Below are 72,089 nucleotides of genomic sequence, written 5' to 3'. Positions count from 1 at the left end.
GCTAATTAATGGGCGCTATTTTGTTTGTAGGGTTATGGTGAGGCAATTTAATAGTGGGGACTATTAATTTAAGAAGGGGTGGTTTGGGGACTATTGAATATGGGGGTGAGTTTGGGAAGAATGAGGTCTATTTATTAAATGTGACTATGACTTATTTAATGGCAGTGATGGTTGCGGGAAATAGGTATTGCTGTTTGCAGGAAGGAAATAGGTTTATTTATTAAATGTGAATAGTATAATTTTAATGTTGGGGCTGGAGGAAGGCCTAATTATTAATCGTGGGTGCTATTGATTTAACGCTGGGGCTGGCTGTAATTTTCTAAATGTAGCCATTTTTTTTTTCCAAATAGGTCCTTGAACATTCCAGGATCCGGACAAGCTGCAACTAAAGAAAGCAGCAGTCACAGGTGGTGAAAGTGAGAAGAACAGGTAGGAGAGAGCAGCACAGTGTGTGAAATGTTGTGATACTAGTAGGGACAATGGCAATTTTTGGTGAGTGTTGTGCCCAATGTAAGGTGCGGGCAAAGACTGAACTCTTTGTTTACACACTGCATTCTTTGTATACTACACTGTGGTGCTAGATGTCTTAAAAGTCAGGAGTGCTGGGACATATGTGATGCTCTGGTGGATTCGGGACCTAGTTATTTTGATGTGCTAGCCACGCCCCAACGGTGCATTGCCATGCCCCCAAATGTATGACCACACCCCCGTAATTTTTGGCGCCCCTGTTAGGCTAGCCACGCCCCAATGGCACATTGCCACGCCCCTGAATGTATGACCACACCCCCGAAATTTTTTGCGCCACTGTTAGGCTAGCCACGCCCCAACGGTGCATTGCCACGCCCCTGAATGTATGACCACACCCCCAAAATTTTGGGGGGCTTACTCGACTATGAGGGGGGGCCCCATGAATTTGTTGTACCCGGGCCCTGAATTCCTCTTGGCAGCCCTGAGCATATTGGACCATTCCTCATCAATAAGAGGACCCAGATCCACCTCCTATTTAGATCTAAGTATGTCTAAATCACCAGGGGTCAATGACAAATTAAGTTTAGAATATAGTGTAGATATAACATTCTGAGTTCCCATTGCATATAAAAGGCATTTCAGGCTGGATCAAAGGAGGGGATAAGGGAAAGTTCAAATATCCACTTAGCCTCTTCTTTAGATATTCTAGTCAGAAAATCGCCTCCTCTCCAGGATTTCTTTTATCTTTTTTATACCATTACATTTTAAACGTGAGGGATCATGTTTTTGTGCATAGTGATTGGTTACACTATTTGTCTCCATCTGTTTCTGGATTTTCCTGCTATGTTCGCTTAGCCTTATTTTTAAACTCCTAATGGTGTGGACAATATACCGTAGGCCGCACTGACATTTCAAGAAGTAGATAACCCCTTCAGTGTCACAGGTGATGTTTTCTCTCATTAAATATGTCCTACCATTAGAATTTGAGACAAATTCTTCAATTGGTTTTGTGTTGTGAACATTTGTGATCTTGCATATCTGGCATCTATTACATTGGTAAAGACCTGCTCTATTTTCTTTCAGCCATGTTCGTTCTATGGTGGTTTCTTTTACTGGAATTGCGCTCTGTACCTAGTCATTTTTTAGATTCTGACATTTCCTAAATACAACTGTTGGTTTCTCCTGTATTATCCCTTCTAATGTTGCATCCTTTACTTGGGTGGGCCAGCGCCTTTCTACAATTTTCTTCAGTTGAATTGCATGAACACTATATCATGTTAGAAACCCCACTGTCAGGCGCCGTCCGCACTCTCTCCCTAGAAGCCAGGGGCAGTCTCCTTCCTCGAGTCACTTGTCCCGTTGCTAGGCAATGGGATGTATCCTTCCTCCCAGCCAGGTGTGTGGGCACATGTCCGAACTATCACGTCCTCAAGGCTTAGCAACAATGAGGCTGCTCTTAGCTTTTCAAATCCTCCCAAAAAACTGGTAATGCAATGTGGATTTAAAACTTTAATAAAACAAATTACATATAAAATATATAAAAAAACAACACATGTTGAGTACTCAATATGCATACATATAAATATAAATTATGAATTCCCAACTCTGATAGGAGGAACAATATCGATTAGGTGCACCTATTATAACGTCTTGAATCTGATCAAATAAATTCCTCCAAAGAATGAAGTGTATATTAGATCAAAATCATACTCAGACCGAGCTCAGATGTCCTGTTCCCTGGCTTCTGTTTGCTACCTATTCTCTGAGTCTCCAGCACATCTATCCGCAGTCCATTACAGCCTCTGTGTGTACTCCACTATTCTGTGGTAATGCTCTGCAGATTATTGCTACCTGTTCTCTGAGTCTCCAGCACATCTATCGGGTTGGGTACGCTTGAATTATAAGAAAAAATTAGACACCGAAGACACCTACAAATAAAATCTGAATTGAGCAAAAACCGATTTAAATATAAACAGACTTACCTGTAAACCGACGCTGCAGATCACCGATGGGACCAGCATGCTGACAGCAAGTTATTCTGAGTGGATAGCTATTCAGCTGTACATGCTGGTCCCATCGGTGATCTGCAACGTCGGTTTTCAGGGAAGTCTGTTTATATTTAAATCGTTTTTTTGATGAATTCGGATTTTATTTGTAGGTGTCCTCGGCGTCGGATTTGTGGTAATCGTTAAAATGATTACCACCGTATCTATCCGCAGATCATCTCAGCCACTGTGTCTACTTCACTATCCTGTGGTAACTCTCTGCAGATTATTGTTACCTGTGTTTCCAACACATCTATCCGTAGATGATCTCCATATCTGTGAGGAGTTTGTATGTTCTCCCTGTGTTTGCGTGGGTTTCCTCCGGGTGCTCCGGTTTCCTCCCACACTCCAAAAACATACTGGTAGGTTAATTGGCTGCTATCAAAAATTGACCCTAGTCTCTGTCTGTTTGTCTCCCTCTTTGTCTGTCTGTGAGCGTGTGTCTATATTAGAGAATTTAGACTGTAAGCTCCGATGGGGCAGGGACTGATGTGAATGAGTTCTCTGTACAGCGCTGCGGAATTAGTGGCGCTATATAAATAAATGATGATGATGATGATGATCTACATCGCATCCTGTGTCCGTTATCTTCAGTGCATTTCTCCGCAGACTGTCACACCTAGTGCATCATCTCCACTACTCATGGTAAGTCCTGCAGATCACTGCATCCTGTGTCTGTTATCATCATTGCCTTGCTCCACAGACCGTCGCACCTAGTGTGTCATCTTCACTACTGCGTGATAAAGTCCTGCAAACCATTGCCTTCTGCATATGTTATTTACTGAGTTCTTTTGCCATTTCTGCCATACCCTACCATACTGCATCTTGAAGCCTTTGTAACCGGTGATTAATAAAAACCACTTCATTCATTCCGTTCTTTACGTGGTTTTATATTGGGAATCCTGACAGTTATAGTAAATGGAGTGCATTCACATGCGGGAAAGGTTACCAGTGTAGTTCCTCAAGGATCTGTCATTTTTAAGTTCTTTATTGGTGACATTGCAAATTATATTGAAGTGAAAGTATGCTTTTTGTAGATGACACAAAGATGTGCAACAGGGTAGACACACCTGTGGAGAGACTGCAAGTAAACATTTATTCTCTCATCTGCTGGACACAGCAGTAAGGTAAGAGCTGAGTTGATTACTTTTCTGAACATTTTGGCACTGTTGGATATCTTCTTTTTCACTTAGCAAGATATTGTAAAATATGTTATATTTTCAATGTATGTGTGTGCGTTATGTATGCGCATGGTTATATTATGTATATGCACACATATATTAAAGGTAAAGTTGGCTCTTTGTCATATCTATGTATATTTTTTTGCTTTTAGACTCCTACTGGTTGTCCACCCCTGGACTAAAAGATCTCAATATGTATAGTTTGGAGCAGAGAAGAGAACAGGGTGACACAATAGAAACTTTCATATATATCATGGGATATAACAAGGTACACGAGGGAAACAAAGGAAGATAAATATTAGAATACGAGGACATGCATTGAAACTGGAGGGAATTAGGTTCAGAGGAAACTTTACTTTCCCATCGGAGGTGGTTGAGGATAATACAATAAAGCAATTTAATGCTTGGAATAGACATAAGGATATTCTTGCAAAGATTAAAGGAACAAATACGGTTTAAGCTTACCATATATTAAAAATTGGGCAGACTAGATGGGCTAAGTAGTTCTTATCTGCCATCAAATTCCATGTTTCTGTGTTTCTATTTATAGGATGTCTGGATTGCCAGGTTAAACTGGGAAGCGGAAGACTCTGTTTTTCCAAGTTTGACAAGTGACTGCAGGTATAGGATGTCTGAAGGCACCATATGATCCACAGTAGAATCAGGCAAAAGGAGTATCAGGCAAGGCAAGGGTCAGAAGTTGAGAGATCCACAGTAATACAAGGTAGTAAGCAGGAACAATGTCAAATGAAACCGGGGTCTTATTGATCTGTTTACTACCCTCCCAACCACCTGAACACAGTGCTCAATGTGAGCAGTTCCTCATACAGTGCCAGATATTTGGTTGGAAATACCAAGGTTTCTTTTGACATGGAGAATACTTGGTGATAGTGCAAGGGATGTCCAGATTTCCCCTAATTCTATTAGATTAATCATAACCTTGATCTCATTGCAGTTTATATATAATCTGCAATGAGAGACATATAATGAGAGAATTCAATTGGCCGCATTACTGTAAAAAGTAATGCAGCCTGCGCACTATTAATATTAATATGATAATAGTGCACTTAAATACCATTATTACGGTAGTTTCAAAGCCGGCCTTTATCTCACAGCTTCCTGCTAGGTGAGCAGAAAGCCGGGTTGAATTTACCATAATAACGGTAATAGGTTCAGGGCGGCGATACTCTGGGGGGAATTGAATTCCCCCCATAACACTGGATCTAATCGTGTTAATGTGCAACTACCCCATTACTATAAAGAATCTCCACTATATAAACACTACAATTTGTACACTTTCTCTCACAAGTGTAACAATAAAAAATAATAATGCACATGCAGACAATAAAGTTAGTAAGAATACTTTTTTTTACTATGTTTTATGCCTATTTTATACTTAACAATTTCAAATATTAACAAACATCCTATTGTTAATATTTTTATATTACTGTTAAATATGAACCAATTTGAACTAGTGAAAATTGTTTAATAAAGGACATGTAAGCAAAATGTTATTTAAATACCTCTACTAAATAATTTTCCATAATCTGCCATCCATAGGACTAAATTGTCCTTCCATAATATATTTTTGAAATTTAAGTAAATGAGTATTTAAATTAATATGCATTGCCGGTTCTCTAATTATACTTAGAACAGCAAGGTAGGAAGTTATCATAACATTATCATTTATTTTACGGATTTATTTTGTCCATAGACACATTTATCTGTAGTTGCAAACTGTCCCAAAAGTACGGATATATAATTAAACATTGGAATTTTTGACAAATCAATATGTTAACTACCATAATATTTACTTGGTGCCCAAAAACTGAGCTAAAAATTGTCTGCCTCTTATAGTCTGAATGTGATCTGAAACACCAATGTCAATTCTATTATCCTTTAGGATGCTGGTTCAACTGTAACACTGCTTGCCTCTCATTCTCTGAAAGTGATCTATTAATTCAACAGATGTGATGAATGTAGTCTGGTGCTGTCCCAAATGTACAGGCACAACATTGATTGAGAAAGTTTCTTCCTGGCCCGCAGCTGTATACACATCTGATTCCTCTGAAGGTATTGAATCAATAGTACTGTTTGGGGAAAGAGAGACATACAGGAAAACACCTATTTCATGCTGCCTTGTTTGTTAGTAAAAGCTGCTTTCTCCAGACCATATATGCCAATGTATCTTCTCTTTTTTCTTTCTTTTTTTTTAATATTGATTAACTTTATAGTTTTACTTCTTCTCTTATGGATACCGATTCACACTAATGTTTCTCTTGTTTTGTCTGCTGGATATTCAATGTCTATCATATCATATAAGTATACATTATTGCATAATAGGATGTCCCATGTTTTGTATGTAGGATACAATTAAAAGTAGTTTTTTTTCTATTTTTATTTACAAGGAAAATGCATAGGGCTATTTATCTGATTCTGCTCACTGGATATAGTTTCCACTAACTGTTATTTTGTATTTATGGACAGTGGTACAAAGCCACTTCAAAACCCCATCTCTTGTGATGTGTTTTTTATATTTGTTTCATTGGCTCCAAATAGCGGAAAAAACATTGTGTTAGCTATAATTAATAATAAAATCAGATTTTTTTTAAATCAGATAACGCCATGTGACTCTTACATGTAGATGTAATCCCTATGCCAAATGGCATTCTCTACCACTAACAGCCAGGAGGCTAGGCATCAGTAAAACTTAGCTGGCCAAAGCGAGTATCATGTGATGGACTAGTGACAACCTTTCAGACAGTCTCTCTGTCTTGCCTTCCTGGTTAATAGTGACAATTAGATTCAGCTGGGGGTATCAATCCCCTTTAACATTATTGTCATTTATATGCCCCTCCCCTTTTCTATTACTTTAATGTGTTATTTTCCTGAAATGTAATTACATTATGTTTATTTTATTATACTATCTGCACCTTTATTTTTACATTGTATTTGTTATTTTAATGTTTCTGGTCGGTAGACCTTGCGGTTTAAAGAAAAAGGTCAACAGAATGAAATGAATGCAGAGAAACTGCTGGATTGACACAAGAAAAGGAATCTGTCCAAGATGTATATGTTAATCTCTAGCTTTGGAATGAAATGTATATTGTTAAAATCTCCAACAAACATTGCATAGGCTAAAGCAATGTGCAATATACTTTTCAGATATGCTTCCTGCTGCTATTCATGACAGAACATTATGTACTATTCATTACAGGTCATTATCGTGTACACATGAAAGTTTTTCTAAAGCAGAATAATGTAATTTTACCTACTGTCACTGTTCATTGTATTAACTGACAATTTTGCTCATGTCCTACTTAGAAAATGTATGGTGCATGGAAAAATGGGTGACGCTATCAATTTCTAACAAGTTCTGTACTGAGACCAGCTGAGCATTTTATGTTTTTATTTAAATGTTTATTTCAAGAATGTAATTTCCCCTGCATAACCAACATCTATTTTCAATTTATTTTAAAAGAGAAAGTATAAAGACAGTGTAATAACTTGATCTAGTAGTAGGGAGCTCAGTGGAGGACCTAGTGTGGAGTCCTACAGGATGCAGGAAAGCTGCCCCAAGTGAACTGGATTTCACCAGACAGGAGGTCAGGAGAATACTGTACTACAGAGAGACAGATATACGTTACAAGCCCAGAACGAGAACCATTTGGAACCAAACAAGAGGCCTGTCCCAGGATGTTGGGTTCCACTGGACAGATGTTTAGCAGTGTCCTGTGTATCTTACAGAAAGAGAAAGGGAAGAGTGACCACAATACTTGGCCGAGGAGGGAACTTAAACAATACAAGTGCTGCTTGTAGGGGCAGATTTGGAGAGCTACATTAAAGACTGGAGGTGGAGGGGCACAACCAGGGCTGCTAAGAGAAATTTCGAGCCCGAGTACAGAAGCTTCCTTTTTGTGCTCTATAGCCACCGAAGGGGGTGGAGCCACCAACCTGGTCCTGGCAGGCCTGGCCCTTATACGCAGAGGAGATGTAGGTGGAGAAGCAGAAGGAAGGAAGAGGAAGGAAAATGAGTTTGAGAAACAGGAGGGGAAGGTGAAGCGCATAGCAAAGGGGAGAAGGGAGGAGCAAAACAGCAGGGGAGGCCGCTGGATAAAAGAGAAGGAGCAGAGGATCAGCCCCCTGCACTTAATGCATGTGCACTCTGACTGTCAAACTAGGCATCCTGCTCTCACTCAGCAATCTCAGTATATTCAATTGAATAAAATGAGTTAGAAATTGGTTGGTTTATATTGATTAGATATTACAAGAACAATCTCAAAATCAGGATCAACAATATATAACTTCACCAATGAATTATTAACAATATTTTGCTTCATGACATACAGTCTTAAGATTTGATTATAGTGGGGTTCTTATCAGCACAGTTGGCTTATTCACATGCATGCTACCATAAACCTCACCAAGAACATTAATGGTTTGAATTTCTCACTTTTGCTTGGACACAGAGTATCGTAAGATATCTAAACTTCTAATAAATAGTAAAATTCAGCTTTGCTGTGCTATAATTTGACAAAGCATAGTTATCAAAACAAAGGGGTTTATTTACTAAACTGCGGGTTTGAAAAAGTGTAGCTGTTGCCTATAACAACCAATCAGATTCTAGCTATCATTTATTTAGTACATGATACAAAATGACAGCTAGAATCTGATTGGTTGCTATAGGCAACATCTACAATTTTTCAAACCTGCAGTTTACTAAATATACCCCAGTGTATGATAGAAATCGTACTATGTACTATTGAATAAATGGTGGTTTGACATTTCAACAACATTCTGAGCAGTTTTCCCACTGCCTAAATGAGACATTTGCTGCATTATTTTAATAAATTTGCTACTCTATTTAGGATCTTCCTCGCATTTGAACAATGAAATCTGTTTTTATTGTGTTTTGTACAGTAATTTGCAACATCAATACATTTATCATAAGTCAACAGTGATTGTCAGTGTGTGCACATTTATGGGTATTTCTTACCTTACATTTGAAAATGATCATTATTTTACCTCCATGCACTACTCCCAGAATGCTTCGTCTTTACATGGGGTACAACTGCCAAACAAATAGCTTGTATTTTGTTTACAAGTAATATTGTTTATTGTCTCAGCTGCCTCTAGCCATAAGGAACTAGGGGGTATATTTACTAAGCTGCGGGTTTGAAAAAGTGGGGATGTTGCCTATAGCAACCAATCAGATTCTAGCTTTCATTTATTTAGTACCTTCTACAAAATGACATCTAGAATCTGATTGGTTGCTATAGGCAACATCCCCACTTTTTCAAACCCGCAGCTTAGTAAATCTAGCCCGAGGTGTAGTTTAAAAACCTACTTCTTGTCAGAGTTTAACTCACTGAGGTGAGTGCACGTGATTGGACCTGCATTGCGGTCATGTTTATAGTATAGATGTGACTGTATAGACTCACAAAAAATTGGAACCCTTGAAGTTAATTGCGAGTTTAAGTATTTTGATTAAAATATAAAACAATACCTCATATTTTTATTGTGCTAGATAGATACAGATTTGCACTTGTATAAACAGCCATTGACAACATCTTTGTTCTTAATTTATAGCCCTGATTATTTATTTTAGGTTAGTTAAATAGAGATGTGCAATTTGGCCTCATTCTTTTTATTTTCACACCGAGGGGTTTACTCCATAATGGGACAAAGAGGAATAATTTACTGGGTAGTGCCCAACAATAGGAGATAATTCTTTAAATTCTTGATGGACACCACATTATAGAGAGAATCAGGAAATAGAGAATAACGGTGGAATATGTAATATTTATTGTTATGGGGTAAATTTATCAAACTGTGGGCTTGAAAAATGGAGATGTTGCCTATAGCAACCAATCAGATTCTTGCTGTCATTTTGTAGAATGTACTAAATAAATTGTAACTGAAATCTGATTGGTTTCTATAGAGAACATCTACACTTTTTCTAACCTGCAGCTTGATCAATTTACTCCTTAATGTAAAGCAATGCTGTATAATATTGTTGCATAAATGGTGTGATTGTAATTGTATGTGAACAGGTCCAGTCTGGTAATGTATTAGCACTCAGAGAGGTAATGGAGTGCAGGCAGGCATTGAAAGAACATGTTTGGAGCTGTTTATCAACTGACATTTCTGTTGGTTGTGAAGAGAAGGGGCTGAAGTCTGCTGTTGACAGGAGGTCAGTGCAATGCTTATCTCAGCAACTTTTAGATGAGCCCACAGTGGGAAAATAGGTGGAGAAGTGGGCACTGAGAGAAAGAAAATTTTGTAAGAAAGTAACAGATAGTTTAAATTGGGAATCAGAAAAATCAAAATCTGATATGTAGAAATTGAGGAACTCCAGAAAGAGTAATGAATATATGGTTGTGAGGATACCACCCTTAGCTGGGATGGAAGTTACCCTCTGTGGGATTCAACTCACTCGGGTAGACCAAGATATATCCAAAATAAGACTTTATTACGACAGCACAACACCACAAGACGTTCACAAGTTACAGGGTAAATGGTAGCACGTATCCTCCAGCAGCCTCCTGCAGTCAGCACTCCAAAGTCATAATCTCTGTCCCTTTCAGGGTCTTATCCTCCCGCAATATTACCACTACCGTTTAGCAAAACAGTTATGGTGTCTCCTAGCCTGGGTTACTAGCTCACACCAACCCTGTCCTGGTAGGGTTCCCTCCAGCGGCACCACAGTGCCTGGCCCAGAGTCCTTTTCACTGATGTCTTCTACACCAGGATCCTCCAAACTAGCATCCCCCCTGGCATTCTCCTCGCCCTATATTATTTTCTCTGTCCCCAGGAAATAGGGTCAAATGTCTCCAACCTCCCCTTTACAGAAGGGGCCTCCCAGTCAACAATTTAGCTGCTAGACATACTGTCCCTGTTACCTTGATTAGACAATAGAATGGCTTGACTCAATTAGCTGTTTTGGCTGGATACACTACACATGGGGTTACAATAGTACATCAAGGAATGACACTGCACGCTTACATGGAACAATAAGACTTTTGACACATGATATCAGCAGGGTTACACAATATAAGTCTGTGATACCCTTTGATACAATTACATTTATATTGACACATATTGATACATTTCCCCATGCTATTTCAACCAATATATTACTGTGGAGGCACATTGCATATGAGTAGAAGTTCTAACCTCATTACCTCTCAGGTTATCTGTTGACCTAGCTAATTAACATGGGCTGCCAGCTAGTTAACTCAGACATTGTTCTGATAACAAACCTCATCTCAGCTGCACCCCATACAATACACATTTGAGACAAATGGTAATTACATTAGCTACCACAAGCAAAATGACTGCTGTTGTTCTGATATTTTCACACAGTATGGCAATATTGTTTCTATTTATACTACATACAATATCACAGGTAATAGTATGGGCAAAATGTGTCTAATAACATGAAATAATAATACACATAATACACCAATGCTCTGGTGTATATACTTAGACTGGGCCAAGGATTAAAAAGTACAATAAACCGTGAGAAACGGGTGATGATTACATAGTTCTCAGTCCAGTAGTACCCCGTTTCCTCACATTCCTCCCCTACTTTTTAAACTTGAGCCCCAGTCTCTTCTGCAGACACTACTGCAGGTTTTATGTGGTTTCCCACGAGATGAACCAATTTCCTGCTGGGCTGTGCGCAGCCTCCAGCGTTCACTTGCTGCACCTTGTTATATTCTTGTAGCCGCCAGCACCTATCAATTCCCAGAACCTCTGCGGGAAGTCTCGGTCTCCTGCTCCAGTAGCTACTCTGAGCCCTGCTGTCTAAGAGCCTTACCGACTGCCTTTCCCTGGTTGTCTGGGGTCCTGTCTGGCTACGCCTCCCCCTTTCCCAGTTCCCTTCTGCACTGGGATTACTCATTTCCCCAGTCTGCACCCGCTTATGCACAGGGTTCTTGCAGGAATCCTGCTGCACACTATCTCCTGCAGGGACTACTGAGAGTAACATCACGCAGTCATCAATGTCCTGCTTTTTATGCTGCCTTTTCCCCTCCTGTGTCCGAATGTCACTGTTGCAGCCATGCCCTAACATATTCTTGCAGTCTGCACAGTTGGCTATGTAGCGGTCTACATCCCTCGCTAAACCTAACCACATGAACTGCTGTCTGAGCCTGGCTCGTGTTCTCCTTTTTCCTCTGTGATCGGTACCCCCTTCCCCATGGGCCTGAGCTATAAACCGATCCCGATATTCGGGTGGGACTACCAACCTGTACTTATGATTTGGGCTGGACACCGTATACAGTAACCCATCCAACCAAGCACAATCCTCTACCACCCCAGTCTTATACGACATATCTGCTAGTGCCCGCATCCCTTCTAGATCTGGATCTAGTAGCTGGGCTTCTTGCAGTCTAGATTTATCCTCCTCCCCCAGGACTAACCCCCCCTCAGGATGGTCTTGGCTACTCACCCTCAGAGGCCCGGAGATGGTAAAGAAAGGTTGCTGATACCCGTTAGTTACTGGCGTGTAGAAGTGGTTGTTCTTCCTCTGCCTGGGGCTCACCTTTCTATGGGCTTTTTCAACAAAATAATTCCTGAGGTCTTGCCCCAAATCATTGCCCAAAATCACCTCATTGGACATTCCTGCCATAACTCCAACTTCTACCAGGTTGTTACAATGGCCCCAATGCAACTGGACTTGGGCTGTTGGAATCTCTGCCCATCGTCCATCCTCCATCCTAATTTTAAAGTACTTGTTGGGGATAATTCTTCTGGAATCCACCAACTCGGGGCGTACCAGGGTGATGGCTGCCCCACAGTCTCTAAATCCTTGGGCTTTTCTGCCATCCACCCATACAGGTTTCAAGTGCCTGTAAAGGCGTCCTCCTGTTGTTTGCCTCATGTCAGCCACAGCATTGCAAGTGGCCTTTACCCCCCTCGCCTCTGGCGCATCAGGGTGGTAGTGTTTGTTTTTCCGGGGGTGGCTCCTGCCAACAACCCCCGTGGGAGGGAATTGGTCTAATTGACCTCCTTTCCTGGGACACTGCTGTTGAAGATGTCCCCAGTATTCACATCGAAGGCACCACTTCCCGACTTGTCCCAAGTGTGGTATTGCTTGTCCTTGACTGCTGGGTCGCCTTTGGCCTTCACTCGGCCCCTTTTCTGCTTTATCCCAGGACTGTGGGTTACACTTTGCCACCCAATCCTGAAGGCTGGGAAATATCTCAGTCAGCCCTGCTTTTACCAGCTCAAGTCCTTTTCTCCGGATCCACTGACTGAGGACGTGCTGCAGCTCTTGACGAAGCTGACCATAGTCATAGCTTCCACTGTGCACTGCTGACTGGCCTGGGGTGGGGGATGTTTGTATTGTAGCTGCAATCTCCTGAATCCTTACTGGCTGCTCCTGGTCCTCATACAACTCCTTGGCTTTCAGGATTTCTGCAACATAAGTCCCAACTTGGGTGCCTTCCACTGCTGGGACCTCTGCTATTTTCATCCTGCCCGCATTATCGAGTAGGCACAGGTCCCATTTGCATAGTTTTTCCACTAGTTGTGGCCTGAAGTCATCCTGGGTAGTAGCAATTTCCCTTGTCTGGCATAATCCCCGGAGTTCATCCAGTTTTAGGGAGTTATACTTGATCATGTCTCACGTTTCTTGCAACTCCTCTGATAGGCTTCCTTTGGGTGCTGTGTAGCCCGTGCTGTGCTGTACCTACAAGGCCCTTGGACTGCAACCGCTTGCGTCCCTTGCAGCCTTCCCGGTTCTTGCAACACCGGGCCGAGTGATCCCACTGCTTGCCACCAAATGTGAGGATACCACCCTTAGCTGGGATGGAAGTTACCCTCTGTGGGATTCAACTCACTCGGGTAGACCAAGATATATCCAAAATAAGACTTTATTACGACAGCACAACACCACAAGACGTTCACAAGTTACAGGGTAAATGGTAGCACGTATCCTCCAGCAGCCTCCTGCAGTCAGCACTCCAAAGTCATAATCTCTGTCCCTTTCAGGGTCTTATCCTCCCGCAATATTACCACTACCGTTTAGCAAAACAGTTATGGTGTCTCCTAGCCTGGGTTACTAGCTCACACCAACCCTGTCCTGGTAGGGTTCCCTCCAGCGGCACCACAGTGCCTGGCCCAGAGTCCTTTTCACTGATGTCTTCTACACCAGGATCCTCCAAACTAGCATCCCCCCTGGCATTCTCCTCGCCCTATATTATTTTCTCTGTCCCCAGGAAATAGGGTCAAATGTCTCCAACCTCCCCTTTACAGAAGGGGCCTCCCAGTCAACAATTTAGCTGCTAGACATACTGTCCCTGTTACCTTGATTAGACAATAGAATGGCTTGACTCAATTAGCTGTTTTGGCTGGATACACTACACATGGGGTTACAATAGTACATCAAGGAATGACACTGCACGCTTACATGGAACAATAAGACTTTTGACACATGATATCAGCAGGGTTACACAATATAAGTCTGTGATACCTTTTGATACAATTACATTTATATTGACACATATTGATACATTTCCCCATGCTATTTCAACCAATATATTACTGTGGAGGCACATTGCATATGAGTAGAAGTTCTAACCTCATTACCTCTCAGGTTATCTGTTGACCTAGCTAATTAACATGGGCTGCCAGCTAGTTAACTCAGACATTGTTCTGATAACAAACCTCATCTCAGCTGCACCCCATACAATACACATTTGAGACAAATGGTAATTACATTAGCTACCACAAGCAAAATGACTGCTGTTGTTCTGATATTTTCACACAGTATGGCAATATTGTTTCTATTTATACTACATACAATATCACAGGTAATAGTATGGGCAAAATGTGTCTAATAACATGAAATAATAATACACATAATACACCAATGCTCTGGTGTATATACTTAGACTGGGCCAAGGATTAAAAAGTACAATAAACCGTGAGAAACGGGTGATGATTACATAGTTCTCAGTCCAGTAGTACCCCGTTTCCTCACAATGGTTAAGCATAGATGTAAAGACTATAGTGGAATAGCTTATGATGCTTACTAGTAGTGAGCACTGTAAAGGAATAGTAAGTTGTTATAGTAAGTTAAGGACAGATAGGCCAACAAGTGCAAAGACGATAGCATTATTTTGTAAGTTTTCCATTGTTGCATTTGCCTTCTTCTATTCAATTATAAAAATATTTAATCATATCTCCGTCTCTGAGAGTTTTCTTTGCCAGGGTCAAAATCTGCTCACTTACATTGTCAAGACATGTTTTGGGCAACCAAATCTGCATCAATGTGAGTATTAAACATATGTACATGTGTGGGAAGGGCAACTATTGACCTATCTGAGCTGTCTGTTTTACATATTTCTAACACTTCACTAATAGAACATATAAATATTATTTACATGCTTTCTATATTTATATACATAGGTCTTGGGGAACACCTCCGCAGCAAGTCTGAGGCCGTCCCTTTTAACCCCAGGGTTGGCTGAAGTTCCCCCAAGGGGACTGATTAATTAGCCTTCCCCATAAATATGAGTCCCCTTGTTTGTTTCAGAAAAACCTTTGTTTGTACCCTTAATATGGTGCCACGGGTCTAGTGCCTGAATTTTCACAGGGCCTTGTGCCCAAATGATCCCTGCCTATGTCTAACAGTGCCAGGGCCTTGTGCCCTTACTATGGTGCCACAGGCCTAGTGCCCGAATTTAGGTGATAGGAGTGCGGGCGGGGGGCCCGGGATAGATGGTGCCCAGAAGGGCCCTACCTGTCTCCTCAGTCTTCGGGGATCTTCTCCGAGATCCTCTCCAGCTGCCGCTGCCTTCACGCGCTGCCACTGTCTTCTTATCTTGATCCAGACGGTTTTCAGGTTGCAGAATAGCTCCCAGCCTTAACAAGGGCTCTCTGCAGCCGTGGCCTTCTTTCTCTGTCTTCTTATCTTCTCCTCTTGAACACGTAGTTCTCCGCTCAAGGTCCTTCTCTCTTGCTTAAATAGCCTGCAGTAGGCCGACGTCTGGCGGTGAGTATGGCCAACTATCATGGCTGACTACCAACTATCATGTGACAAAATTGGACAGTGATCCTGTTTCTTCATACTCCACAGTTTCACCCTGTGTGTCCATAATTTTAATATTAATTATGGGGATTTGCCCTTTTTATAAAATAACTCAGTGAGTAACTCACCCTCTCTTAATGCCAACTTTATGGCTCAGAGTAATGTAGTGCACTGTGACAAAAGCCATTACTTTAAAGTGTAAATTTAAATTTTAGTACCCACCATATCATGGGGTAGATTAAGCTTTCATGCTATGCTTACTACATGTACTGGAATCAGTCACTACTGAAGCTTTATGGCTCCAACATCTTAAAAGCTTAGGAAGAAGGGCCTTGCATTTACTCAAGTAATAGAACATGAGTTCAAAGACTGACAATACTACAGAATCTCATATAACGTGCAAGAATACAAAGGATTAAAAATGCCCTTTAATATAAAATGCTTATTTTTAGTGCTAATCCAAAATAAAATAAATGGAAGAAAATCTGTCAGTCATGGTAGCAAAATATATACTTTCAAATTATAAAGTGATAAGTACATTAGTATTACCAATAATATGTGGTTTTAGTGAGCCATTTCAGGCACATTAACACCGATGTAAAACCGCACACTGATTCATAATATATCTCTTTTTGAACTGTACTAATCACATAAAATAAATGTTGCAGAAAATGAAGCTTCAGAGTCTACAGACGTTTGCCTATTGAGATGCAACATTTTTTTGTATATTAATGCAGTTGAGTTTGAGAAGTAGATCAAACCTATTCATTTTTCCTAAGTCATTGCAATGAATGCACAGCACATCAGAATTTCTTCAAGTTAAAACTCCAACTGATGAGATATAGGATATAAAAAAACATGCAGCATATAGTATATATGTCATAATACAGCTTCTACATTGAAACATAAGGATATAAAAATACAAGAATGCAGACTAAGGAGTATATTTACCTAGCCGCACTACCAATGGGCTTTGTCTTTAATTAAATTGCAGTTTTAAAAAATGCCGGAAAACCACAGAGAATCAACAGTATTGTCAGTGCCACTGCTTGGTGAATATAGTCCATGATGCTTTAATTGGTCATGGAACTCCAAGGTGACTTCTATTATCCTTATATTTCACAATAGTTTTATCACAGAAAAATTAACGCATTAAATTTTCTTTACCATTGTATTAAATTGTGTTTTGTTATACCCCATTTATTGTTTAATTATGTATTTTCTTTTTTAAAGGATAAAAATGAGAGAAAGAAGAGTTGTCAGCCTGTCACACAGCTGTGTCTTGTGAAGTGATTCTATCTATAAGAGTATCCTGCATGGGGGAGGGGCTTGTGTAGAGCCAGCAGTACATCTATATCTGCAATGTCTAACTGAGGTAGTAATGACTGCAATAGAGAAACAGTAAGTACAGTGTATAAAAATAAATGTGAAATATAGTTGTTTGTCTCTCTCAGGCATGGATGAGGTATTTCCTATAATTGCAAATGTCGATCATGTTACACTTGTGAATCCTTCACCTGTTATTTGAAATACTTGCAAAAAACACACAATGGATCAGGAAACTCCAGCATAGTGTATAACAAGGGGCCTAGTTTAGCATTAGAAGCAAATCCAGATAAATAGTAAAAATTTGCTTTTGGCCGAGCATGTTGTAATGCATCTCTCTCCCATTTGTTTTTATCTCAATTGTTGTTTAAATATACTTTCTGGCGCTGTGGAGCATTGTGGCGCCTTACACATCAATGATAATAAGTTATACATATTACACTCGCTGTTCTGTGACAAAACCAGAGAAGAAAGAAGCCTATGTTCAGTATGTCTCTTGTTATATATGGTACCAGCTGCGTGGCAATATAAATGCCCATACAAGTATACAAAACAAAAAGACAGTTGTTGTTAGCACTTATCCTTAACCCTGCATATCTGTGTATATCTAACAAAATGAAAATATGAGGTATTAGTGTTGGACCTGCATACAATGAGGTGCCCTTGACGCTGGGATGCAGGCTTAAATGTTTTGATCAGAATATGAACTAATACCTCATGTTTCATTTTGATAGATACACACAGATATGCAGTGTTAAGGATAAGTGCTAACAACTGTCTTTTTTTGTATACATATATGGGCATTTATATTGCCATGTAGCTGGTACCATATACAATATGGGATATACCGAGCGTGGGCCTTTTTTTTCTCTGCTTTTATTTGAAAATATTGCCTTATTGTCATAGCAGCTATCCATCAAGCCTTTTTAAGGCACATTTGGGTGTGGATCACAAGCCAACCCTTGCTAGATGTAAACCCTTGTACCTGGGAGGTGAGTCCACCTGATATTAACTGCATTTTAATGGTGTTTAAAGCACAGGTCAGTGTAGGACCTACATACATTGGGATGCAGGCTTAAATGTTTTGATCAAAATATGAACTAATACCTCATATTTTCATTTTGCTAGATACACACATATATGAAGTGTTAAGTATAAGCACTGACAACAACTGTCTCACTGTTTATTCACTTCTACACATTTCATTATTTTAAAGAAGTGCACCTTGTTTTCTCTGATTTCTATTTCTATGTGGGTTAAGTATTTCTATACTGCTAGTTAGGTTGTTATAGCAATGTTAACTAATTTATGATTTTCATTCTAGTTTTTCTGCTTCTCTGCTTTAATTTTACATCTTCTTCCAACATGTTGTTAATATAAATAATAGTAATTATAGTAATCATAATACAAATTATAATAATAATTATTAATAATATTAACATTTATTTACATAGTGCCAGCAGGGCTTTACAATTGGGAACAAACATCGTAATAAAACAAGATTTGGTTTTAACAGACAGGCAAAGTGTTGTGCTTGGAAACTTGCAATCAGTGGGAAAATATTAGTTTGATACATGGGCTTAAGTGCCACATAATGTATATTGGTCCAGCCAGAAAAAAATTACAATGGTATCACATTCACAATGAACTGGTGAATCACTGCGGAAATACAACAAATACAATTTATTAGAATATGTATATAAAACATAACCAATGATATCGCCACTAGATATCAAACAGATTGACTGCAATATCTGATTATTAAAACATCAAATATATATAGGTGCACCTATAATAACATGTATAAAAATGGCCATGAGTCAATATCTGTAACGGCAGAATATAAGAGTACTCAATCCAATTCGGATCAGCAGCAGTAGAACTAATGAATTTGTAAAAGTAACAATGACCAGGTAAAAACTTGAATAGGACTGATAATTTCACGGAGTAAGGCAACCATATGCTTATAGCAAATTCATTAGAACGGAGCAACGATAAATAGGCTTCACCAGACAAATAAATAGTCTCTAACCAGATTCATTGGTATTGTGACTTACTGTTAAACAGCAAATAATATCCCGCAGTATTGAATAGTTGTAGCGGGTCCCGCTTCTGGTTAAGTAATGAATACTGTGTTAGCCCGAGAACTCCCTACAGGTAACAGCGTTGCACCCGTAATGAATAATTATAACAGCAACTTTTAAATTCACCTTTGGGTGGAGAGGTATATTAAATCCTCCTTCTGATGGTGAGGCAGTTGCTAGAGATCTTTATAGGTTCCGTGGAAGAGCAAGCGTCTCACCTGCCACAAATCTGTAAAGAAGTTGCAGGGCTGCCGATCTTGTACTCTTGGAGATAGAGATAGTGACTTGTTGAAGTAAAGTCCCAATTCAATAGATGGTAGTTCTCTGCCAAATACCCGTGCCGATGAAATGGGCATTCAGTCACTTCATTAGAGGTAGTGGCGATCACAGGGAAATATTAAAAACCTTCTTACGCGTTTCATTACTATCAGGTAACTTCATCAGAGAAAGAATTCATTCAGAGGAACAATTCAAATATTGGTCCAGCCGCAGCAATGCTTAGTGGAACTATATGATCCTGTACCAAAGCAATGTTGGTTTTGGGCTTAGAGGGTTGCTTCAGTATAGAAGAAGAAGAATAGGAAGTCTTTTAACTTAAGTAAACTTTGTAGAGAGGAGATAATCGGGTAGAATAATCTAAGGAGATTAAGAACATGGTTTAATTTAATATGATCACCTCAAGAGGTGCATTTTCACTACTAACATACTCCATTATAAATTCAAAAATCATAATGTATCACAGCATATTTAATTAACATATGGTAGATCCTTGCACACCATAACCTACGTCATTGGTTTCAAAAAGGCATCTAAATTCCCTGAAAACAATTGAAATTATATTCTTCAGTCAAACTGAAAAAAATGACTAACCGCACTTACTATTCTAAATAAAACACTGCCACCACTAAAAATAGGTTGAAGAGCAGACACTGTTGGAAAGTCTTCATTTATTCCCTGATTTATCAAAGTGCAATCACAAACCAATTTAGCAAAGTCACTGTAATTCAAACAATTCCCTGAACAAATGTAATGTTCTAACAACCAAGACTATTTCGCATGTGACTTCTTTACAAACACAAAGGCATAACCTTTTTATATCTATTGTGACAAGAAATAGTTACAATGTTTAATGATAGCAAATAGTTATTAAGATACATATAGAAATATAAATGCAAAACCGTTTGTAGCATAAAACAGAACTAAAACACAGAACCTGTTTTACTTGAGGTGTAATCTGTGGCCGAGGGAACTACTAAAAGAATTTGGACAATTTCTCAGAACCAATCTGCAATATCATTTTATTGCTTTCTAAACCTCAGGCCGATCATTCAGACTTTGACAGGTTTATGGCTTTGTTTTGTCCCAGAACATTTCTATTCATTGCCTAAAAATATACCATAACACCCTCCAGAAATATAAAACTGGTATCAATGCATTGGTTAGGGCTGCTTTATTTAATTGATATAAAAAATTACTGCCCAATAGTCAATTAATTTGATATTTCTAGGCCTTCCTGCTGCTAGGAATAGCTGCATTTGCCATATTCCATCAATCATAATTTGTACTGGACTGATTCTCTAACTGATGACTGGAGTTCAAATGTATTAGCATCATGACAAGAAGAGGACAAGACAATTTATGGTAGAATGCATTGCATACTAATTGTTTTGTACTTTAATTTTAGTTGCAAGTGTGGATTTGATAGTTGTATTGTTAAATGCTCTTGGGATAGGCATTCCACAGCCAATGACCACAGGACTTCCCTAAGCCTGGACAATTACAGTACTTGTATGTGTTAGGACTCATTATAGTGTATGTGGCCTGCAGTACCTCTGTGCCACTAGATGTGCTGCTGTACATGGTCCACTCTTCTATCCTGCAAGAGTTAATCTCATTAACTCCTGGATGCTAATCACCTGTGGCTGGCCTTTAAGAGACTGACTTTCTCTGCAAACAGTGCAGTTCAACAATTGTTCTTGATGTTGCTGGCTTTCTGCGGAACCCTGAGTTTGATCCTGACCTGCTCCTTGGTATTGACTCCTTCCTGTTCCTCTGGCTTTGATTTGACCTTTCTCTTGCCTATTCCATGGTACTTTTGTGTTCCTCCAGGCTTCTGACCCTCCTTTGCTTGTTTCTCCTGTGCATCAACTGGTACCTCAGGCCTCCTGGCTGCCAGGAATCCTGATACCTGTGTCCAGCAACTGGTGCCTTGTGCCTCCTGTCTATTTGGAATCCTGATACCTCTGTCTCCTTGTCCTTCCATTTGAATTTTATAGTATCATCAGAATTGTACCTGGTATCCTCTTATCCTGTGCCGCAGTTTACCATTTATACCTTGAAATCTGCTTCTTCTGTGGACTTGCCATTCACTGCATCTGTACCTATTTGAGGTATCAGAATATACCTGCGATTTTTGCTATTGAAACTGCACTTTCGATGAATTGAGTTGCTGTTTACAATTGTCTTTCACCAATTGTCTCTCCGTGTATCTCTGCCTTAATAAAGACACTTTGCTTTTTCAAACACTATTGACTCTCCCTGAGTTCATACTAGGAGCCATAAAAGTCCCTTTTACAAGATACTTCACCCTTGAACAAGAACCAGAAAATAAGGGGGTTTTTATATGTGAATTTTAGGGAATTTGGAATGTTTTATTGTCCTGAAAAGCAGAAGTGCAAATAAGGAAAAGCAAATATAATGTATGCCATGTTAATAGCTTACAGTTATGCTTTTCATGTGTCAAATATTGTTATGTGGGGGGAGGGGCAGTAGGGAAATATAATCTGGCCCCTTGAAGGTACCTTTTGATCTTGATAAATGTTCTGGGTTAAAACTTTCAAACCAAAAGTAAAATGCATGTTTATACTGTCATTGCTTAGAATTTCGAAACTCAAATAAAAGACTGCTCTTTATCCTGTACAAGATTTACAGCAGGATAACCAATATTACCATGACCTAGACAAATGACATATTGAATGTTATGCTGCCACCAATATCCTATAACCGATATATGGTAATTGGTGTTACTATAGGCTTGGAGGAAGGAATTGCTTTGGCTTCCCCTAACACTCCCAGGATCTCGTAAAGCCCCCATGATACTGTCCCATGAAAATCCTGGGACTTGTACACATGATATATATACTGATCATGAACTCAATTTAAAATGGACTCTCTGGTTATCACACTTGCAGTCCAAGATCAATAATCTAAGGGACTAAACAAAAATATAATAGGATTATACATTTGTAATATTATCTATTGATATGCAGACCTTTCTAAACACTGCAACAAAACCTCATCAAATCTAGAATATATACAGTACTATTAATCTGGATGCCCAAGTTCAAGAACATGTTACCAGTCTTCCATGATCTTACTCCACTGTAAAGTCCAGACTAAAGCCAGGACTTGCATGCAACAGAGGGATTTTCACTGCCTGTTTGTCTGTACCAGTAGTCTTAGCCTGCCTCCAACATGCAGCAGGCCACTGATTGCTGGCCCTCCCGATTAGAATCCTTAACAGAACCCAGCTGGGCTTACCCACATGCTAGAGATGATATAACATATCTCACAGGTGTTACCACTAAACACCAGTACTGGCACTATAAGAACCTGCTCAGTGCAATCCTCAGTCTCTAAATATAAATTAATCCTCCAACTCCAGGACTATACTAGGAAGTATAGCATTAAACAGTGTCAATACACATGTGTACCTCATTACATGGTATGTGCTGTTCAACCAGTTCCAACACCTTTGTGTACCTTAGTACATGCTTTCTGCTGCCCAGTCAGTGTCTACAAACAAGTTCTCACACCGTCCTTATCCAACCACATGGAGACAGGTGACAGGTGACCCTTAGGGTCATACTTGCACTCCAAACTTGACAATGTGGCAGCAGCCATGGTTGCATGTTACTGATTATAGGGGCCTCATACAACATAGTGCTAGGGCATCCATTTACAGTTCATATCCCTCAAACAATGTGTACTATCATTACCCAGGGTAGGATATCAGTAGTATATGCTTCTCTTAATTCCCAGTTAACAGAGCTAGATCATTATATCAATTTAATTACATATCCTTCACGTAATCCTACCACTTTTTTGCCAATTCTTCCAGATTCACATTATTTCTTAAATTTACTTCTGAAATTCAATTCTATGTTTATGGATTTATCTATCTTCCTACATTGGTGATAGTATTGTATTTCTGGTTGTACTATGATCAAGGCGGATTTGACATATGCTTTATCGGGAGTTTTCCAGATAGACCATCAATGACTTTGACGAAACATACTTATGTTAAGGTTTTTTTGTCTGAACTTAAGACAACTCTCCCAAATCTAGTAGACTACTGGATTCTGTTGCCAGGACTTTGTGTAGCCGTGTGCCTCTAATTGTGGTGTGTTGCTGCATTGCCAGTGTGTTCTTAGGAGAAGCTAAGGAGTTGGGAGCAGCCTAGCATTGTCTTAATAGAAAGTCATGCACTTTTATGCTGAACACCCACTTTGCTAAGTGGCAATACCTCCATGATGAGGCCATTTTCACAATATATTCCACTTAAACTCCATTCAATACCTGCCTCTGACTATGATGGGTTTTGAATCTGACCTATTACCATTTCATTATTATGCATAGCCATTTGAACTATAGTTAGCGCCAGCAGGTATTTCAGCCTGTTTCTTGCCATTGAAATATAAATGTTTTCAAGACTACAGAGGTTAATGCGATCTGAAATGTGACAGTTTTTAGGCAAACTGTAGCTGAAATTTACTTTAGCAGATTTTTGCAAAGGTTGAATATGCAGCTTATATTTCCTTAATGCTACAGGATCGTTTGATTGCACTTTTACCTATAAATAATGTATTGCATTTTCAGCATTTGTTCTGTAATATTTATTAAATTCATAAAGTTCTCAGTGAATATAAGGGTTTTTTAGTACAAATAAGCATAGCCTATGAGTATGATACAAGCTGGCAGATTCATCTGGCTGAGAGGCATCTACAAACATTTTTTGTTGTTGTTATTATTATAAGTGGAAACAATTGCCAAATGTTCTTTTTAGCAACAATTTATTTATGAAAAAACTGAAAAAAAATAGATAAAATAGAAAAAGTTTCAGTCATCACAGTAAAATATGAAATAACTTAAAGGAATAGACATTGAAGAAAGCAGAATGTACAACAGTAATACATTATAAATGTGCAAACATGGACAAGTGAGTAGTTAGGGTCAAATCAGACAGTATAGCATCAATATAGGCATGGGCACTAAGGAGGAAGGGAGCGGTTACTAATTGCGTGGGTCTGACTGGAGCACTATTGTTAGTTAATTTTTTTTTAAGTATTTTTTTTGTGCCCATAGGGGGCGCACCTGCGGGTTGGGGGGGAGGGCGGTCCACAGAGTGTGTAATGTCAGTGTGTGTCATCACACATTGTCCACCAGCCTGCAGACCAAGCCAGGAGCTCCAATCCTCACGAGATTACGAAACAGCTTCCCTGCTCACTCTGCAGGATGTTTTCTGTCAGCAACATAGGTAAGCACAGTGAGATGGGGAGGGTGTCATAATGTGTCTGGGGGGGTTTATAATGTGTCTTGGTGGGGGTTATTATATGTCTTGGGGGTAGCGTGTTGCCAGTATGTAGCAGGGGATGGCATGATGTAACTGGGAGGGCGAGTGGCGTGATGCATGATGTAGCTGAGGGGTGGCGTGATGTGACTGGAGTGGGTGTGATAAATGTAATATTTTATTATAATATATGTATTGTATACTGCGTGATCTGTTCACTTATTGCTTGATTTTCCTATTTACATTTTCCAAAGGTCCCAACATTCCAGGATCCATGCAGGAAACCAGTACCAGGTTGTGAAAGCTGCAATAACAGGTAGGTGAGAGTAACGTTATTTTAATACATAATGGGGGAATTCAATTAGGCTTAAAGTGACTCCGGACTATCTGCGAGATACTTTGTATTGGAAATCTACAAGTTATCTCCTCTTATTGCAATAATAACCACAGAGTGCAATAGAGATCCAATCAGTGTTACATTAATTAAATATTTAAACTTATTCTTCTAGTTTTCACTGAAAATTGCAACGTTTAAAATACCAAAGCAGTGCATAGAGGAGAGACTCCCACTATTCAAGGGAAATCATGTGGCTTCTCACTTATCAAACTTGTAAATGCTAACCTACTAGTTCCAGAGTTTCTATAAAATAGAAAAATAATTATAGTGCACCACCAAAATCCATACTGACTATTCCCTTACTGGGGAACTTCCTAATTAGAAAAAAATGGAATATTAGTCTTTGATCTATTGTCCTGTCTCAGGAAAATAAACTCTTTCAAAAGCACTCTGATACTTTAACAAATACAGTAAAAAGGAATTTGGTGTTTAAATCATAGTTGCCAACTCCCAAATGACGCGATTCTCTGTGAAATCCGGGATGCGGGAGAAATGCCATCCCCCCCGGGAGCCCGGGAGACTGACTCGAATTTTGGGAGTCTCCCGGACTTTCCGGGAGAGTTGGCAAGTATGGTTTAAATAGCACATGGTAGGAATCATAAAATATGCTTCAAAGTAACCTGGTCATTAAGAGGTTAAACAAAGCAAACCCTCTCAATATCATGTTCATTGTGCAAAATAACTGAATCTGAATAAAACTGTAAATGTTACATTTCAATTGAAAAGGTATGTAGAAGTGTTTGAATATTCAGTTTGGATTACAGAATGGAGTCTAGCAGCCATGATTGTATGCATATGCTACAGCTTTAATGAAATTAAATTTTACAAGAAATGTTTAGAACTTTCATGCTGCATGGAGTGTATGCTTTGCTAGGCCACACTGTTTTGTCTTTGTGCTATTTTAGAAAAAACAGTGATAAGAGTATTACAGTCTCCACACTTTGAAGGCAAGGCCTCATATTTTAACACATGGTTGTTATGGAGGCACAATCTTTGAGTAGAGGTGCACGTAATTAATAGTTATCCAATCAGTGTAAATTCCAAGCTAAAAGCCTCTCTGCGTAAGGGTGCCAAGATTGTTGCTTAAAACATATGGACAAATGTATTATTGTTACCATTCTGATCTGCTTAGTCAGATGGTCTGTGTTCATGTAACATAATAAACTTGATTCTTAAAAAATATCAGATCCTCTGACTGCTTCATTTTAACAGCTACAACAAAAGGTTATAGAATACAGGTTATCAGGCATCTGTTGGGTGAGCAAACCTTTTTGTTGGGGATGTGTAAGGTTTGCTTGCCTAAGGTAAGTCCAGCTTTATATTGACAATCTTTATCTTCTCTGTGTATAGATCCTCACAGTTTTTAAGTGGTTTGGCTAGAACAATCAATGAACAGATCATCAGGAAGTTTACAGCTGCACAGAATAATTCAGGAGAATATTCTGCTGACATTTCTTAGGCAATGAACTCTCTACTTATGGGACTGTGGAAATGAGGGATGGGCTTCACATAACAGACAGTATTATGATGTGAAGAGAGGAATCCACACACTGAAAACGGGAAGCAGGATATCCCAGTAGCATAATGCAATTTTGTGCATTCACTGTTAAACTGATCCAGAAATACAGGCTTTTACAAACCACTGTAGCATTTTCTTACATATAAACATGTTGCACTATTATTTTGTATGCCATTAATAAGTGAATATTTATTAAAAGTACAGTACATAAGGCATACAGGTCATCAACCTAAATCTGTATTTGTATTTTGTCATAGAGAAGACACATTAGTTTGTATATTCATTCATCTTTGTTACAACAGTACCTTTGTTTTGATTAGAAAGATGATTGAATAGCAATGTTCCCTATTCGAAATAAGCTAATAATAATAATAATAATCGGCAGGAACAAACTCCTCCAGTGAGTATAACAATTATTGTAAAATATGGCTCATCTATGTGACCTGCATTCTTGTTTGTGGCACCTGTCCTCTTGACACTCCATGATTTTCACATTCACAATTTGTGTTTATTTAACTAGTAACTTGAGAATTAATTTATAGTAAGCTATCTTTAAATAAAACTATAAGCAAAAGCAAAGGTTCCATTTTCTTCCAGAACATCATTTAGAACTCCCTAACAGAATGAACATGGCCTGTTTTTTTTTCTCTTGCAAGTTTGTTTTCAAATGTTAGCCCCTACAGTGAATGTGTCAGATTGTTGTCATTCTTATTACTGCTTCTAGACATTCACATTATGAAACTCAACTACTGTACAACTTGTATCAAGTTATGAAGTGTAGAATAATACTGCCTTCGCTGCATTATTTTTTTACAATTTAATGTAGTTTTGTTGAAGTTATCCCTTTATGACTTTGGTTCATGTGAACAGTATGTCTTATGATTCTGTGCAGACAGTAGCAGATTAACTCTTTCAGTTTAACACTCACAAATCAACTCCATGAAAAATGTTATTTGGGTAATGAAATAATATCCCTGGATTAGAAGAGAGAGAACTCGGATGGTTCATGAGAAGTTCACCTTTGCTGGTCTCTGCAGTCCCATATGTCCCAGGCTGAAGTTTGAACGTAAACTACTGTAGTTTGTCCAGTTGGCTACTTCAATAACTGTCCTCTGTAGAGGCATCACTAGAGCTGGGCATTCAGAACATGGATTTGGGGTTTCTGGATAAACGCTCAGAATGTGAAAGTGAGACATAATTTATTTTATAGGTCACTAATCTTGAATATTATTAAGTATTGTTTTACAGTTGTCTTTACCTTTCTGTAATACAGATGCATTAAGCATCTTCTCTCTTTGCCTTTGTGATCCAAAGAACCCTAATGTACCAGGGTTACCTAGTGGGCTCCTGCCCTAATATCCTGGTATCATGACAAACTCTTCTCTATAGCAATGTTTTGGTCTCCGGTCTCTAAAATATTTGGCAGGGTAGTCCTGATGTGTGAAAGATTCCTCCTGGGAGAGTGTATAAAACAGTATGTGGAAAGACGAGTAGTACTGTTAACATAATGAGCGCTGGGTTTTACAGGTATTCTGAGTGGTAGGAAGCACAGACTCTAGCAATGCGCCTTTTAGTGATTTACATTGACTATTTAGATTGTAAGCACTGGAGGCTCATGGGTCTTGAAAAACTGATGGGGGTGAGTTTGTTCGGATGCATAAAAGTCCTGAACATGTGATTGCTGATGGTCTGCTAGTTGGATGAAGGGACTAATTAAGAAACATTTTCAGTGTTCCTGTTTAGCAAGCATTAGCGGCTTTATGACTTTGGCAGACGGTCTAAAAATTCAGTGGGTGCAAATTGAAGTATTGTATTAGTCAACTACTTAGGTGCACCTAGTTTGGATGCAACATTATTATGTTGTGCCCTCTAGGAAGGAGTTGTTTTCCCAGAACATTGGTGCTCAACCTGTTACTCTGTAAAATAAAATGGATCTATATGCAAACACCTGCAAACTATGTCATATACATGGCACACAATGCTGTAACTTTAAGATGCGTTCTCAAAGCACTTTTAAGTGAGGTAAAATAACATATGCTTAAACAAGCACTTTGTTTTGATGGGCCCAACGACTAGAGGAAAATGCATGGGAATCATCAGATAGTTGAAGACTTGAGTTTCATATCCACTCTCGGTAGCATAGCGTAAAACCAATGATTGTTTTGTATGAACCTAGCACAACGAGGCCCTTTTGCACAGTTTGTAAATTTCATTTGGCCCCGAGGCCTTGTAGGAAAAACAATTATTTTGCAGTCATTTTCTATTCTTTTTGGTGTGACATCATCATCCAAAACATCCTTTTCGGACAAACATAATATTTTTGTCAATTTTGTCAAAAAAAATATCCTACTATGGACCCTATAAAGTTCCTCAAATAAGTTGCCTCTGTGGAAGCTAAATTAAGCAAAGAAAGCTCTCTTTTTATTGGTTTGATATCTGGTACTCAAACAAATTGCTGTTTACAGATAAATGGGAAAATATTGAGTTTTGAGGGAAAGGCTTCTCTGGTTTATTATACACTTTAAATGGCAGAGTGCAAAGCAATTCTGGGACCTAATTGCTCCTGGAAATAAGGTTTGATTACACTCGCTTTGGCTTTCTGTTGTCCAGTCTGATGTGCATGGTAATACTGAAGAGCACAGAGTTCTTCATTTATAGCTCTGGACCTTGATGATGTACACCTGAGGCAGATATCTTTGTATAGTTCAAGGTGGGACTTTATACAAGGGTAACACCCTAATGTCTTATTTAGAAAATAGCTGGCATACTGCATACAACAAATATTAATTCTGTGACAATACAATAAAGAATTCCAATATCTAAATACAGGAAATAAAGTCCAATGTCTTTGTCTGTACCTATCAGGAAACCACCTGATATAGACCATGATAGCTTTGGGTTTACTCAGCTGCCTACATTAACAAGTTATGAGGCACAATTAACTATTTAATTTCCATTACAGTAACACTATCAATTTTGTTATGCATGTACAGAAGTAAATGTAGGGTGGAAAAAAAAATCAGACACATATGTGTAGCAAAATGGCCCACAATAAAAATGGGCTCTGCCAAAATTTGGCGGACATGGTCTTTCTGGTTATGCAGGCAATGAATTATATGAAAATTTGACATAATCAAATACAGAGCCTTCCATTTGATTCATATTCAATACAGATCATTTTATATTGACTGATATAGAATACAGAGAGCATTCTTGTGACCAATTTACATTACAATGGGGGGAAAATTAATATGTAATTATATTAACTGGGCAATACTATTACATTGCTAATGGAGGCAATCACTTTTTATGTTTCACACATGTGTTACTACATAGGCCACCACAATATAATAATACAATAATATTGCCCTCTTAATATAATTAAAAATAAAATTTGCCCACATAAGTTAATTATACATTATTTTTTTCCCCCTAAACAATAATTAATGATTGCCCCATAATTTATATGTCAATAACCTCCTCTTATATTCTGAATGGCAATATAGAATCAAACAGCATCTTTGAGCTATCAAGCCAATCAGAAACTTATATAGAAAAACCTGACGTTTTCCTGGCGGATTTGGCCAAACCACTGGAGGATTAGCTGTTTCCAATCCAAAACACATTTTGCGCAGCCTCTAACTGCCCTATAGTAAATGGGGTGGTTTTTGGAGTACTAAACCTCCAGCGAAGTGTGGCGGTTTAAATCTGCCACCAAAAACGATTTTTAGCAAAGTTACCCCTTAGTGTGTTTTCATGCTATTGCTGTTATTTTTATTATATTCAGCACTTTCCCTAACTTCGCACAGATGGCCCTGAAGGAGACATATATACATTAGTTAGAAGTCAGAGGCAGAGGGGGTTCCAATAATTCTAGGGGGTAAATCGTTGATATTCGGCGACATTGACGCTAAATTTAAAGTGGCAATGTGATTAAAGGCAAAACTTGTCTTTAATAATATTGCATAACTAGCGACTGCTAGATGTGATCGCTATTCTGTTGAAACCAAGTTACTGCTGTTGAAATATGGTTTATTATGAGACCAAACTATATATATTTTAGAGGACATGAACCATAAATATCTTTGCTATAATATTATCTGAGTATAAATTACCTTTAATTCATTTATCAAACAATCGAGTGTGGATTGGTACTTTTAGGAAATGTGTACTATTTACAAGTGTAAATGTAAGTGTGTGTGTGTTATTTACCCATACGATTGCGTCATTAGACGTGGCGTACTATTCGCAATCGCACGGTAAACCAATATGAATTAATTTAGTTGACTTCATTCTGTTATTTGACGTCCACAACTGATGGCTGTGTTGTACACTTCTGGCACCAATGCTCTATTTAAAAATGTATGTTTTATTTTCAATAAGAGAGACCTTCATAAGAAAGGAATTATGCCTGAAATGTTGGGGGAGGGGTCTCTCCCTTCACAACTGTACAGTACATGCTACCAATCTGTCACACTTTATCACTGTACTATTGGTATGTAATAGCATATTAATGTTCATATGTACATTTATGCATAATATTGAATGCATCTTGTTGGCGGTTACATTTTATGTATAATTGTTCTTTTGTACTCTGCTAATAGAAGTCTATTTTGCATATTTACTTGAAGGTACAGATTATTACTCTACCAATTTGGATATTTTGAGTGAAAGTAGGCAGCGCTCTACCTATTTTGATTGTAATTGTATACTGGTTTGCCTCCCCAGCAACATTTTTCTGTATACAATGCAGCCACCTTCTAAAATGAAGATTTTCTATAAATACCTATTGCAGAGATAGGATTGGGAGGCCGAAAATATTCTATCAATATGTCACTGGTGCAGCTGTGCGATACTGACAGAGGTCTGAGGAGTCTTACCACTCACCAAGCCATTGCAGCATCCCTCTGCGAATGCATGAGCCGGAATGTCGGAATGCACTGGAACTGGAATCCCTGACATGGGCTTCCAGTTTGTTAAAAAAAAAAAATAGCTATGTCCTTGTGTTATAGACTTTACCAGAGGCTACTGTCATCTAAGGTCCTTACCAGCACAGGGTCTTTGTTATATAGGGAGAATCCCTAAATCCGGCACCAGATTTATATCTTATATCCCTGATAAATAGACCCCCAAACTTTGCAAATCTGTCTTACTGGGTGACAATTCGTGGATTCAAAGTGCAGCTTTCATGGTAATTTTTAGTGTTTAGCATGAAATATTTAATATATAATGGGCATTACAGTTTTGAAATATGAGCTCCTATAATATATTGATTTTTATAATATGTACCATTTAATTGTTGGCTAATAACATCGTTATTTCTTAATGTCCAAGTGTAAATACATTTTTCAATTGCCTGACTATAGTATATGCACACTTACTCCAGATAAGGTACTGATTGGTACTGCTTTTAAATATATGCCTGGTACATTGACTGATGGAGTGCTGCACAAAATATGTTGGGATTAAATACTGCTGGATGGGCACCCGATTACCCTGAAGATTTATTTTGGTATTTGTCTCTTTCTCTGGCTGAGAGAGACATCCAGCACTCCAAATTACACTATTTATTTAGCAATCAATCCAAGGTTTAACAACCATTGCCAGCAACACACAATGTTTCTGTGGAAATTAATCACATTGATGAGGAAGAGGAGAAAATCACATTACATGCCTCCTCAGAGTAGTATTTTCATTGAAGGCAATGCCAAGACCAGTCTCTATTTTAAATACAATTAGTATGCCGAAAAAACCCCAAAACAAAGGGGTACTTTGATGGGATTATGCATACCATAATTGATTGGATAAAAAAAACCCACTGCAATACACCCACATTTATTTGTTGGGTTTCAGTGACAATAATTCACTGGGATGTGGGGAAAGTTGGCATTTCTACAGCATGCTCACCATATGGCAAGTAAGAGATACCAAAAGCTAGTCATTGTATAGGATTATTTATATAGACTACAGTAAATTATGTGGGTACTCAATTTTTATTACTGAGAAACAATGCAGATTGGCCATAGATCTTATCAGGATTTTCCCTGACAGGCTGGTGGCTCCATGGGGCTGCCTCAAGATGGATATATAAATATTTATTTTCTCTTTTACATTTTATTTAGGAGGTGGGGGCTGGGCAACCTGAACTCTTGCCCTTTCCCAGCAATGGTTTTAGGTTTTACCTAAAACCATTGGCACAGCCCCCCTTGCTCTGCACATTTGGATCATTCTCCTCACAGCCTTTCACATTATAGTAATAACAGATTCCAGGTAGAGTGCTGTCACCACCAGGAGCTGTGCCAGATGCCAAGAGCCTCCTCCATGTAGCCTCATCCTCATTGTTGAACAATGAGCTCCAGGATTCCCATTGGACTTCCTAGTCTTAACCCGTCTCCAGAAAAGTTGAATGATATCACAGGGGCAGGACTTAACACTTAGACAGCTTCTGATTTGCTGTGAGAAGTGTCAGTCTGGTTGCTGTATATCCTCAGTGGTTGATAGTGGTACATAGTTCTGCCTCTAGTGTAGAAACCATTATACTTGTCTCCTGCCACCGTGCTGCCTGGTCCTGAGTCTCTCGCCACCGTGCTATCCAGTTCCGAGTCTTCAGCCGCTGTCTCCAGTTCCGAGTCTTCAGCCGCGGTCTCCAGTTCCGAGTCTTCAGCCTCTGTCTCCAGTTCCGAGTCTTCAGCCGCTGTCTCCAGTTCCGAGTCTCCAGCCGCTGCCTCCTCTTCCAAGTCTCCAGCTGCTTTCTCTGTTCCAGAGCTACAGTCCTCTCCAGAAACGTTGCCAGTCCATGCGGTTGAACCCGAGTTGCCAGTCCATGTGGTTCAGCCCGAGTGGCCAGTACATGCGGTTCAACCTGAGTTGCCAGTCCATGCGGTTCAGCCCGAGTTGCCAGACCGTGCGGTTCAGCCCGAGTTGCCAGTTCATGCGGTTCAGCCCGAGTTGCCAGTCCATGCGGTTCAACCCGAGTTGCCAGTCCATGCGGTTCAGCCCGAGTTGCCAGTCCATGCGGTTCAGCCCGAGTTACCACTTGGTGCTGTCCGCCCCCAGGCTTCTCAAAGTGCTGTCTGCCCCCAGGCTTCTCAATGTGCTGTCTGCCCCCAGGCTTCTCAATGTGCTGTCTGCCCCCAGGCTTCTCAAAGTACTGTCTGCCCCCAGGCTTCTCAAATTCAAGTTTTGTTTTTGTTAACACATTTTAGAGGAGAGGCTATGGAATGGGCAAACCCTTTGGTTGAGTCTGATCACCCCATCCTTTCTGACTTACAACTATTATGTGAGGCAGTGATCAACAAGTTTTCACCAACACCTCCTGCTATGCCATCTTGTGGGGCCTCTACATTATCAGCAGTACCACCCATCTCACCTGGCCAAGAGATACCTTTGTGCTCCACCCAGATGGCGCAGGTCCCAACTCCGAGGAAGTCCCGTAAGAGAGAAGGACATAAGAAGAGAGGTGGTTCTGCAGTGCTTGAACTGCCAGCTGGCATGGTCTCTTTTGCCTTTCCACCCATGGACGAGGACTTTTCTGCCGGGTCCCCTATTGTGGACTATGATTCCGATGAGTTTAGATATTTTTGGTAATCGGGCATCTGGAATCCGACCTAGCGGGGGGAGGGGGGTACTGTCAGGATCTGCCTGCAAGGTTATGCATTACATGCTACTTTGCCTGGCAGCTCCTGCCTATTGACTGTATTAGTGTGTATTTGCAGCAGTACCTCTGATCACCAGAGGTGCTGCTATCATGCCCTTCATGTTTTCATTAGGGGTTAACACGTTCTCCAATTATCCCATGCACCTGGGTGTGTTCTCATTTCCCTTATATATACCTGTCACTCCCAGCACACATGGCTGGTTATTGATGTTACTCCCTGTGGTTACTTCCTCCTGCTGTGCTCCTGTGTTTATGCTGCATTGGGATCTCAACATACATTCTGCTGACCTGATTTATCTGTGAACCTGATACTTACCTGAGCATTTCCCTGAACTTGCTGCCTGGAAACTTTCCACACCTCCCGTTTACCTGCAACTGCTGTATACCTGGCAATTTCTGCAAGACCATTATTACATCATCTGTTCAGACTCTTCAGCAATAAACTTGTATGTTTTTTCACCATTTTCATGGCTCCTTAGCTGTATTCCTACATTGATCCTTGACAATAGTGTTTTAGTCATGTTGACATTTTATCATTGCGCAAGCGTAAATCATAAAGTCTTTCTTCAGCATATATTAAATAAAAGCATATACATATCTTGCAGATACTTTTTAGAACAGGACATAATTGTGACAAATCATAGTTGCAGTACTTGCATGTTCCTGAAACTTGCTAGAAGCTAAAGCATGTTGTGAATTGCAAAGTTGTAGGCCTAAACAATATTCTTTTGAACGATCTGAAATCCAGTTAACTCTTTGAATTCCCCTCTTTTTGTTCAAAAATAACTTCTAACCTACCTCAACATGGATGTTTGACCCCCATAACAACCCCTATGTTTCAATTTAGGAATCCTAATGTATTCCAAATCATGGGTCAAGGTTCCATTAGTATTGCTACTTGGTTATCAATCACATATACCTATCTTCTGCCCCTTCCTCACCTTTCAATCTGGTTCTCACATCTAATATCTATACCTGTATTCAACCTACTTGCAATTTCCTATTTGTCATTTTTAGCAGTGATTGATTAATAGCTGTATGCAATAACCAAGTCCTAGGTTCCTTAAATCTGAAAACAATTAATTTGATTATAAATGTTGCTTATTTTCTATTACTAATCTAGTTAATGTTGCATGATCCTTTTTAAACTAGGAAGGGAGAAGGAGACAGACAATAAAGGTAAAGGGTAGATGCAATTATGATTAGGATAAACTGTCGATACTCAAAGTATAAGACATTAGGGAGCACTAACCTTGGATAACTTATGACATTTATTGGGTTTGCATGGCTAATTACAAATGTCAAAACAAAAAGTTAATTTGGAAAGTTTCTTGAAACACAAATTATTCTTGTAGGTGACTGTTACAATGCAGACAGGTATGCAGTCCTCCTGATTGCAGATGATGGCAATTAGGGCAATGCACAGTGGTATAGTCAGTACAGGATGAGATTTCTGTCACGAGTCCTATAACTGTGTCAGCTGAAGCTTTGGCAGATTTGCTTTTATTGAGCGAGCAGCAATTTGCAGTTAATAGTTTCTTTATCAGCAAAATTCCCAGTTTAACTAAAATAAAGGAAACAAAAGTCATTATTAAATGAAGCAAGGATTGCAGGTTATCTGAGAACCACCCACTAATCCCCTTAAACCAGTTTGGGAATGGTTTGATTGGCTAAATACTGCAACCAGAATCAGACTCTGTCTCAGTGTTTCTTTTTTAAAACTGCTTCAATTTGTATATTTCTTCCACTGATAATATGTTCAGGAAAATCAGTATCATTGGTAAAGAATGTGAAACATTGGACCCCAAATTGGGTATGTCTTACCATACAATATCCTCCTAGTTGAGCAGTCATATAGTCAAAAAACCATTCAATGCTGTATTGGCTCTCTCTTTATTTTTCATTTTGAGTTCCTTTCCCACATATCTAAATGTCTGATGTCTGTGATGTTTTCTATTAAGTTACCCAGATCTCTAATGAAGTGATAGTTACTGTTTATTTCTCTAATTGGGCTTGTTCCATATTCTGTGCCACCTCTATATTGAGGCGTCATGGCTTTTGGTGCCTCTGACTTCACCTGCCTTCTGTGTCTGTTAAGTAGATTCTGATCATCCTGTAATGCATACTTATTATACTAATTCTAGATGCGATATTACATTGGTGTAGGGCATAAGCCGTGCAAGGTTATAATTCCAAGTGCTCAGGGGAGCCATTTGACTGCTCTTTTACCACATACACAGTATATTCCTGATGGGAGGACATGTGGGATGTTAAACTGTATTTTATATATAATTGAAAATGTATGTATGAAATTATTCCAATCCCATGTAAGATCACCCTGCCAAACTTCAGCACAATTCACATCATTTGTCTGACTTAACACTTTTAGTCATTGCTTAGCCTTAGGGCTTATTTGTACCTTAGGGTACCTGGAATATGTGTCTGCTGCTACTGTATTATCAGTCCATTTGGGGCCACAAAGTGTCGCATTGTACCAATTAGTTGTAGTAAAATATACGTGTACGTGTCGACAATTTAGACTTCCCATTGATAAGTCCACACTATTTAAGATCAATTATCTTACCCATCAGACCAATAGTTTGTATCATTAGGGCCTAATCATGGAGATTCTATACAGAATTCTGGGGTTTTACTAAACATCACTAATAGCAAGTTGTGAGCCAGCGTATTTATGTTCTAATTTTCTCTGGGCAGTACAACAAATCTGTTTCATATCCTTTAGGGTTAATGACATTGCAATCCAGGGAAAGACAGAGGGACTGGTGCAAATCCAACATTTATCCTGACCCACAGCCTGTAATTGGTTGTGATGTAAGTATAGCAGAGAGTTTGGGTGCTTCTACTCTTTATCTTGGGAGTCTTGGCACCACTTAATACATCTTTTGTCTGGGGGTGTACCACAATGATCACAAATACATTTTAGTAAGGGGAACATGTTATGACATTAAATGGTTTCTCTCTTGGAGATGTGTGTTGCATGAAAACCTATAGAGAAAATGATAATCCCCAGGGCCCATAACCATGGTCTTCTATCTGGCTTAGGACTTAAGAGGGTGTATTGACCTGTCATCATACAACATTTGTAATAACAATGCAAACAGAATGGTTTTAGCTCTAATTACAACCCTTATTCATTTTTTTGCAGTGAGATGCATGGATCCAGATATCTGGTCCAGCCACCTTTACTGAGGATGGAGTGGTGAGGAGGAATTTATATGGCCCTTCAAATCGGGGATCCAATCTATTTCTCATGTGTTTCTTTATGCACACCCAGTCACCTGGTTGTAGGTTATGTGTCTCATCAGATAGTTTAGGATCTGGAATAGAAGAATATACCCTGTGGTGTGTTTGTGTTAGTTTTTGTTGCAATTGTATTACATTCTGAGTCAAATCTGCATGTTCATGCTGCAATGTTGAAGAAAATACCTTCCTGTCTTAGCAGTGGTTCCAAAAAGGATCTTATATGGGGTTAAACCATGCTTTTTACTAGGACTATTTCTTATTGAGAAGAGCGCTAATAGAATACAGTCTAACCAATTTTTCTGAGTCGCAGCCATTAACTTCTGCAATTTCAGCTTGTTAGTACCATTTAGACTTTCTACCTTGCCACTAGTTTGTGGGTGATAGGGGGTGTGTAGAGCCTGAGAGATGCCTAGATCTGCTAATATGTGTCCTAACATTTCTCCAGTGAAATATGTTCCCCTGTTACTTTCTATTATCTCTGGAACAACATATCTGCAAACTACTTCTGACATTAGCTTATTTTGTACGGTTCGGGTATTTGCTGTCCTGCAAACCCAAGCTTCGACCCAACCAGAGAAAAGGTCCACGCACATTAAAACATACTCATACCCTGCAACCTTAGGTTGTTGTATAACATAAATCTGTTGTCTTTGGAATGGATAATAAGCTTTGGGCATGATTTTAGTAGGCACTGGGAAAGTTTTGCCAGGATTATTCAAAGCACATATGGTACAGCTTATAGTGTAAGCTTGTGCTGCCTGGGTGAAGCCTGGTGCTATTCAGTACTTGTCTAAGGTATTTACCATCATATCCCTTGAAATGTGTGCCTTGCCATGTAAGGTCTTGGTAGAGTGAACGGGGCAGGCAATAATGATGAGCTACTGCACATATCCCATCCGTTTCTTCCGCCCCAGTTTTACCCATTCTTTATTTTCATTGACAGACTCCTGTTTCTGCATCTGGTTTAGTATGTCAAAATAAAATGTCTTAACTGTCACAGTTAGTATATTAACTGTACAGGGCTTCAAGGCCACCTCTTTGGCTGCCTGATTTGCAAGTGCATTTCCTTTAATCTGTAGAATATTATCTTGGGTGTGTGCCCTCCCCTTCTCCACAGCCACCTGCCTAGGTAACTACAGAGCAGCAAATAGCGACTAAATGCAATCAGCATGTTTGATTGGTTTCCTGGAGAATGAATAAAGTCCCTGCTCTTCCAAATAAGGCCATAATCATGTGCTACAACAAACGCATTATGGGAATCTGTGTAAATGTTAACTGTCTATCCTTCAGCATATATATAGGCTGCTGCAGGAGATCGCAGTTCGGCTTCTTACTCAGAGCTGCCGGCTGGTAATGCTTCCTTTTTTAAAATTCATTTTCTGTGGTCACTGAATATCATGTGTGTGGTACTCTATCTACATAATGATGAGAGCTATCTACAAAAAGCTTTAAATCAGCATTCTGAAGAGGGATATCAGACATATTAGGGAGAGCACGTGTTTCAGATTTCAGTAGCTCAAGGCAATCATGAGACCATTTAGAAAAAAATTGAGTATCATTTGTATCCTCCTCCCTCACTTCCTCCCTGTTCAACATCCCCTCTTCTGAACCCAGTGGCAACAGTGTCGCTGAGTTCAAACTGTTCATCTTTTGAGGGTGATGTTGGAAAATGTGAGCAGAGCTACCTCATACTTTGTAAGTCTGGCAGCTGACACGTGTCTGGTTTGAGCTTGATTCAGGATCTCTGTGAAAGCATGAGGAACCTTTATGGTTCATGGGTATCCTAGTACAATGTCTGCAAGTTTGTCTATGAGTGTGGCAGCTGCAGCCACAGTTCATACTCAGGAGGGAGCTCCTCTGGTTAGAGTCCAAATGTAACAAATAGTATCCTAATGATTTTTGATTGTTTCCATGTTCCTGGGTCAGCACCCCCTGAGCATGACCTGAATTTTCATGACAAGAGTGTAAATGGCTTAGTATAGTTTGTAAGTGCTAATGCAGGAGCATGGATGATGTTATTTTTTAGTTCAATAAAAACTCTATGTTGCTCGTCTATTAGGTCCAACTGACCCTGTTTGCGATCACCCTTTAGGGCATCATACAGTATTGGTCATTTCTGAGAGGCATTTAGAATCCACTCTCGACAGTAAGTCACGAGACCCAAGAAAGCTCTGAGCTGTTTTAAGGTATTGGGTATTGAGACTTGTGAGATAGCTACTTTCCTTTCTTGTGTAATGTGTTTTGCTCTAGCCAGTGTCCCAAGACTTGCACTCGGGGCTACACTAACTGCAATTTGTCTTTGGATACTTTGCAGTCATGATACAGTGTCTTGAAGACACTCTCTTCTTTAGTTCTGGAACAGATAAAAAGATCATCCACATACTGGATCAGTACTGTGTCAGAATTTACTGCATGCCACACTTTTAGTATAAATGCCATAGCCTCTGAAAAGGTAGATGGTGAGGTGGCTCATCCTTGTCCAACAATACTCTTTGTCTAAGTAAGTAAATACCAACATAAGCTGATTTTCCTCAGTAAATGGGACCGAGAAAATGGCATTTGCTAGGTAAATAACCTTCAACCATTCTGAGACAGTTTGGATTTGATTTAACAGTGTGTGAGGCTATGGTACAATAGGGATGTCTATTACCGTCCTTTTGTTAATCTCCTGAAGGTCATGGACCATTCTGTAAGAGACTGGCTCACCTGGTTTGGACATCTTCTGAACCGGAAACAAAGGTGTGTTCCAGGGGGAGCAACAGGGTCTCATGACCCCGGCCTATACATAGTCTTGTATTTGTTTGCCTATTACCTCACACTGGTCTATGTTTAGAAGGTATTGCTTCATACAAATAGGCTGCATATTTAGCTTGAGTTGAATAGATACTGAGGTGACAGTCATAATCATCACAATTATTTATTTATACAGCATCAGCAAATTCCAGTTTGTCACAAATGCCCAGCCTGTCTCAGATACAACAATCTGAAACAGCTGGTTGTGACTGGAGTTACCTTGGTCACTTACCAATGAATATACCTTTTCTGCCACTACAAAGGATTTACTATGGAGTCATTACATTCACCAAAACCACTTATTAATATTACACACTTAAATCACATACACATGTAGCATGAGCCTCACTTTGCTTCACAAATTCCCAAAGTATCACGGAGAATATGGTAGATTAAATGTATATAATCCGAAAAATGTTTCCAAGGCTTAAGTACAAAAGTTAATAACAAGACATACAAAATAAGTTGTTGCATAAATAAGTTTCAAAAATAAAATAGGAAATAAAACCAGACTGACTAACTTGCTAGTTTAAGACTTGGTGTGAGAGGAGTACACTTTGGGAGCAATGGCACATCTTCACCCATAGAAATGCACAATGTGTCAGGGACTTGTGCTAGGACATGGTCAATTTCGGTGTCAGTAAGTTTTGTGTGTGAGTCTAATGTCTGGACTTACATAAATATGTCAAATGCAAGTTGCTCTTGTACCCATGTGGATATGGTTATTTCTCCATCTTTGTATTCTATGGATTCTTCCAGAGCAGATAAAAGATAAGCCCAAAGTAGCTTAGCTGGGCAAGTTTCTGATACCAGCACCTGGGCTACCACAGCCTTATCAGAAGATAGTTGCATATATAGGGGCTTTGTCTTTCTTAAATGACTAGTGGTGCCATTAAGGTCCACTGCATTTATGTGATCATTCATTACCAGTTTCTTAGGAATTTGATCTGCCCTGATTACTGACCTGACTGCGACAGTATCCACTAGGCAGGGCACAGTTACTCCATGTTCTACTATTTTAATAGGTACAGTGCACTGAGGCCCTGGATCATTAAATGACACCACAGGCAGAGTGGGTACCTAGGGACTGTTTTCATTTTTTTGTATTGGGTCCTGCACTAGGACCTGTGGGCTCAGCTGGTGCCAGTGAAGGACAGTTTCTCTTTATGTGACCATGTTGTTCTCTTTGCTTTCTCTGAACTTGGTTTCCATTGACCTTATTTGACCTATCCTTACTGGGGAGATCCCGGTTGCTATATTTATCTGTGTTTGTGAAATAAACTAGCTGAGGATTAGATTTATTACGCTTTTCTGCCTTTTCCTTTTGGTTTTGTTCAATTGCTCTCAGAATTGTGAGCAATGTTGTGAGCTCTAAGGATGCTCCCTCAGGGCATCTTCTATATAATTCTTCCTTAATTTTTGCCTCTAATCCTTTCAAAAAGGTACCTTTCAAAAATTTGAGCCTCTCTAGTGTATCTAGGGAAAAATCCATGATCTGTGTATCTGCAAAGTACAGAGTCATAGTAGATCTGTACTGACTTACCTTTTTCCTGTTTTGTCTGTATACTGGCTGGTGCATGTTCATCTAGGTCTTCACAGTAAACCTGATATCTCTGCCGCCATTGGCCACCAGATGGCAGTGCCTTTTCCTCATCCCCTTCAGATTTTGATTAACATTATTAATTGTCACCACTACCCTTGATATTGCATGGGCTGTGGAGTCTCTCACTGCTGCTTAGGTCACCTCATAATCTAAATAAATCCAGAAGGCACCATACAATCTTTGCATATATTTATGAACTGCCATAATTTGATTTCTTATATCTGGAATGTCCTTGGATATGGCCATTAATTGTCTTACTCCAGGGCTTGAACCAGGTGGTATTGATAGCTGGCTGCCCATCAACGCCGCCTTGTCTGCTCTGTGTCATTACTGGAGATATTCCAGCAAGCAACACATCTACATATGAAGGAGGTGGTGCCGAGGGCCCTATTTCAGAGTCTGGTCTATTCTCCAGTCTTGTATATCAACACTGGGGGCATTGTTTATCAGTCCAGTAGTGGGTGTTCTGGCACCCACATCACTAAGTCAAATTCTTGGGTCTACTGGCCATTAATTTCTCTAGGTATCCGGCAATGTCCCTTCGTGATTGATTTAATTCTGAACAAGATGGTCAGGCTGGTTTCCATTTTTCCTGGCAACTGAATCATATTGTGTCACCTAAAACCTTACAATATCCACAATTTATGCATCACCAATTGGTGTATCTAAATGTTCTATTTCTTAAGGTTGAATTGTTTGTATTTGATTGTTACTGTTCCCCTGTTGCAAGGTCCATGCTGCACATCTGTTTCTCCATTTATACTAAATCTAATTCATATACAAAGCTTTTTGCAGTTTCATGCCACTGATCCACATGTTTCTCTAAGTCTTTGTCCCGTATAGATTTCAGGTTACTTCTTTTCAGAACTCTTAATTTCCCTGGATCCATAGTCCCTTGCAAATGAGTCCTGTCCTTTTAAATAATTTGTCAATTCCCTTCAGAACCCATTCACTATATAGGGCATTATATCCATGGCACTTTTGGAGTTCTTTTCCAAGGGATGACTATCTCTATTTCCCATAGTCAATAACCTTTGACTATATCAAAATCTGAGATCTATGGGGTCCTCTGAAATTATACTGTGAGGTGGTAATTTAACTTCCGTCAATATATCCATCTACTTCTCCCTATATCCTTTGTCAACGGCACAAAATGAAAGCAAACCCACTCCTCACCCATCAGGGCAACTAACAACACAGATCCTTTATTACAATCAATTTCTATCCACTTAAAATTCGTCTCACATATATGACTGGAATTCACGAGGATAGAAAAACATGTAACAATACTCCCTGACTGCGCCGGCTGGGTCACACATGAGAACTGCAAGGATCCCTGGCTAGACTCAAGAGTAGCTATATACACCGTCACTTCTTTCTGTCGATCTTTGCAGTGACAATCAAATATCACCAGAGAGTCAGGGGCAACTTAAGGCAGACTGCCAACACCAGCCACAGAATGCCCATTTAGTTTTTACTGCTAGGTTCAATAGAATTGTCTCACCTCCAAAATTCAACACAATCACCTACGCTAGCACAATCATACACCTGTTAACATTTTAAGCACATAGAAAAATAAACAGAAACTTGATCACTCAGTTACTACCTGAGGTTTCCTTGAGGACTGACTTGTTATAAGACACAGGCGGTAGAAAATACAGAGCAGATAAAAGTTCTACTCAAAGTCTTTTGTAGTTCTGTCGTCCAGTAGCCAACAGAGCAGCTGTCGGTATTCCTCAGAAGGTTTCGGTATCTCAGTGGGACTTCAAAAGTTGTCAGCGATATTTCTTGAGTGGTCAGTGATCAGATAAGGTGCATCAGTATGGCCAGAGAGACAAATGAACACACACAGGTGAAGTGTTGTGAAATGCTCTGATTTTATCAAAACAAATCAACATCCATATATAATGTTTTAGTCTGATACACATTTTAGCTCTGCGCAAGCTTAAATCTTATTCCTTCATCAGCAAATATTAAACAAAAGCAGATGCTATTTAGAACATGACTTAATTGTTACAAATCATAGTTGCAGTTTTTGCATGTCCCTGAAACTTTCTGAAAACTGAAGCATATTGTGACTTGCAAAGTTGTAGGCCTAAACAATATTCTTTTGAACAATCGGAAATCGAGTTAACTCTTTCAGACAGCATAGATGATCAGTGCAGGGCGTGGGCTTCATAAACACTGGCGAGAGCACCTCTCGCCCCAACCACACCACTATCGACAGAGGTAAATATCAGATCACAATACATGCATAAAGAGATCAACTTACTAATGGTTTGTTAAAAGACATAAACAACAGCCAACAACGATAGAAATATTGATTTTTGTTTTGTTTAGAAATGTACGCTTTAATTTTTAGCACTTGTCAATTTAAATGCAAATAAAACTTCAATATTCTTTGGACCATTACTGCCACCCACCCAGCCTATTATACAATGTGGGCATAGTCTTCAACATTACTGAGCATTTTCAAAGAAGATCACTTAGAGTTTTCAAATGGATGCCTAGGTAAAATTCTCATCAAGCCAAAGATATGCTGTTTTCTTTTTTAAAAAAAAGGTACTTTTTTTTTCTTATTTTTTTGCAAAACATGAACCCACATATACACAGACTTCCAATAATTTTTTGAAAAAGATTGTTATAAAATCTTCTAAAAAAACACAAAATCATGGATATTATGGACTCAAACATAGATGTTATTATTATTTGCTTTCATCAACTATATTAACTGAAGAGGAAGATACACAGGTTGAAGAGGATGCCACGTAGAGGACACCCGTGATGTTGAAGATGTTACATGCCTGGATGAGGAAGTAGGGAGCAATGAGCAGCCTTCATACCTTCAAAAATGTTATTTGTGTATGTATGACACAAATAATAAAACTAGAAGCAAACACAGGTCAATTGAATACAAACCTCACCTGCAACCTCCACACTTTCCAAAACATAGACACTACCTTGACCTGTCTCACTAACCCTTATGACACAGGTTTCCACTTATTCCCCTGTGCAACATTTCTCTCCTCATGCCCCTGTGCAACATTTTTCCCCCTTGTGACCCTATGGAGCATTTCTCCCCTTGTTTTCCTATGCAACATTTCTCACCCCGTGCCCCTCATTACAAATGTATGGTACCACATAGGTATACATAGTAGATGACATAGGCAGGACAGTTACAATTTTTACAGCGTACAATCACAATACAAATATATTCACTTGAGTAGGAACTAGACAACACGAAGATAACATTTTAAAACAGCAATAGTAATATTATTACTTTAAAAATGTGTGAAAATTATTTGAAAAGCAGAAATGCACTTCTTGTTAAGTATAAAAGAATGCCTCTGTGGTTAAAGAATCCTCTAATATTATTATATGATATCCTAAATGTCAGCACACAGCTTCCCTTTGACAAAATGGCAATATAGAAATCTCCCTCTGTCTGTCTTCTACAGTGTTATATAATGAGATGAGTGGGAGCAGGTTTGCAGGTGAGTAGTCATTTCTTCCATTAGTGAAAGACTGTGTTTGGTCATCATTATAGTCTGTGAGTTAGACTTGACCTGGAGCAGGTGAAAACAAGCATACCCTCATAGGCTGTCATAAGGGACTTTTGCCTTGAAGATGAATTGGATGTTGCTGCGTTCACTGGCATATGGTCCGATTCTGGACAGGCACAGAGCGATTTTGCGTGAAATACGGCACATATCGGCATTTGTGTTTGTTAATGAATGGGGCTCAAATATGTATTAAAAACACTATTATTTATATACATTTTTTACATCTATGTGAACTGTAAAAATGACCAGTTATAAAAGTAACAGTAATGTTACAATGATTTTGCACACTTTTATATGAAACTTTGAATTGCAGAAATACAGGTTTCTATTATTTGTTGTTCTATTATATGTTATTCAAGGAAGATGGTTTAAACTGTCTTACTGCAGCAATGGATGTAAAGATGCTGTTAAACTGCAAATGATTATGTTCCATGGAGGTGTATTTTTAAGCTGTCGTTTTTAGAAGTGTTCTATTTTTCAAAAACATATTGCCATTTTCATGCTGACAGAAGTAAAAGTTTAGAGAACCCAAGATTCATAATCCTGATATAACCTATTTCTTTTCTGTTCCAAAAGATAATGTAAGATGCTGCGTGATTCCAAGGGCTATCAAAAAATACATCTTACTCAAGTAGAAAGGATCCATTAACTGTGTTCAACAGGATTTTGCAGCGTTGAATGTCAAAAACAAATTAAAAGAACATTATCGGGTAACCTGTGGATAGATTAAACCTATTCCTACAATTTCCCCACAACAGAAAAGACACTTCCCAAATTCACGAACAGTTTATATAAGTTGTATGCTTGCGAACATTCACTACATTAACCCCTTCCACATCAGGAAGTTTATTGATTAATATAGTAAAGTAATTAGCGTCCATGGTTTATCTGTAAAACAGGGTCTTGTGTGAAAGGGCTACTAAACCTAATGTTATATGCAAATTGATCCATTATGATATTTTATATAATTTATGCTAAAGTTCTCATACTATAATGACTTTACATTATATTGCTTTGCTGTTAGACAAAGTGCAAGTTATTGGAATTGTTTAGTGCCTGTGTTCTTTAGTAGATTGATAGATAGATAGATAGATAGATAGATAGATAGATAGATAGATAGATAGATAGATAGTCCCATGGGTTAATTATGTACTGGCTAATTAAAGAAGTTTCTGTGACATAATTGATCCTTTATAATGAAGACTTGGTGAATGAAAGGCAGATATTTTACATTACAGTTTTGTGACACTAATAACAAGGAAACAGGGTATAAAGGTCTGTGTAGCATAATATTAGCTGCAAGAAAGATTACATTTAATGGGACTATTTCCATAAGATCTCTATTAAAAATTACTTAATGACCAAGATTACCAGTTACATTGTAAGGATAGTTTTGGTCCATGAAGGTATCTTATTATATACTGCATTGCATATAAACTATATTGATTCCTCTTAGTAAACAGAGGCGCCATTTGGATGTAGTCATAAAAAGGAAGTTCTGGCACATGGCAGTAAAGGATGAGTTTATTTAGATGTTGTATGTAAGATGATGAGCTTATTATTTCATGTGGGAGTTGGTCCTGTTGCAATATTGTTTTGCTCATTGTTTATTAGAGATGCGAGTGAAGCTACTATTAACAATTTACAGTTTGTTCGTTATCGTGTGGTTACCATAGCAACCATTCACATGACATACAATGTCATAGGCAGAGATGGTTTGGGATACCTCTCTTTTCAGCTCCTCCTGCCATTTTCAAACCACTGCACGATATAGTGAATCGCATCATCAGCAGGATTCAGATAGATTTGAAAGTGTACCATACCTCCCAATAGTCCTAAATCATGAAACTCAAAAGGGATAAGAGTTGTATGGAACCGTGTGAACTTCCTCAGAAAGTAGACATGTTTGGTTGAATTGGAGACAAGGTTTACTTGGATTAGGGACCTGGCTTATTATGTTCTAATTATTTAATGCTATACAGGGAATGATGGGGAAGGGCTCTGACTCATCGATCAGCCCTCTCCTTGGGAATAAGGTTCAGTGCTGATCAGGGCCAGACTGGCCGTCTGGCACTTCTGGCAAATGCCAGAAGGGCCGATGGTCAGATGGGCCTGTCTGAGCTGTCAGTGCACTGACCGTGCATTGCACGGTGTGTGCACTGACACTTCCTGGTCACATGTGCCACGCGCAGCGCTGCACGCGGCACATGTGACCAGTACAGGCCCTGGAAGGCAGCTGACGAAGAGCGGAGAGAAGCAGACAGGCAAGAAGCTGAGAAGGTAAGTACTGAAAACGGGGGGGGGGGGGAGGGGAGAGAAAAGGTGGCAGACAGAAAATGGGGGAGAAGAGAAGGATTGCCACACAGGAAACAGGGGGGGGAATAAAATTATTTTGCCCACCACTGTGTGGCGTAATATCAACTGGGGACACTTTTGTGGCATAATATCAACTAGGGGCACTATTGGGGCATAATATCTACAGGGGCACTATTGGGGCATAATATCAACTGGGGCACTATTGGGGCATAATATCAACTGGGGGCACTATTGGGGCAAAATATCATCTGGGGGCAAAATTTGGGCATAATATCAACTGGGACACTATTGGGGCATAATATCAACTGAGGGCACTACTGTGTGGTATAATATGATTTGGGGCCCTACTGTGTGGTATAATATGATTTTGGGGCACTACTGTGTGGTATAATATGATTTGGGGGACTACTGTGTGGCATAATATGATTTTGGGGCACTACTGTGTGGCATAATATATGTTGGGGGCATGTACTCAGGCATGAGAGAAGGAGGAGAATGTTAATATAATGTGGGAGGTAGGCTATTACATTAATGGTGGAGTTTAGGTGGGGGCTATTTTTTTAATTGGTGCTATTTTATTTGTGGGGTGATGTGGGTTAATTTAATATTGGAGCCTAGCAATTTAAGATGGGGTGATTGGACCTTTAATTTAATGCTGGGGTGGTTTGGGGGCTATTAATTGAAAGTGGGGCTGTTTGGGAAAAAATGTCTATTTATTAAATGTGAATATGAATTATTTAATAGCACTGATGGTTGCAGGAAATAGGTGTATTTATTAAACGGAAATGTTATTTAATTTATTGCTGGGGTTGTTTGGAGGGAGGGAAATAGGTTTATTTATCATCAGCAGCAGCTATTTATATTAAATGTGAATACTAGTATTTTAATGTTGGGGCTGGAGGGAGGCCAAATTATAAAACATGGATTGTATTGATTAAATGCCAGGGCTTGTTGGAGTTTTCTAAATTACATGTACCCATTTTACTTTCCAAATAGGGCATCCAACTTTCCAGTATCCAGACAAACAGCAACTGAACTAAAGACACCAGCAGCCACAGGTGGTGAAAGTAACAAGACAGGTAGGAGAGAGCAGGACAGTCTGCCAACTGTCCTGAATCTGTGGGGAAGTCCCGAGTTTTGGTGACTGTCTCGTTTAGTGAAATTTGGTCCGACTACAAGGACAGTTGGGAGGTATGTCCCGCTTCACACTATACTGCTTGTGAAGGCAGAGCTGCGTGCAACTAACAGTAGTGCACACAGTATTGCCTGTGTATTTGTCTAACATTTGTCTAAAATGATAACCACATGGTTGCCAACTCTCCCGGAACGTCCGGGAGACTCCCGGAACACTGGGAAATCTCCCGGACTCCCGGGAGAGTACTGTAAAATCCCGAATTTACCGGCGGAGTCCTCTTTCCAAACTGCGCATGCGCCGGTGATGTCATCGGCGTGATGACGCGGCGCGCCTAATATCCCAGAAGACCCCGGCCATTGCGGAACACGGAGCTCCAATGCCTGCGCAGTCCGCGGGCAAAGGTAACCGGGAGTGGAGGGATGTTGTCCAGTGACACAGGCACCCAGACGCCGGGGTACAGCAGCTTATTGTCTGTGTGAGGCGGCTGGTAACCTGGGCAGGGGGAACTGGAGGAAACTGTCAGGGGAGGGCATGGGGAATTCGGGGGACATCCTGCCGGCCACATAGAGGGGCGATGAGGCAGGATGGAGTCAGGAGGGAGCCGGGGAATCATGCTGGAGGACTGGGGGAGTGAGCACATCCTCAACAGATTCATCTGGGGAACAACCAGGGGGATCCCAGTATTTACTTTAACTGTTAAAGTTTAAAAGTAAATGACATTATAACAGAAATTTCAATTGGGGCAGAATGTCTGCATAATTCAGCTTTCAATTCACCATAATGTATAATGCCCATGTCATGTTTTGTTATATTTCTTTTAGACACCACAACCTGGTACAATAGTTAAATTAACTATTGTACCAGGTTGTGGTGTAAAAGAAATATAAGAAAGCATGACATGGGCATTATACATTATGGTGAATTGAAAGCTGAATTATGCAGACATTCTGCCCCAATTGAAATTTCTGTTATAATGTCATTTACTTTTAAACTTTAACAGTTAAAGTAAATAACATTACCAGTTCAGCTGCTAGGCGTTGGTGCTCCGTGCTCCACAATGGCCGGGGTCTTATGGAATATTGGGTGCGTCGCGTCATCACGCCGATGATGTCACCGGCGCATACGCAGTTTGAAAAGAGGACTCCTCCGCGAACTCCAAAGGTAAAATCAGGATTTTACAGTACTCTCCCGGGAGTCCAGGAGATTTCCCAGTATTATGGGAGTCTCACAGACGTCCCGAGAGAGTTTGCAACCATGATTGAGCTGTGGCACGCCCAGTGGGCGGGGCAGGGCACGCCCAGTGGGCGGGACAGGGCACGCCCACAATGGTTTTTAGTTTCTCCCTGAAATGAATTTTCAAAAGTTGGCAAGTATGGATAACCATGTTACATAATAAGGGCCCCCTGTCTTAAATACCTCAGGCCCCCCAAGCATTAATCCAGCTCTGGTTAGCAGGAAGGAGCGGATAGCTGCTCCCAGTCCCTGGATAGGACACAGCCTACAGAGCATGCCGAGGAGCTCTAAGTCTCACAAGATTTGGTAATCTCGTGAGGAAGTTCCCACCCTTATGGATGTCAGCAGCACCAGAAGCATAGATAAGTACAGTGGGCTGGAGGTGTCATAATGTGCCTGTGGAGAAGGCGTGATAAATGTAATGTTTTATTTTAATGTATGTATCATTGTCCAAGGTAGGCCACACTCAAAACACAATGCGGCCACGCCCTTTTCAGTTTCTTTCCTGCTGGAACTGAGGTGGGCCTGTGTACTTCAAATGCCAGGGCTGATTTTTAGTCCCAGTCCGGCCCTGGTGCTGATATACAAATGTTTGCATGTACAAATGCCCCACAGATGGATTTTTCAAATGGACAACTGTATAGGAGAAAATCTTGGAAAAATAATATGCTTCATGTTGCAAAAGAAATGCTAATAATGTGGCACACTTTGCACCATTCGTTTGCACTTCTGTTGAGGAGAAGGCACAGTCAAAGCAAGGCTAAAATATAAATATCAATCCCAGTGTCCCCCCATTCTCATGATTATCTTAAATTATATATGAAGTTAAATTGTAGCATTTTAGGAGAAAACATGAAAAGTGGTTCCAGAGTGATAGGACAGTATAACATTGTAGCAGTGTGACATTGCTCTTGAAAAAGTTCTAGGAAAAAAAACAAAATGCTTTGAACGATCATTCCAATATCTGCTCATCTCAGCAACAGATCTAGCAGCCTATGTTGCATTTTTTTTACATTTAGTTTTTATGCATGTACTCTTATGCTAGTGTCTGCAAGTGAGTCCTTGGAATGGCGGCAAATTATCCATAGCTGTCTTCTGTATACCATTTCATACTTATATGTAAGTAACGGATATAGTTTTGTTTTAATAAATATTTAATTTGTTGTAACACAATGCATTTTATTTCATACAATTTTATATATTGGGAGCCAAATCTCCTAGCATAGTACATGTAGCTTTGTATAGTGTCTTCCAGGTACATGCAGCTGGTATCTCTAGATTCCAAACAAGTGATGCAAGCTTGCTCTGCTGTTAAATTACATAGGAGATGAGAAATTCATCTGGTCCACCTACATGTAAGTGGATATTGTTTAAAATTGGTGATCATACTACGAAGCAATTTGGTTTTCATTATTATTTCATGTGGAACATTATGAAACATTTTGTGAACATCAGGGAGTGATAACTAGATGACCCATTTGTAGATCAATGATTATCATGAACAAAGGACTACACAGTATTTTGAACAAAGAAGCTTGATTTGAACTGTACCACAATCTAGTCAGACATTGATATTCGCTAAAGTGGAGGACTAAAAGGACATGATAAACATTGGTGAATTTTTCATGCCTATGAAATTGAACATATTAACTGTTTATGCCATAAAGGAGCAGCTACGATTATTCATATATGTTAGTAACAATTTACATATCCCAATAATTGAGTGCTGTGGGTTTACCAGTACTATTAAATTATACAGAGATTTGGGATGGCCCCAGCCTGTAGCAGCTCTTAGGGAGTACTACAAATGAACCAGATGTTTTAAGATGACCTTTACTACTGTATTTAAATGCCCCTTGAGCTTTTTTTTTAAAAAAAAGTGGCATAAAATATACTATACAGTTTCCAAAGATATCTGTACAGCAGTACATCCTCCCTTTTTATCTATAACAAAATACAGCCCTGAAAGTTAAAGTTATCCCTAGAGAGTTAAAACTCAAATGCTAAAATTACCAGTGGAGACAAGAACAAAAACTGTTGAAAATTCTGAAATTCAGATGATTTTAGTAGATTATGTCTAAATTGGGAGCAGGTTTTTGAGAATTATGAGTAAGCTTCCCATCTGGCATACCTGGGATAACATAAAGTACCTATAGAAAATCATCATACCCTGTCAAAATCATGAACTTTTGACCCATTTACACCATGGAAATTGAATTAAATTAAATCAAACTTGTTCCAACTTTATTTACACATTTCACCTTTCAACATTCAACTAAGAAAAAAAGGAAACAGTTCTGAAATATGAAAAAGGGATAACAGGTTTGGAAAAATGATCACTCCCCTGATTTAATACTTTGTAGAGCCACCTTTTGCTGTAATTGCAACCATCAGTATGTTTGGATATGTCTTTACCAGCTTTGTGCACCTAGATTGGGTAATTTTTACCCATTCTTCCTTGCAGAATTTTTCAGTCACATTGTGTGGTGAGCAGTAATGGACTGCTCACTTTAAGTCCATTCAAAAAATTTAGATCAGATTTAGTTCAGGACTCTGCATCCGTGATAACAGAGTAACCAGCAGGAACAGGAGCTGGCTGGCAAATTTTAGCCCGAGGGGTGAGACTGGACTCAGGAGTCTATTAAGAACATTTTAAAGGAGAAAAATGCAGGGAGCCCAGTAACACAGCCCAAGATAGCCCAATGTATCATTTGCGGGTCATATATATTAAAATAACCCTTTGTGTGTTACATATGATCAATATTTTATAGCCTTAGAACAAGAAATATGATTCATTGCCATAAAAGGTTTTACTTGAAAAATAAAATAAAAAAAATATAATATAAACAGAGACGCATACACTGAATTGTGCAACTGTCTAAAACAATGTCTTCCTCAAGGGGGTGTGAACCCTAGCTGGTTCAGAATCCAGTATCCTAGGGTACAGCTCAATGCATAAGTTCATAACCACTAGAAGCAGACATGGTTATAGACAGTCACTCTCTGACAACAAGGATTTGAATACTTTTAAATAGCTTTCTATTGTCTTACATGACTTAAGTTGCTCTGTTTGAAGTAAGTTTGAGAGTGATAACAGTTTATTATCATAGAACACTGTTTATGTAATTGAAGTATTGTGTATATTATAGCAAACTGATAAATAAGTGGGTCAGCGGTACCTCTTAGTCAGATTAATAGGAGGAGGTATAGGATGTACAAATTCTGTTTAGATACATGTGTATGTGTTGTAACTAGTAGTTCATTGTTCTGAAAATTCTTGCCCAATTCCTAAATTATTCTCATGTTTATGTATATACTGCTAAAATAATCTTTACTATTGAGAAATATATTTTTGAGTCTGAAGTGTTGAAGTTTTATTTGAATGTCTGAGGTCATAAGTAGTTGGGCAGAGGGTTCCCTTAGTCTCCCTCTGGTGTGGTACAATCCCTGATTATTACCCAACAAAGATTCTACTGAATCCTGACTAAGATGGAGGCACTGTGCAGAAGATATTATGGTAAATATTGATATTCGGAAAAAGTACACACACTGCTTACCAGTAATGGGTGCTACACATTTTAGTAGTAACATTGGAGATTTTTTGGTCATGTAGTCACCAAATAATTCCTTGCAGTTTATCACAATTTCTCTCTAGGTAGAATTTAAAATATCTGAACTTACTTCTGTAGGTGAATTTTGGACTTCAGATGTCTACTATTTTGCACCTCTTCTCTTATTGGCATTAGACCATTTTAGGTTATTGCCAGTTATGACCATATACAGTGTTGTGAAACTCATATTACATTTTATGCCCTTAAATATCAATAGGAATTTAGAGGTGACAGAAGTTAGAACTTGACTAATTGCCATTTGATCAGCTCATTATTTAACCAATGTGATATATATGGTTAGTGGTTTATTTACAAAGAAGCAGCTGATACTTCAAATGTGTATTTTGTTGGATGTCACATTTCCAGTCACACATTTACAGTGAGGGTTTGTGAGGAGTTTTAATATTTTAGTCCAGTACTAGACTAATGTAATGAATTACTCTGTTATTTATAGCAATTTCTAAAGTGGACATTCACACATCAAAGTACTATAAACACTATTAGCGAAAATGACTGATATAACTAAGGGTGACAGGCCCTTTTTTCTGCATACAAAGCAAGAATGAGGACTTTTCTGAATTATTCCCTTTATTACATATACTTCACTAAAATTCTTTAAACCATTCTATAGCTAAAACAAGGCAATATATATAATATATATACACGGTGCTGCCTAAGGCACCCCCATGGCTTCAGCTGTTCTTGGTTAAAGTGGTAAACTGGTCCTGCTGCATTGATGGGACAATGACAAGAATGTAAATAGAAGTTTAATGCAATAATAAAGCTATCAAGTTACACGCAGGCCATAGGAAAATAACTGAATATCAAATGTGTAAATTGATATGGTCATTGAGTGTTGCAATTAAGTACTGGTTACCACTCCAACAGGGTGATCCATTACAGGCCCAAAAACTACACTTTAGGCTATTTTAATGCATTAGGTGGACTATTTTCCATAGCAAATTCTGATACTAGCCACCTAAAGGAATGGCAAGTGTTTCTCACGACAAATTGTAATGTGTTGTACCAGCTATGGCTATCATTGCAGAGAAAAACAAACTAGTAAACCGTTTAACTGCCCTGTGATGAAATTAAATAACATTGCTCTGTAGTAAGAAGGGCAAAGTGTTTTTTAATGCAATACATTACAAATCCACTGTGTGACAGTTTATTAAGGAGAAGGTGGCAATCTTGTAAATTTGCTTTCAAACCCTGAATAACTTTAATTTGCACTTCAATATATGCATCAGCGAATCTGATATTTAGCTCTGTTGTTGTATTTCAAATGTTTTTTTGTCCATGGCAGAGTTCAAAGATAAGGGGTTTAGTGGCATGTTGTGATATGTTTTAATGAGTCAACCAGAGAATTGAGTAGATTTGCAAGTGTACACAGTTCTGCAAGCACTTTTTCATTTATTTATTTATTTATTGATTTGAATTTTTCTCTTGTTGTTCCATTAAATAGTGATAGTTCCTTCTGGTTTATGTGAGTCAACAATACAGTTTATAGCTTGATGTGATGAATGTCATACTGTGTAGAGTACAGCACAAGTTCAAGAATTATACTGACTATTTTGAATACAGTGTAGTAATGTAAAATACTTTGTTTAAACATTTTGCAGTTAATAATAGAAGTACCTCATTAAATTGTGTAAATCAGGGGTGGCCAAGCAATAACAGATGAAGAGCCCAAAAATATCTATATACACTGAAATAAGAGACAACTTTATATTTTATATGTGAGTTTATACATATAGTCAGTATAAACACATGCATACATGCCGTACACACATACATTGAAAATAGAACATAATTTACAGTATCTTGCTCAGCGAAAAAGAGGATATATAACATTGCTAAAATTTGCACAATACTCACCAAGTCAGTACAGCTCTGCACTGCACAGCTCTTACCTAGCTGCTATGTACAGTGGATGAGGATTCAAAAGGCTACTTATAGTCTCTTCACAGTAGCTCACACTGCAACTGCATACACAATCACTGGGGAAGTGGGGAAAAAAGTAATAAATGGCACTCAGACTTTGTCACATGCTCTTCAGATCTCTTCATATGCCCCAAAGACCAAGTATCATGTGACCAGATCGCCCCCCATGCCATCAAACCTAACCAAATACACCTTGCATGACCATCAGACTTCCCCACATTCCATCAAATCTCTCCACATGTCCTTTGAATTCCCATCAGCCTCCCACATACCACAAGCTCACCCCATGTGCCCCTTATATGCTATCAGACCACTCCACACGCCCCGTTATATACCATCAGATCTCACCAAATACCCCTTATATGCCATCAGACCTACCCAAATGCCATATCAGACCACCCTATATGCCCCATAAATGCCATCAGATCTTCTCACATGCCAATCAGCCCTTGCCACGTGCAATCAGATATCCTCAAATTTCATTAAATCTAACTACATGCCCCTTACAAGCTGTCACACTGTCCACACAGAAGCTGGAGCACGTACAGAGGAAGGAAGGTGAACATGCGACACAATCTCTTTCCCCCTCCCTGATTGGATTGCCTGACACTGTGCCCTCCCTGCATTGCGCAGAGGTGGTTACATGACCAGGGATCAATTTACCCTGCCAGCGCACCATGTTCAGGTCTTGCTCCTGGCTGGGAGCCACATTTTAAAGTACAAAGAGCCACGGGTTGGCCAACACACTATTCCTGGAAGGCCAGGACTGATTTCTGTGCATGCATTGTTAGCAATACGAAACGGTAGAGAAACTGTTTAAGTATTTAAAGAGTTGATAATTAATTTTAATCATGAAAATAAAGTATTTAGGTTTTGTGAGACATTTTTAAAATTTGAGTTTGATACTAGTGGGGCAATTTCACTTTAGAGCATTATCGAAACAATAGAATTATCCCTAGACGATTACATTTTTTCAAATCACCTTCAGACAAGACATATAAACTAACATATATCAATCAGTGGAACAACATACTAGACAAATGCTCCTGTTGCCTAATGAGTCTCATTATTAAACAAAGAAAAGAGGAGCTAGGTTTACTCAATAAATAAATAAATGCTCTAAATAATAAATTAATTAATGAAGAGTATAGATTTGAAATTCCTATCACAGATAAATTTTAAAAATTGGATCAGGATACAGTATTGACTAACAAAACAGAAAATAAAAAGGGATAAAATGGGCTATAGTATAGAAATCTTGAACATTCCTGTCTCAACAAATTGGATAGAAAAGTCACACATGGTCAGTACACAATTTAATGTTAACCTAATCTTACTTATCAACAGTATATGAAATTGAGTCTCCATCACCCAACCAAGAAATAACTAACATAAGCAAACATTACAAACAGTGAAGAAATATATAAAAATGAACTAGATGATAAGGAGATGTATACACAAGCAGCAGGGAACAATTTAAATACTGGTAGACTACATATGGAGAATATAATCTCTAGTTTTATAGAGAGAGATCCATATAGCCTAATTAAATGGTCAGAATTTCCCAATAAAACACAGAATTTGTTCACACCTAGGGTACACATACAACAAATTACACAAAACAGATTTACTGAGGAACCACAAGACAGTCCAGATATACCCCCTTCTTTAATGTTTTTAGGGATGAATGTGATATAGAATATCTCAGCAAACTTGTCCATTAAAGGAATAACACCATTAAAAAGAAGATCTTCACAATCAGATGAGAAACACAAGAGGGAAAAGTCTAAAAAAATCTTAAAACATTCCAAGATTCCAAAAATAAACCCACAGGACAAATGGATATGAAAGGATTTTTTAACCTTGGTGACTTAAGAATTAAAATTTGCACCAATAAATATAATGAATACGTTTCAAACATATATTTTTGTTTTGAGGGTCAACACTATCTACAGGTACAAGGTACTGCAATGGGGATCAAGAGTGCGCCCAGCTGTGATAACCTTTTATGAGTTGGTTGAAGGAGCAGGTTATTTGGTCTAACTGGTCGAAATACTGTTGGTCGAAAACTTGGTCCTTTGGAAATAATATATTGACAACATCCTTTTTATATCGAAAGAAGGTGAAAGTGCCCCTTAGAAATTTGTCAAAGACATTGGGCCTGATGCATTAAGGAACTTTAATTAAGAAGTTTCTTATTTAAGTCTCCTGGACAAAACCATGTTACAATGGAAGGGGGTGAAAATTAGTTTTGTGTTTGCACATAAGTTAAATACTGACTGTTTTTTCATGTAGCACACAAATTTCAACTTTAAATTTCAGTGTACAAATAAGCTATAACGTATTTGTGTGCTACATGAAAAAACAGTAAGTATTTAATTTATGTGCAAAACAGAAAACTAATTTTCACCCCTTGCATTTTAACATGGTTTTGACCAGGAGACTTAAATAAGAAACTTCTTAATATAAGTTTCTTAATGAATCAGGCCCATTGATATTAATGACAGTAACCTCCAATTCACCACCATCATGAGTTAAGGGCATGGAATCTTTTTAGAGTTGGAAATTTCCATAGTTAACAGTAAAATTGCTACAAAAACTCACTTCAAGTCAGTTGACTGTAACAGATGGTTGAACAACATTCCCGTAGGTCAGTTTACAAGATTGAGAAAGAATTGCTCCCATTTGGACAACTTCAATTAAAAGGATTTGAAATTAAGATCACAGGTTTTGGAAAAGGGTATAGGGAGTATAAAGTATAAGCAGCATTTTTACTAACAGAAAATAAGTATTGCAATTACTTATTGGAATATAAGAGCAGGAATGACATTTAAATGGATCAAAATGCTGTTACATTTATACGCGATTTTCAGAATCATCATTAAAGATTAAAAACATCATTAAAAAACACTGCCATCTTTTACATAAGGATGAACTGCTAAAAGATATATTACCGGCCAATCCAAAAGTGATCTTTTGAAGAGCACCTAACCTTAAACAGAAATTTGGTGTCAAGTCATTTACCGAATACACAACTTGAAAGAATCAATTAGTATATAAAAATTACCAAGAAACAAGGTTTTTATAATTGCAACCAATGCATAAGTTGAAGAACTATAAATACTTCTATGGTAAAACCACTCACACTTTTGTTTCCAATACAACTAAAGAGAAGTTTGGAGTGCAAAGTAAAATTACCTGTGATTCAATAGGGGTATTTTACTAGGTTGTATGCCCACGAGGACTATATTACATTGGGTGCACATTTCACAAAAATAAAGTCAGACTTTTTAGTCGAACACATTCGGAATATAAAACAAGATTTAGAAACTCAAAGTTTGTCTAATCACTTTAGAATCAATCATTACAGGAATCTCTTGCATCTTAGATTCAAGGAAATTCATTTGTTTGAAAAACATTGGAGAGGTGGTAACTTTAACAAAATATTGAACCAAATGGAAGCTAGATGGATCTATAAAATGCAAACTTTAATACCTCGAGGGTTGAATATAGATTTTGAGTTTTCATTCTTTTTTAGAATCTTATACAGAAATTATTAATTGCTCTGTTAAAAAATGTACATCGCTAAAGGAGTTACAGAGGTTTTTTGTTTGAATATATGATTTTCTGTTCACCTTAAGAAAAATCTATATTCTATTTAATTGTTCCTTTTTAGGCATAATAGTTTCATGTATAGACATACTGCTAGTATACACTTTGGGCCTGAGTCATTAAGGAGAATAAAGCATAAAAAAGGAGTAACATTTGCACCTGGGCAAAACCATGTTGTATTGGAGGGGGAGGTAAATTTAAAATGTGAGGCAGATTTATAGTTTGGGTAGGGCATGTCCTAGATCATCTTTATATTTCAATGTAATAATAAAGCTAGCAAGTATTTGTGTGCTAGATGAAAAAACAGCCAGTATTTAACTTATGTACAAAATAATAAACTGATTTGCACCCCTTGCATTGTAACATGGTTTGTCCCAGAGAACATTTACTCCTTTGCTTGCCTTAATGACTCAGGCCCTTTATGAGTAACTCCTCTAAAATAGCATCCAATCTTTCTTTAGTTTGCAAGCTAAAGGAAGTAATATTTTTTACTCAGATGTTCCACTGTATATATATTTTATTAGATTTTGCATGGATGACAGATAGTATGGGTTTGAAACATATTCTGAATTTTTAATCATAATATTGTGTTTTATTTATTCATATTTTAAGAGGTACATATATAATTGGTAGGTTCTGTATTTGGATTTGACATAAATGGAATGCATATATTATTTTTATATTTTTTTACAATGCATTTGTTATTGTGTGTTTTAATTGCATACTGATACTAATGTATTTAACAATTTGATTTTCTGATAAGTATGTAAACAATGTGAACTCTGCAATCTTAACACAGACAGATTGAATGTCAATCATAGCATTCAAACACACTATATATATGTTCCGCACTCTAACTATCCCCTGGTGAAATCTTTACGGCTAAACGCGTAGGATTGGGCACTACTCATGGACTGGTCAACTCTGGTGCTTCATACTGCTGCAGAAATTTGGAGTTTGGATACAGTTCCCTCAAGAACGCCGACTACATTTCTGATTGTTGTATAGACGAGATAATGGAGTCTGTTATTAGTCCGTTTGCATCTGTTATATTGTAAGTGCAATCTTAGGGTCAACCCTCTTTATAATGGAGGAGTATAGAGGCAATTTAAGAAAATTGGAGCAGATTGGTGTAAAATGGAGTAAGATATAGTACTGAAGGTACTTTTTATTCATTAAATGCTGTTATCTGAACAGCTTAAACTTTGTGGAACAATTCAAATCCATCATTGATTTTTTGACATATTATGTCACTCATGCTGAACTAGTGATCGACAGTGGACTGAACTAACATCCATGCTCTGTATTTGACCAAATAAGAGATATTAATCTTGGTGTTACAATCCATATCAGCAATTATATTTATAAACTGAATAATATTGGCACTGCATTTAGACCTATTTTACTGGTAGTTTATTTATTTAATTATTTTGTTTGTGTGTTATTTTTACGCTTCTTATTAATAGACATCTGTTTCTTTTGTATTTTTTAAACTTATTCTATCTTTATTTTTTTTTGCTACTCTACAATATTTTTCTTTTTTTTGTTCAGTTTTAATATAATTTTTAATGAATAATTTAAAAAGAACATTAGTTTTTGTTTATCTTTTATCCTTGAACAGTGGATGTGCTTCCTTAAGCGTCAAACTCCTATTTTAATTTAGTGAAATAGGTGCCACCTTATACCAAATGTCCATGTGTTGCCTACTTCGGACCCTGTAATCGGGACTGCCAGAAGCAGAAAAGCAGCAAAGCAGCAGCGCATCAAACCTCAAAGCAGTAATGCAACTAATTTGGTTGTTGAGACAGACAGTTTGAGCAAGGGTACAGAACAATGGGAAATACTTTGATAAGAAACTGGTGGGACAGCTGCATGATACACAAATATATGGATGCTAACAAATAATACTACAAAATAATACATATTACATTGCAAAACTTACTATGATGACCCAAAACTCAATACATGCCTCTTAATACAAATAAAACTTTACTAAATATAATTCACAAATAACTTTTAAGCCAAATCCCTAGTTTGTTACCTGTGTTTTGCTGCCTGCTGCTTCAACAGGAATTGGCTAACATGAAGTAGGTGGAGTTATTTGGTGTAAATCACTGATCTGCAAGATTTTTTTTTAAACTTTGCTGCAATTTTTTAATTTTAAGTAAAAAATTAGGTTAGTCACAGCAAACAGAATTTCTGGCTTTTCTTATACCTATAAATGCAAAGCATTTGCATGGAGGTATATCTAAACACTGGAAAGTGGACCTATGTATATGCATGGTAGTTGTGAGGAAACGGGGTGCTACTGGACTGTGAATTTGTATTCATCACCCATTTCTAACACTTTAATGTACTTTTTAATCCTTGGCCCAGTCTAAGTATATACACCAGAGCATCGGTGTGTTATGTGTGTTATTATTTCATGTTATTAGGTACATTTTGCCATTGCTATTACCTGCAATATTGTATGTAGTATAAATATAAAGAATATTGCCATACTCTGTGAAACTATAACAGGACAGCAACAGTCATTTTGCTAGTGTTAGCTAATGTAATTACCATTTATCTGAAATGTTCATTGTTATGAGGGGCTACTTAGATTTGGTTTGTAATCAGAACAATGTCTGAGTTAACTAGTTGGTAGCCCATGTTAATTAGCTAGGTTAACAGGTAATATGAGAGGTAATGAGGTTAGAACTGGTAAATGATATGCAATGTGCCTCCACAGTAATATATTGGGTGAAATAGCATTGGGAAATGTATCAATATGTTTCAATATGAACGTTAGTGTATCAAAATGTATCACAGATTCTGATGGCGTAAGACTGCTGATACAATGTTTCAAAAGTCTTATTGTTTCATGTAAGCGTGCAGTGTCATTCCCTGGTGTAATATTGTAACCTCATGTTTAGTGTATCCAGCTAAAATAGCTAATTGAGTTAAGCTATTCTATTGTATAATCAAGGTAACAGGGACTAGCAGCTAGTGTCCCTGCTGTAAGGGGGATGTTTGAGACATTTGACCCTACTTCCTGTGTATACAGGAAAGAATACAGGGAGAGCAGAATGTCAAGGGAGCTATTCTAGCTTGGAGGATCCTGGTGTACAAGACATCAGCGAAAAGGACTCTGGGCTAGGCATTGTGGTGCCGCTGGAGGGAAGCCCACCAGGACAGGGTAGGTGTGAGCCAGTAACCCAGGCTGGGAGACACCATAACTGTTTTGCTAAACGGTAGTGGTAATATTGCTGGAGGATAAGACTCTGAAAGAGATCGAGATTATTACTGAGTGCTGATTGCAAGAGGCTGCTGGAGGATACATGCTACTATTTACTCTGTAACTTGTGAACGTCTTGTGGTGTTGTGCTGTCGAATAAAGTCTTATTTTGGATATATTTTGGTCTACCCGAGTGAGTTGAATCCCACAGAGGGTAACTGCCATCCCAGCTAAGGGTGGTATCCTCCTAGTAGTCAATAATCATATTTGCATAAAGGTAAATGTGATGCTCATCTGTATATTTTACGGTAAGTAATTGACCTTTGAGGGATCACAATTATTGCATTGTTTAAATTCTTTCTTCTTAGAACTTCCTCAAATAGTTAAACTATGACCAAAAAGATTTAACACATGTGATTAACTACTCTAATTTGGCTCACATTTGCTGGCACTATTTGCTGGAAGGATGTTACATACTATTTAGACAGAATGGATTGTGTAACCATAATGATACATCTATGTAGGTGCTCTGGTTTCCTCCCACATTCCAAAAACATACTAGTAGGTTAATTGGCTGCTATCAAAATTGACTCTAGTCTCTCTCTCTCTCTCTCTCTGTGTGTATGTTAGGGAATTTAGACTGTAAGCTCCAATGGGGCAGGGACGGATGTGAATGTGCTCTCTGTTCAGCGCTTCGGAATCAGTCGCGCTATATAAATAAATGATGATGATGATGATGAATGAGTTTCATTAAAAGGCTTAATGGTTGATAACCAGCCATACTGTAACTCCTGAAAACATAACTCCCTTGCCACATGCCGGCCCCGCGAGCGCCCTTACCCTCCTCCTACAGGCTGTGATCCTGGCATCACAGCCGCATCCATCCGATGGCGGGCACCATCTTGCTCTCGGGTCTGTGCATGCACAGACCCGCTTCTCTTCTTCAGACCTCGCACTCACTCCTCATTGGCCACAACCTCTTGGAGTTGTATTTAAAGCACCTGAGTCTTCTGTCAGGTGCCTGTTCTTTGTGCTCACTACCTTCTAGCAGTTAGGACCTGGCTCATTTTCTCCCTCCTCTTGCTGTTCCAATGACTCTATTGTTACCATCCTGAGTTACCACCATTGTGTTCATCTACAGTTCTGCCTCTCCAGCCCGCTGGCTATATTGAACTCCTGCTGTTCCAGTGACTCCATTACTACCATCCTGAGTTACCACCATTGTGTTCAGCTACGGTTTTGCCTCTCCAGTCCGCTGGCTATATTGAACTCCCGCTGTTCCTGTGACTCCATTGCTACTATCCTGAGTTACCATCATTGTGTTCAGCTACAGTTCTGCCTCTCCAGTCCGCTGGCTATATTGAACTCCTGCTATTCCAGTGACTCCATTTCTACCATCCTGAGTTACCGTCATTGTGTTCAGCTACAGCTCTGCCTCTCCAGTTCAATGGGTATATTGAACACCTGCTGTTCCAGTGACTCCATTTGCTACAATCCTGAGTTAACTCCTTAGTGTACAGTTCTTGCTTGTTTTCTCTGTTCCCGGCTCCTCCGAATCAATCTGCCTGGCACTCCCTCAAGGGGCTGCGATCTGTGGGATAGGGGCTGCTAAGACCATACCTCCTTGCGGGGGTTCCTGGTGACCGTGACATACCTTTAGCATAAAATAAACACATTGATAAGTTTTGGCAAATGAGAATCAGTTTAATTAATAGGAAAGAAATGTTTGGTGGAGGAGAAATCACAAGCTGCCAGCTAGAACCAATACCAAAATACCACAAGGAGGGCATCCACCCTCTCAGTATAAATCAACATTTATACAGAGAGGGACATTTTTCTCCCAGTAATGCACCCTTAAAATGACCAAGTATCCATCCAGTATCCTAGGCTGACGTAACACACCAATAAACAACACGGAGGATGGTGCCTGTAACCTAAAGCCTGACCTTTCGAAGGGATGCAGACTCTTCAACTGAAAAACTGTGCACCCATCAGGTACTGGCCTCTGTCTGCCAATGCTTTCTGGTCATAACATAACTCACCAAACCCACAAAATTGGGGGCGCATTGCCTTACCTTCAATATCCAATTAGGAGCCATGCAACAACCACAGCACCACAAGGACTGGCACCCAGAAACACTGCAACACAAGTTCCACAGACCTGATAGACAGCACTCACCATCTACCACAAGCAAGCATTGGCACCCAAAGCATTCATCAACCAACAAGTTCATAAGTTCACAGGATATTTATGACCAGGTCAGCTAAGAAACTCCCATTGTGACATGACTTGGATGTTTTCAAGTAATCCTGTCATGTCGTGTTTTCGAAACCCTTTCATGGATAGGATCCTATACCAAACCTGATCCCAAACCTCAGTCTATTAATCTCCTTCGAGCGGATGACCATCCCTCTCTTGTAAGACTGGCAATAATGGAGTTTTAGGGGTTGACTCAGAGTCGGACTTACTCCAGAAGTCTTCCATGTTTTTGGCACTTGCTCCTGTTTGCATATGGTGAGGAGGGATGTGGGAGGGAAGGGGAATTTAAACTTAGGCTGAGTACACTAAATGTGTGTTCACACAAATATAACTCATACAGATCTGCAGAAACAAGCATATACGCCTGTTAGGAGGCGTATATTTTGCACCCACTATAGGGAAGGTTCAAGTATGTGTTGATGTTGATTTAATATACACCAGGCACATATGCTGCTGATACAGGTCTGGATACATCTTGTTGCATACGGCTCTAAATATGGACATACGTTTCCTTGTATTCTGTAATCCGTTGGGATCATTACAAAATTATGATAGGACAGTGTATTTTTTTGGGCGCAAATGCACCAATTTGGTCATCATGTGTATACCTCCCTTATACTTTTTTAAGTGCATCCATCCAGATGCCTTGTAACAATTTTGGCATCTGTGGATCATGATAGGAACACATATGCAAAGTACTTTCTGCTATTACTTTTTGACCATCCCCTTAATTATTTATAACTTTCCCTTTTTACCACAAAAAGTTTTTTTTTTCTGCAACTCACTTATGTCTGGAATATATTATGAGAGTAAGAGCCAACTAGGGATGTTATTATTTCATTTCACATGTATTCGTATTAATGTTTTAAAAAGCAAGCAAAGCCACTATATGACATTAATAAAGTATAAATATCATGGAGTGGAAAAATGTATTTTAAATATAGTAACTTGAGGGTTTATACTTAACTAAATATATGCACTAATCTCTTTTTCACTCCCCCGCAGCAGACTGCCATATTAGGAGGGTGGTCCTACTCTAAATTAGCAAGCAGAGAGTGACTGACAACTTGACAGATTTGCTTTGCAGAAATACACAGTTCTCTGTTAGTTCATATACATGAGTAAGGCAATTAATATAACAATTGCTTAAATCACTGCGGTCCCACCTTTCTGATCTGTCCATTGTCCATCAGTGCACCGTTCTAAAGACATAGTAAGAAGGTTTTAGCTGTTTAAAGTAGAGTGGGGATGTAATACTTTACTTTATAACAGAGCTGCAGTGGGACATTTAACCATGTATTTTTCCCTTTATATTTCATATCTGAAAATTTTAATTTATGGCCCTAGTAATCTTTTAATTTCAGTGGTTAATATGTGCATATGAATGCACTTTTTCATATGAAATACACCTAAATAGTGCAAAGGGGATCCCATTAAAAGCAATAGTAGATGCCCATTCATTGCTACCTCAATGGACAAAAGTCAAGGTTAGACTATTAAGGTATGTTAGGCAGCATCAATTCTAGTCACACATTGCTTGGACAACTGACATCACACAAGGTATTTTCTGATCTGTGCAGCTCTTCTCTTCAGACGGAGTGTTTTTTTTTTGCTTGGGTTTAGGCACTAAGTTGACACAACAACCTATGCCTCTATCCAGACTCCATAAATAGGCACATAACAGCACAAAAAAAAAAAGAATGAATTTTCACTGTGAGCCATGATATCTAGACAAGGATGTTTTATTGCTTTTTTAAATTATCGATCTATTCACATATCACATTTTCCCTCTAATTATATGGAAAAGTTTAACTGATGATTGGCACGGTGTTATGAAACGTATGTAACGTGTATATATATATATATATATATATATATATATATATATATATATATATATAGGCATTACATGAGGGAAAAGATGTACATTGATTTATTTATACACTGTACTATTTGATGAGCTGTTCAGGAACAAGTAGTGGGATAACAAAAAAGAAAGGTTAGAGAAATGAGACAGCTGACAATGAAGATAAGATTTTATTTTAGAAAAGCCGACCATTTTTTTAGAACTCCATTAAAGTTACATTGACACTGACTTTTCTCTGCTGGCTGACAGTGATGTTTGGCAGATAAACCATAATATTCTACCTACATACTTGCCATTTACTTGGATCAGTTAAACTACCACATTAAGATTTAAATTGGTTTGTTCATAAAGATTGTTTTATTCAGTTTTATTGCAAAACCACAAACCTTATTAGCTCTAATACCATTACTCACATGAAATGCAGTGTGGTGTCTAGTTAATAGGCTAGAAAGGATAGCAATTGCTTTGTAAAACAGAAATAGCAATAGATGCTTAGACTTTAGAGTACTTTGATTTATTGGCCTGTATGGATCCTCCTGCAACTTTAACTAAAGGCATCTATTTTTTTTCCTTCTGCTTTTCAGATGTGACATAGTGTTATGGGGCAATTTTGTCTAATTTATTGTATTCTGTAACAGAATCATTCTGTAACAGAAATAAAGTCATCAGAAGGTAGAAAATTCCTTTATCTCAATGACCAGCGTGGTTTTGCACCTTCGGAACCAGGCCAATTTTTATGTTTGTGAGATGCTTCTGTTTAACAGGAAATAACGCTTTCTTTTGTTGGTATATTGAAATGCATACATATTTTATGCGAAAATTAGTAAAGAAATAAATAAATCTGTTATTTTTTCCAAAGTTATTTTTAGGCAGTAAATACAAACCCATCGTCATAATTTATATAGCTCCACCAATTTCACAGCGCTATACAGAGAATATTTGTCATTCACATCAGTCCCTGCCCCACTGGCACTTACAGTCTAAGGACCTGATTCAATAAGAGATGTAAACGCCGATTTTGTGTGTACAATTCGCAAAATCACTTTGTGCTAGCCCAGAACCAGACCATACTCCACAGAATGCAGCCATGTTCAATTCATTGTCGAGCGCAAAAGACACTTGCTACAGCCTAATATTTCAGGGAGGGAACAGGACAGGGAAGGGCCGTTTGCCCCTAGTCAATGTATAGTAAGAGCATGCCTATCTCAAGCACATGTAACAGCATCTGATTCAAGCTCTGGGCATCTCTCAGATACTTGTTTCTCCCCCGTCATGCTCCAGCTACAGGGCTAGTCTAAGTGCCAATTACTAGTGATGATTGCTGTTGTATACATGTTATGACGTGTTTGCAATCAGAATCTACTGTAAAACTGTATTTTATGTACAGCAGTCATTTATAAATGTTTTTCATAGAAAAATAATAAAAAACAACTTTTTATTTTTTTATGTTTTTTCAGTACTGCCTATATTATTAACAGGTGACATTAGCTAAATATTTGTTTTTCCAATGCATTCTTTTGGGATTTCATATTTCACGTATGTATTGAACGTATCCTGCAGTGTCTTGTCTAGTAGAGGAGAGCAGACCTACACCCGTATTCATCACCACACGTATCTTCACATTGGCTTCTTTGTTGAATTGGGGCCTGCGTATATATATACGATTTTTGCGCATTTTAAAACAAATGCACAATGCGCTCATTATATGTGCCTTATTGAATCAGACCCTAACAGTCTAATTCCCCTAACACACGCATACACAGACAGACTAGGGTTCATTTTGTCATCAGCCTATTAACCTACTAGTATGTTTTTGGAGTGTGGGAGGAAACCAGAGTACCCAGAGGAAACCCATACAAACACAGAAGAACATGCTATCTGCATACAGATGATGCCCTGGTCAGGAATTGAACTCATAACCCCAGTGATGTGAGTCAGAAGTGCTAACCCCTGAGCCACTATGCTTAGAAATGTATTCCAAAATATAACTTGCTTGTTCTCTCAAGTAACGTTATACCAAAAATGTATACTCTGTTCAAGGTCTGATGCAGTTACAGAGCACATAAATTAAGGTATACATTTTAGTTTGAAGTTTGTGTACAAATCCTTAGGGTAGGTGTGAGTATAGGCAATTGTGTCTCTGTACAAATTTTGTAGGTACTTTCTTCACATGACCCACCCTAACCATATGCTTCTGTCTGAGTTTGAGTATAGATACAGTCTCCCTGAAAATGGGGAATGATGGGGAGATATAAAATATAAAATAATTTGTAACACTAATTGCCGCTACAGAAAGGAAGGGATTTATAGGGAGAGAAGGAAATTAAGAAATAATAGAGAGCAAAAGGTGAAGGAGGGGAGAAAGATACAGGGAGAGAGACCCCCTCAAACAAACAAAAAATAGCAAAAGATTTTAACCCCTCTTTTTCCAAGATTTTAAAATGACCAATCCTGGTAATGGGTTTAGATTCAAAAGGGTCTTTGTAATTCCCAGAGATGTCATCATTGGCAAGCACTATATTTTGGGGGAGGATGCCAGCCTTAGGGATAATGACTTGGGAGAAAATTGCAAACTTCCTGACCCTACCATCATCAATCTACTTTCAATATATTTATCTGTATTCATATATTGTTATTGTTATTATTATTATTATTAGTAGTAGTAATAGTAGTATTAGTATTATTAATTTGTAAGGGGCCAATAGTGCTGGAGAGTGGGGAAAGCAGAACATATAGATGTGAAAAACAACAGTAGGGTGGTAGTAAATTCTATAATTTACAATCTTGCTCTGCCTCCTCTTCAACATCATTTTTAATGTTTGAGCCTTGTGTTAGTATTTTAGAATTAGGTGATTGTACACTTTTGGCCATCAATGTTGTTGCAGGTTAATCTTTAAAAAATACAGTTTGTCTACACCAGTAAATAAGCGTTTTTGCTTTTGATCAAATGCTGCTATTGTTGGTGCCTCTTAATTTGTATCAAGAGGGACACTACATGAGAGCATATCCTTTATATGTTTAGGTGGTGCTCTTGCTAAGAAAAAATACAGTTGTTCTTCAATTTTTTTTACCTTTAGCAGCTTGCTACAAAAAAAACTGTGTTGCTTATTTCAGCATGTCTATTTACCTTTTATTTACCTCACTTTGGTTAGATGAATTTCTGCTGTGACTGCTCAGTACAGACGCTGTATCAATTTTATTGCTTACATTTTTAGCCGATGACTTTTCATAAAAGCCTTAGTTTGGGTATGTGTTTTTAACACACTCTTTTTCTGTTTTGGCATCTGTTATTCTGATGATTACAAACAGAACAAACAAAAAAAAAAAATAGCTCAGAAGAGTAGCTGAAACAGTGAACACACATTTACAAAGCTGACAATTGACATAATGAAGCAGAACAAAAGCAGTGCAATTCTTACAGTCTGAGTGATAATGATCAGCAAGTGCTATTGACCACAGACACCCTTTTATAAGTTTGTGATATATGATTACTAAATATAACAGGACAGAGCAATTTTCACAGTGAACAGTAGGTGTGATAGGCACTTGCCAATGGACAAAATTAATTATTAAATTCTTAGTAATTCTACTGGTACATCAGAACAAGATCAATTGTGTGAATTTGAGCTTCTTTTGGTATGCTGTCCTGAATTTGCAGTGTGCTGAAAACACAGTCTGAATGATGATGATCAGCAACTGAAAGACAACTACCACATGCAACCAGGCTGAATTTTATATGAGATTTTCTTGGTCATCAGTATTTGTGTTGACCATTAAAATATGAATAACCATGTACTAGAAGAATGACCAGATCAAGATCAATTTCAGAAGCATATTTTTCTCTGGTATGACTAATGTGCACAGAGTCTATGGAGGGAGTTTGTCAGCATTGTTTTTCAGTATTTTGATGTTTTAAATGTGCACTTCTATTGTTTTCACACTTCCGGGATTATCTCTATTACCTAGATACCTAGTTTAAAGTTTTAATAATAAATAAAAATTGCTATTGAGCATATTCATTATATTAAAATTATTTTAACCACAATTGTGATATACGAATGAAGAGACACGTATAAAACAGACAATGATTTTATTCAATTATAATAAAATATATTCCAATAATCTGAACCACACATACTGTGCTATTTCAGTGTAAGAGATGTTTAGAAGACACAATATGTTACATAATGTATATATACATTAATTAGGATATTGTAAGATATGTAAAACTATGTAACCAATGTAGTGTGCAACCTGTGCAGCATACAAATTGAGCAGTGTGAAAAGTAATGTATGTGAGTGTATCCATCGGTTCAGAGGCCAAGATTCACTAGACAGGTATTTTTCATACGAACAAGAAGAATGAGTGGGACACGGACTGTATGCTATATTTATATATAGTCATGCATTGTTCACTAATGACTTAAGATTTTCTCTCATTTGCTTAGTTGTCATTAGTCTGATTCTGCAGGAAACTATTTTATCTGCTAAATATTGCCTAATTTACAAAATTTAAGTTAGACTTGAATTTAATAAATTTGTTCGAATTTCAGATTCAGAGTTTGTTGAACTCTAGTGTTATTTGCAATTACATGTTGCAATTGGTAACATTTTGAGCTGCATAGTTGCTGGCAAACCTTTTTTAAGCCTGACTCTTTTCTGCACTGTTTTTCAATATATCTGATAATTTTTCTTTGCTACATTATTTTGCCGTATATCCGATAATTTGACTAACTGCTTTGCCATTTCATCAACTTGAATATTTTTGCCTAAGATAAATGCACAACATAAATTTTTAAGCATCACAAACCACAGCTTTCTAGATTACCTTCTTTTTCCAGGGTGCGTTCCATCATCCTTAAATACAAAAATATAGATTTTTATGTTTTCCTGCATGAATCCTTGTAGGCCGTTTTATTTATCTCTTGAAGACCTGGCAGCATTTTGTTTTCTAGAAATTCTCTCTGATTGTTGTAAATAGCATGATACGGCTTATTGATTTGGTAGTAACTGAAAAACAATCCAAGCAGTGCTGGACAATATTGTACATCACAGGTAGATAAATACTTTGGGGCTAAAAGTAATTAAAACATGCACTGACATTGGAGATATGGTGTTTGTTGGATCTTAATCTTTAAGACCTGTGATTGTGCTGTGCATAACTTGGTTTAATTAACATTACAGAAGAATGCTAATGATGGCATTATGGTCCCAAAAGGCCTTTCTCTCTTGAAATTAAAAAGCTAGAAACAAGTGCTTAGACAAATTCTAGCTATTTGGCTTTTTAATGAAAGTTTTCACACTTGGAATCTCTGCCCTTAGGAATCATTCAAAAAAGAGTTTCCCTACTTTTGTGACTCCTTGTGCTGGCATTAACATGAGATT

This window comes from Mixophyes fleayi, chromosome 9 (genome assembly GCF_038048845.1).
Source record: "Mixophyes fleayi isolate aMixFle1 chromosome 9, aMixFle1.hap1, whole genome shotgun sequence".
NCBI lineage: Eukaryota > Metazoa > Chordata > Amphibia > Anura > Limnodynastidae > Mixophyes > Mixophyes fleayi.
The sequence above is the reverse complement of the archived record's forward strand: the minus strand, read 5'-3'. Positions refer to the sequence as shown.